Source organism: Poecilia mexicana, unplaced genomic scaffold (genome assembly GCF_051168715.1).
Source record: "Poecilia mexicana isolate PSO_F unplaced genomic scaffold, ASM5116871v1 scaffold_4, whole genome shotgun sequence".
NCBI classification, from domain to species: domain Eukaryota; kingdom Metazoa; phylum Chordata; class Actinopteri; order Cyprinodontiformes; family Poeciliidae; genus Poecilia; species Poecilia mexicana.
In genome coordinates this window covers 13383133-13441888 of record NW_028263373.1, presented here as the reverse complement: position 1 = coordinate 13441888, position 58756 = coordinate 13383133, and the positions used below count along the sequence as shown (strand labels likewise).

The 58756-nt window shown below is 39.2% G+C and overlaps 2 protein-coding genes across 2 annotated transcripts; one reads left to right on the top strand and one right to left on the bottom strand.

Moving 5' to 3' along the window:
• Window positions 1–677: 677 nt before the first annotated feature.
• acbd6 (acyl-CoA binding domain containing 6) lies at window positions 678–35550 on the top strand. Its single transcript, XM_088004987.1, has 8 exons — window positions 678–1170; window positions 1991–2055; window positions 2404–2500; window positions 5225–5301; window positions 9576–9681; window positions 14379–14468; window positions 31893–31923; window positions 34631–35550. The coding sequence occupies exons 1-8, from the start codon at window positions 892–894 to the stop codon at window positions 34783–34785; spliced, it is 900 nt and encodes a 299-aa protein (XP_087861113.1). The 5' UTR covers window positions 678–891; the 3' UTR covers window positions 34786–35550.
• A 7273-nt stretch (window positions 35551–42823) lies between these two features.
• On the bottom strand, window positions 42824–53458 carry lhx4 (LIM homeobox 4). Its single transcript, XM_088004986.1, has 6 exons — window positions 52930–53458; window positions 49693–49867; window positions 47714–47916; window positions 47032–47186; window positions 46043–46214; window positions 42824–44398 (listed from the first exon to the last, which is right to left on the bottom strand). Exons 1-6 carry the CDS (start codon window positions 53006–53008, stop codon window positions 44010–44012), a joined length of 1173 nt encoding a protein of 390 aa, XP_087861112.1. The 5' UTR covers window positions 53009–53458; the 3' UTR covers window positions 42824–44009.
• Window positions 53459–58756: the final 5298 nt, after the last annotated feature.

The following is a 58756-nucleotide window of genomic DNA, read 5'->3' as shown; positions in this document are numbered from 1 at the left end:
CACAAATTATCATTAAATGATTGTTCCAATAGCACCATCTCCTGGACATTTGAAGCTAAAGCTTGTCACCCCGACGATCTTTGAAAACACGAAAAAGACAAGGTGAAAAAATAAATACCTACCAAATTTTGATGAATTAATTTCTCCCATTTGCTATGACAGCTTTGATTTGAAGATGATCTCTAATGGAATAGAAATTAAATAATTTACTAATTACTAATTGAAAACACGGCCGTTTAATAGGAGTCTAATAGTTGCTTATTAGCTAGCTAAAATATTACAATAAAGTATAGTCCGAAGGGGGTTTTTATTGACTACGTACTGTAGTTCATAATAGATAGTAAAAATACTTTTTAACCATATCTTACAAAATTGAAATTGCTGTCGCTCCAAAATAATGTACTAGTAAAGCTTTTCAGATAATTATGTTACAAGAGATCAGATTGCTAACTTTAGAGTTCGTAATGCAACATTTAGTTACATTTGTTCTTCTTTGTCTTCTTAACTTGACTTATCCGTCAAAAACAAAACATCCCACGGGACGTTTTTTTTTATGATATAAATAATATTATTTTTTAGATATTTTTGTTTAATTGTTACATTCCCCTTAATGTTAATTTTCTTACCAACTGAACGTTTCAAAGTGGAACCAGAACTATTCTCAGTAGCGTTAGTGAAACACCGGCGCCGTTTGATGACAGTACCAGAGACGGACCAACGGCAGAAACAAATCCCTCTCTCGTGGAATTTTAGCGTATTAAATGGTAAAATCTCGTTTAAATTGTTAATTGATTTGCAGTTTGCCACCGCCGTGCCTCTCTTGTCAACGTTTATCGCACGGGGGAAAAAACAGTCTCGGTCGTCTGAGACGGTTCGTTGTAAACAATAACAATGGCCTCTGGTTCCCCGTCGTCCTCTCCGGACACTGCGACGGGCTCCGGTACGGACCCAGCCCGGCCCGATACGGGAGAGCCTCTTGGTGGAGCGGGCTCAGACTCTGATTCGGACTTGGGTTTGAGTAAATTTGACTGCAGCGCCGTGGGGATGGGGGACCAGCTGGAGGGAGATGAGCTGGAGCTGGAGTTTGAGTCTGCAGCCGACCGCGTGAAGGATCTGATACAGACAGCCAGCAGGGACCAGCTGCTCTACCTGTACGCCCGCTACAAACAGGTGTGTGGGTTAAACCAAACTGGATTTCAGTGGCATCGAAAGGTGTATGTTGGATGTAGGTAGTGACACCATGTGGCTTCAGGCAAAATGGCAAATGTTTGCTTCAGTGTCTTGCAACACCATTCAAATATATTTTAATTTTTTCCCTCTCTGTGAGGTTATCGGATTTGTGAATACAAATATCCCTCCTCCCCTCCCAGTTTAGCTTCAGGGTTTAGCTTCAGCAAACCTCCCATCAAGCACCAGCTTTCTGCCCCTGCTTTCTGCTGAATAAAAGTCCTCCCACAGCATAATGCTGCTATTGCCATGTTTCACTGTTTGTATGGTGTGTTCAGACTGATGAGGAATGTTAGTTTTCTATAAACACACAGTGCTTTGCATAAATACCAAAAATCAAAGCCGACGACAGCAGAAGTTCCCAAAGTTAGGTTCTTGACCCCAAGTGTGGTCACAAATATGTGAGGATTTAACACAAATACCAGAAGATGACAAGAAAGCATATGCTTTTTAAAAATGTAGTTAAAGATTAAAAACTGGACTTGAAAATAAATACAAAACAATATGATGGCCATTACACGAGCTGTTGATGCTGATTTAAATAAATGTAAACCATTGATCTTTTTTTCTTTCTGCTTTTGTGGTTGCAACATAGAAAATGTGTAAAACCTCAATGAGAATAATTCCTTTAGCAAAATGTAGTGCATATCATCAGCACTTTCCCTTTTCTTTGGAGGTTTGTAGTAAAACTTAATCCTACTTGTTTTAGCTTACCTTTGTAGTTCATCAGATATTATGCCTGCTAATTGTTTTCCTCTAACAGGTCAAAGTTGGAAAGTGCAATACATCAAAGCCTGGCTTCTTTGATTTTGAAGGACAACGGAAATGGTAAGTTAAGAATTCTCAGTCTGTTGCAATTCAACAAGCAACATTCAGTTTTCTGAAAAATTAAATTCATATGTAAGTTTGCATTTGTGTTAAAGACAGGAAAAATGAAGAAGAGTAATTGGCCTAATGCAAAAATGAAAAAAAAAACAAAACATTCAGTATTACAGGCTTTTGTAGATTCTGACAGCTAAAATCTTTTTCGTTGGTCATGTATGTTGTAAGATTTTTTTTTTTTTTTTTTTTTTTTTTTTTACTTTGAGTCTTTCTTAAAACACCCATCTAGTCCTAGATTTAGCATCTAAAATGGAGCGGTCCTGAATTGTAAGCAACACTGTATTATCGTGACAGGCAAGCCTGGAAGCAGCTTGGAGACATGCAGCCAGAACAGGCAATGCAAGAATACATTTCCCTTGTCAATGTGTTAGATCCCGAGGGCGCCACAAAGGTAAAACCACAACCACTTCTGAGCATCCCGAGATGGTCATTTACAGTTTTCTGGATCTTGACATACCGTGCAATAATTAAGACTCATCAAGCTTTCTGGATACATTTGGTATTCTAAGAATGGAACCAATAATATTATGAGACATTTACATTTTCAGTGTTTAGATCCATCTGTGTTTAATATAACGTCTTTCTGTAAAGCCTTCCTGGTCCTTCATTACGACATTTTTAACCTTGTTATGTGCAAAGCATATTGAGTGGATGTAGTGTAGTTTCTCTGCCAGCAGATGCCACTGTCATATTGCAGTTTTTAGCTACCAAATTATTTTATACAGTACATGCAGCATAAGAAAAAAATATAAGTTGAAATACGTTTGTTTTCTTTTGGCAGTAGCTTTAAAAGAAATAAATATAAGTAAAACTGATCTTACTTTGTCAGTCAACTTGTATGTAGTTTTTCACTTCCCACTGCATGATGTGAGTTGACTGTCATGAGAGTTATGCTGCCATGGACGCATGGTCCTTTGGGATAGGAGAGTACATATCAAGTGTATGTTTTACAAAAAACACCTTTGTCTCTCATCACACCAATTTCAACATTGCTGGCAGTCATTCCCTTTTCTTGTCCCTCCATCAAGACTTTTAACACATTTTAAAAACCCATGCTCTTATCTGCTGCTCGCTTCAAATAATGGCTTTGGAAGCAGCATTGATATGACCAACATAACATTCATTTATGTTGTTTAGCACAACCAAGAGCTGGATGACTTTTTTTTTTTTTTGCATCAAAATGTTAAGATTTTTAAAACAAGTTCAGTTCCAAGAAGCAGTTATTGAGCCTTGTATGGTGGTTCATTATACACTGGTGGTTATTGGAAGTCAAAAAGAAAGCACAGCAGTTTGGTCCATAGTTGTTTGAATTTTACTTTAGTACGTGTTTCATCTACGCTTTGACTCAGTTTCAGATTACAGGTAACTGTTTGTGGTTGGTTTATTTATATTCTACAGTCAGTTATATGTGTCTGTGTTGATCTGTAAGTTTTAACCACCTCTCATAGAGAAACTGGAGGAATTTACCCTGAACTTTCCACAGTGCACACAAAGTGCATTTGGTTTTCAGTTTGCTAAAAATCTGAAGAGGTGAGAGATGTGTGCTTTGACACATAACTTGGGATGCAGAGGGTTCATTTTCTTTTAGATTCAAAACTACCTTTATTCAGGAACCTGCTGCAGAAATAGAGTAAAGGAAGCTAATAATAATAAAAGCATTTGTAGGAGAGGTTTCATGATCCTCTCCTTGCTCTAGAGGATTATGAAGCTGTTTGCATGTAGAGCAGATAGATGGGAATAAAAAAAAGAATATCTCTACCATTCACCGTATGTTTTTGAAAGTCTAAAATCATTACATGTTGGTTACACTTTGAAAATTGCGAAGAACAAATAGAAAAGTGAACTTTTGGCTGTTAACACTAGGAGTAAGTATGAAAAGTTACAAACATTACAAGCAGTATATCTGACAAATCAGCTTAAGGTTGTTTTTCTTCCTTCTGAAAAGAAAGGAATAGCGGATTCATCTCACATGTTCTTTTTGACCTACTGTTGTGCTTAAGCTCCTTCTCTTTCTTTCTATCGTCCACTAGCGCTCTGTGTCTGTGCCCCCAAATCATCTTTCCATTTTTAACCCCAGTGGCCTTTTTCTTTATGTCCCTCACTTTTATTCATTTCTTCCTCTTTTATGTCCCCTTTTTTTTAATAGTATCACTGTCCACCACAATTGAAACCATGTCACATTTCTCTTCAGCCATTCTGTGCAGGGAAAATACTTGCTGACTCGGCCCAACAGAGGAGAACCCAGCAAAAGCTCATACCACCCACGCCTTCAAAAAAAGAAAAAGAACCTGATTGCATTAGTGTTAACAAAGCGTCATGGCATGGCTGGAGCCATTCTTTTGGAAGCACAGTTAAATGGTGTAAGTAGGAGTGCATAGACAGAGGAGCAGGGGAGAGAATAATAGCCACAATTTGACCTCTGTTCCCCTTTCAATTGTTAAGCAGACACTGGCTTTATATTACATTATAAGGCAGAGAAGCAGGGCCGGTGCATCAGCGAATATTCTGAGTTTCTGAAGTGAATTAGTTTGTCCCAAAAGTGCACGCATAGTTGTTTTGCTCCCTCTCTCCCCGTTCCCTGAAATCCGATTTGTGCTGCTTCTTTTGTGAGTCAAGGTTGGTTAGTGAAGAATAGTCTAGGTAATAAATTCTTTGCCCAACTGGATGTTCAATGGAATTAAATGAAAACACAGATGATTAACAAGAGTCACAAACCGAGGCGCAGTACACGTTATCATGTTTGCATTCATTTTGGCACTTATTTATCGGGAATGAGGTCAGACCGACAACACGGGAGTTTCTGAGTATTTACAAAATTACATACAGGATGTGGAATGCACAGACTGTTAGAGAGGGTCTACATGTGGAGGCATTCATGGTGAATAGACATGTCTGACTCTTTGTGTCGAGTCAATACAGAGCAGCAAGGCCAAAGCCTCTCTTCAGAGAGGGTGGAGACTTTGACAGGTGGTCAACACAAATGGTCGTGCTTGAGACAAGCCATCACTGCACTGTAAACTGGTTAACTGTCGCTTACATCTGTGTGTTTAAATACCAGATTTTACTGAAAACTGACTCAAAGCTGGATTCAGATTTTTCTGTGTTATTCTTACAGCAACGACGAGGAGCAGAAAGAAGAACAGGTTTCGGAGGAGCAGCGGTCAGCTCTTTATACCAGGAGGAGATGATAAGGTATTTAAATCGGAGGCAACACATACAAGTTGAGATGCACCAATTTAGCAGTGTTAAAGTTCAATACACCTAAGCACTTATTGTTGTCATCACTCCTGATTGTGGATGATGTTTCTAAAGAAAGAAGACTCCAACTTAGCTATTTTCGCTTTCGGTTTTTAATAATAAAGTCAGAAGAAGCATACTTTGAAGATGCCTTCATCTTGAAAATGTGGCTCTTAAATTATTTTATTTTTGTTGGGTTCAAACTTGTATTTTTTTTAATTGTTATGTTTCAAAATGTAAAAAGTAATTTAAAAGGAAGCCACATTTTCCAACCTATGATGCCATGCAGTACAGTGAATGCTGCAAGTCAAGGACTTGATGCAATCTGCTGAGATAGAAACCTTTTAATTAAATAATTAATTGAGCTCACTGTACTGTTTGATAACTAGGATCAATTGGAATGTATTTGTGATTGAATTGAAAGGATTTTTGTTAAGTGCCTTGAGACTACATTTGTTGTGGATTAGCACTGTATAAATAAAACCGACCCGAACTCAACTTATATTCATACTGCAAAAGAGAGAGAGCAAGACTTTCGGCAGATAAAAGGAAGGCTGAAGCTAACTGTTTTGAGCTTTGGAAATCTCAGAGTTAATGTATGGATATACCTATGACTAAAACAGAATTTACTCACATGTCGCCTCTGTTGATATTATATGACCCCTTCTGACTGCAAGGCAGTTCATATAGTCTCATATATTAACTTTCTTAAAGAGAGACTGAAATTGGAAAACTGGAGATCAGAAACCAGGCTCAAAACTCTTCAGTCACACACCAGAATCTGCTTTTTAGTCTAATATTCAAAGTAAATATGTGTTCACCGCATAGAGATCTGTACTGTCTTGTGTGTAAGTATTTCATAGATCTTTGTGGAGCAGTATCCCTGTTTTAATTCTCAGGTCAACTTAGTGATCTTGGCATTGTTAACCACTAGACTTGACGCTGTATTTGATTATATTCAACAGACGGTAACTGCAGTCGCAGGTCTGGAAATGTCACGCAGTTCTGATTTATGTTAATGAAATCCTTTCTCCATTTACTCCTGCCTGGCAGACTCACTGAAGCTTGGAAACCCCCATCTTCATTTCAATGCAAAAAGAGCTTTTTGGAGATGAATATGAGATGTGTGAATCCTGCAGGTTTCCTCCTAAATGGCTGTACATGATTAGTATGCATATTTTCTGTAAGAAGTGCCCGGAGTCCCCCCTCCCCACTTTTTTTTTTTTTTTTTTTTTTCTTTTTAATTACACAATTACACAGGCAGGATTATGGAGATGCACCGAGTACAGCAGAGCGAGGTTGCTACAGACGACTTCCCAGGACGATGTTCCCCTGGTGATATCCAGTCGCAGCAAAGACTCATGGGGAACCCGTCACAAGGATGACATTAACATGACACAAACTCACCTGAGCAGACAGAGTCATACACTTCATGCTGTATGTCCACGTGATTATCATCCGAAGTCATGCATAACCTCCCAGACGTGATGAACTCACTGCTCTGCTGCTCTTCAATTTCCTCTTTCTCACACATAAACAGCCTCCATATTAAACAGCTGAACACCTGTTAACCAGGCAGATTTAATTGCTCTGCTCACTCTACCTCCACTCGTGTGTGTGTGTGGAACGTTTATAGATGAAAACAGGATTGATTAGCAATCGCTGAGCTGATCGGAGGGTTCGAATGTTGCATTTGCAATTTGCCGACCACCTGCAAGATGGATTCCGATAAAAGCGAGCTCTTTGCTGGAAGCCAGACCTTTGTTATTTCAGTTCTCATTGTTTCAGGTGCTTCTATCAAAGCTCAGGTCTTACGAGGGAGCAAGACGAGAGATTGTGTGAGTGTACGTGTGCCTTTGATGGATTATGTGGCCGTATTGCTGATCACTAAAACTCAGGCCAGACAGATGAGTATTTTTTTTTTTTTACCAGTGTGACCAGTTTGGCCTGATGGATGAAGGACATATCTGCCAGTACACCACACTGGATATACACACATTTGTGAGCACATAATGTTCCCACACATGCACATCCTAGATACACAAACGGTAAAAACCTTGGAGCTGCTGTGATGACAGAGTAGCCTGTGACCTTCCCAGCATGCTTTGCACTGCTGTGGATGTCATGTTGTTTATAAGGCCCACATTAATCACTTGTTTGAATATGGCCTGTTGCTTTGCGTCTGTGTATTTGGATTCCTTTGTACTATTGTGCTAAAAGTTGTTGTCCAAATAATTGTTTGTGTGTGTGTGCCTTCATTTGTAAAATCATTTTAATGCTTGTTTATAACCCCAAAGCTCCCTGCTGCGTGTGTGTGTGCGTGCGTGCGTGCGCGTGCATGCACGCGTGTGTGTGGGTTCTTGATCGTCATTCATATGTATGTGTCATGCCAGCCCTGTCTCACCATCAACTAAAGACGGATGACTCGGCCTATTGATTAGTTGCCGGGGGAGACGGATGGTGGCCACGCATCAGGCAAACATTGGGGTCATGATGGCCATCAGACAAGGAAGTGGGCGTGGTCCACCAGAGGGCTTCATGAATAAACATAGCTGCAGTAATCAGGAGTATGTAAATGAATGTGCTGATACATAACCCTCCTCTGCTAAAAGCGTGATGAGTTATTCATCATTCACCAGGAGCAGATGAAAAAGAGTGAGTGAAGACAAAAGAGAGATGATGTAACTGAGAAACTGAAAGAAAAGAAGTGATGATTACTAAAAAAAAAGAAGGAACCACTGAGAAAACTCTCTTTGTATCTGTTTTTTCTCATAGAAAAAGGTAACATACTTAAATTTTAAATTTCAAGTTTAATCTCCCCTCAGTGTGGTGTTAAACTGATCTGAGCTACTCAACATTTTTTTTGTTTTTGTTTTTCTGTACTGTCTTCTTTTACCCAAATAAGCATGAAAATTATAGTTTTTGCAAAATTCCTCAGGCTTTGAAAGCTATACTTTAGGTCTTGTGTAATTTACTCAAACAAATGTGTGTGCTTGTGCGTGTGCGTGGTTGTGCATACATAGTTGTCGTAAATAAACTGCACTATGTAGTTTATGCTAACATTGGTTAATGTTAGCATTTTTACCATATTTTGATTTGACGCTATTTGACAATATTTTCACTCCATATATTTCAGTTCAAGTTGAGTAGATCATGTTTAGAAAAAAAACTTGCAGAAAAGAGCTGTTCTGCTCTTTGAGCATCATATAACTCAATGACTATTGTTTCAGCTGCTTTCTTTTATGCTGTTTTGTTATTTTTTTGAGCGATACCCGTCTCATTTTCTACCATAAAGGAACTTCTTCATCAAAAAAATCATTTAAAATCAAAATCTGCTAAGAGTATGAATAACATTCAGGCTTAACTGTATCACCCGCCGATGGTTCAGTTGTGCTGAACATGTTTAGCCTTCATGGAGTGTAAGTGTGGCTCAAGCTAGCTGGGCTCTCAGGACTTTTCCATGCCCAAAGCAGCACAGGAAGACAACTTGAGGAACTATGGGGTTTGTGTTGACTGAGTGACTCTGTAGGAGCAGTAGGAGTGTCAAATATGCAGGTTTTCTTTCAGACAATAGAGCACTAAATTCAATTAATTTGAATGGCTTGGGTGGGTAAGAGGGAGTGGAAAGCGTAAAGCTCTAAATGAGATTTTGCACCCCTCCTTTTTACCCAACATCTCTCCCACCTTCCCCACACCCCCAAAGCACTCCTTCCTGTCCCCAATGCAACAAGGTGATTAGAGACAGAGAGATATAATTAGAGGTGGGATGGTGCCGCTGTGCGTGCCTCTGTCCCTTGGGGATGTGGCATGTGTGTCTGCCGCTGTGATATCAGATGGTTGAGTATCATATGTTGATAGTGTTAAATTTCTGATGATTCAAAACTGATGTCATTACTACTTATGTGGCATATGTCTGGATGACGTATGAACCAGGAAGGAAGTTTAAGTTCACTGACTGGCAAAGGACACATATGTTGGAGAGTATTTTGAGCAGGGAAATAACTTTGACATCGATGGTTTTCGCAAATGCATTTCTTGCAAGCTGTAAGTAACCAAAAACAATGTATGAGAAAAAAACATTGTATCAAAACTTGAGTTGCACAGGGATTTACCCACTAATTTACAGACTTAGTGATCATAAATTATTGCCCTTATTTTCCTGTTTTGCTAAAAGAAAAATGACAACATAACTGTTTTTGTTTCTGTTTTTCCTCCTATCTTGTTCTCAGGGAAGAAGACAAGAACATCTTTGATTACTGCAGAGAAAATAACATCGAGCACATCAGGAATGCCATCAGCACGCAGAAACTGGATGTCAATACCAAAGACGAAGAGGTACAGCTCCAAAAACAGCATGTAAAGGCTGACGTAGTTTCCATGTGAGAGTTGCTGTAAATAGACCTACTCCAACAAATTATTACTTATTATTAGACTGCTATTTCTACAAAGTTGTCCTGCTGAGGACTCTTTCACCAATATTTTGCATACACAGCACTGAAAAAAAATTAAGAGACAACCTAAAATGATCAGTTTCTCAGATTTTACTTTTTATAGGTACATGTTTGAGTAGGGCTGTTGTAAACGAATATTTTAGTAATCGAGTAATCTATCGATTATTCTTACGATTAATCGAGTAATCGGATAAAAAAAAATTATAAAATGAAATATTGGTAAATCTGGCATAATACCGGTGTTACTATCAGATATCAATATCAGTCCATTTTTTCATATTTGAGCATCCCTAACAGTTGCTTTTTTGTAGTTTAGAAAACTAACCTGTAACAATAATAGCTCACTTTCTAAGTTAACCAGAAGAAAAGTTATAGAAAAATCTGAAATTCTGTTGAATTTAATAACAAAGAGGCAGGCTCACAAATATGCTTATAAAAAATGTCTACAATCCAGCTTTTAGTTTATGTATTCATCTTCAGTGAGTTTAATAGATTAATTAAACTCACTGAAGCCACCTAACCTGTCACGCTTTGGGTTTGAAAATACGGGAAATGCCGCCTGGAGTGGGAGGAGAGGGCGAATGAACGAACATGGGGTGGAGGGGAGGAAATAGACCAGCGGACTGACGAACCGTTAGACCGGGGGACGAACACGGGGGGAAGCAATACGGGATATTTACGACACCTTCACTGGTCACACTCAGAAACTCATCTACCAGCCATGTACGATGCGCTCCGCCACCCGTTTCTTCTGACCGGGATATGAAATTTATTGTGCGGTTCGTCGGTAAAGCTACATTTACACGGTAAGCATCAGCTACTCAGCTGCCCGCCCTGTTCAGTCTATCCGCTCACCTCAGCGCTCTTCCCGCCGTTCGCTTTCAACCAGCAGCCCCGGAGGAGAAATGCTGCCGTACTCCAGGCATTCCCCCAGTCATTTTAAGGATGCTTATTGGTTCTCCAAAAACGATAAAAAGTCGGGCATTATCATCAATCAATAAAATCCCCACGGGCCAATCTTGAAGATTGGACTTTATGCCACTGAGACTTAGCTTTTGTCAACAACTCAGAGGCGGAAGTGAGAGCTCCGCGCAACGCAAATGAAGTCCCGGCCGGAACACGGTGCGCTAAATAATAAAACATAAATTAACGAAGCTTCGAGGCAGGTAAATTTTCCTCGAGGAATTTTAGTAATCGAGGTACTCGAATCATTCGAGGAATCGTTTCAGCCCTATGTTTGAGCAAAATGAACATTGTTCTTTTATTCTATGAACTACTGACATGTCTCCAAAATTCCAAGCAAAAGTTTAGTATTTATTTGCAGAAAAGGAGAAATGGTCAAAATAACGAAAAAGAGGCAGTGCTTCCAGATGTCAAATAATGCAAAGAAAACAAGTTCATAGTCATTTAGAAACAACATTACTAATGTTTTAACTCAGGAAGAGTTCAAAAATCAAGATTTGGTGGAATAACCATGAGGTTTTCAATGGGGTTCAGTGCAGTGGTCTCTTAATTTTTTCCAGAGCTGTATGTGTCCACAGTCAGTGACTTTGCTTGGACCTGCTGTAAAGATGCATATGACCTGTTAATGAGTGGCAGACAATGCAGCTCCATCTTAGTTTACACATAGAGGTTTCTGTTCTCACTCAGACATAAGGACCAATAGTTAGGGCTGAAATTTCTAAAACTGCAGAAACCGCCGCTGCGGTGATCAGGTGTTTCCTGGATGGATCATGAAATCCATCCGTCTGCTTTTGATTCATTATCAGACGAGCCAACTGGCCCCCTGCCCTTTCTTCAATCACCGCCACTCTTCACAATAAACAGGCATTCATCCGCTGAGCTCACAGTCAAAGGCCAGATGGTTGAGCCATCCCTGCTGAAAACGCTTGTCTAGCCACAACTACTGTGTTCTTCTAATTCTTTGTTGTTCTGCCCACTAGACAGCAGAGGGCAGTGGTGACGTTTCAGCTCAAAATAGTGTTAAATGCAGGTTAAAAGAAAGGGGCTCTGTCTCAACACTTGTTTTATGAGTGTGTATCAGAAATATCACCTCAGTTCAGTTCTTGTGTTGAATGTTAATGTTAAAGTTTGTGGTATATTTTCAGCAGGTGAAAAGAAATGGCTTAACTTTGTCTTTAATCAATTTGCTGCTGTGTGTCCTGTGTCTGTCAGTGAAGCAAAAGCAGTGGAATGATTATAAAGACAGTTAAAAATAATCCTGGAAGGCATGAAAACAGCAAAACACGTAACAAAACATTAAAAAAAGACTTTACTTTCTCAAAGTATTGTGATAACTTCATATGGAATAGAAATAGAGTTATGCAATGCTGCCCCTCCCCCACTTGTTGCTATGCACTGGCAGTCAGTTGAGTTTAAAAAAAGAGGCTGCTATGCTTAGAAAGACGTAATCGGTCGTTTGGTAATAAAAAGGAGCATCACTAATCAAGCTTTTTAAGGTGCTGCTGATTTAGTTGACAAGCTGTTAGTAATTCCATTATATAATTTTTTTTTAATTAAGATGATAACCATAAAAACATGTTATTTTTACTTCTTGTCATCAAACAAGTGCAATCTTAAACCACCCCTTGGCAAATTCACGCAAGTAAAATGCCAGAGTTGTCAAAGAAAGGTTGTAACATACACACCTTTGAAGCAAGATGTCAATGTTTCAATGACAGGAGGACTCAAAACACGTTTTCACATCTGGCTTGCACAACAGGTGTTTATAAATGTGTAATTATTTTCTTTTCTGATGTTATAACCTTTGCCAGCTTTATTATCTGCTAATTCTCTTGTGGAGATGTGTTTCTTTTTTTGGAACATGTCCCAACTCTTTGCATTAAGAAAATACGATTTTCTTACTTAATAAGACAGTGCTAAAAAAAGAAAAAAGAAAACCTCCCTCCAGTAATTTAGTCATGATTTAGTGCGATCTATTGTACCAGTTCAGTCTTCTACATGATTTAATTAGGGTTTTATCACTGCTGGACCTGAGAGCCATCATATTTCTGAGTTTGTATTCTCCTGTTTGAACCATGAGGCTCTGATGTGCAGTGAAAATGCAGGCAACACTCTGCAGCAGAGCACCTTAAAGAGAGAGTGAGAGAAGGCAACATCGGTATTCTGACCTGACTTATAAGTAGCCATTTTAACATGCAGCCCTGGTGATCAATATGATTTAAGCAACAGAAGTGGACTTGCAGAGTTTGCTTTACCTAATTGGCCTCATTGAAAAATGAGCTCTTGAAGTTTTATTAGAACAAGAATCTTAGACCCAAGGAAAGGGCTGTGGGATAGTGTATGCGTAAGAAGTGCTTGATTCTGCAGTTTGTCTTGTGGCTTTTAACCAATTCTTCTCCACACAAACCAAGATACAGCGCCTCAAAAAAGTGTTCATACCCCTCATATTTTCTTCACATTTTACCACAAACATTTCTATCTTTCATTGACATTTTATGTGATGAGTCCACACAAAGTAGTGCATGAATCTGAAGAAGAAAAGCATTGGTTTAAAAAAAATAACAAAAAAACATCCTAATACAATTCTGTAAAGTGTAACATGCACATGTATTCAGCTCCTTTTAGTCATTTATTCCTAATAAAAATTAGGTTCAATTAACCATCTTCAAACTTTTGTAATTAGTAAATGGAGTCCACAGGTTTGTAAATGAATCTCAGTCAAAGCTGTGCTAGACAGCTGTTCAGTGAAGGGCTCAGAGGCTCGTTAGAGAACATCAGTGAACAAACGGCTTAATCCTGAACCAAAAAACACCTCCGACAGGTTAGGGACCCGGTTGTGGGCAAAGAGAAGCAGCCACAAGGCCCCCCCGTAACTTTGAAAGAACTGCACAGCCCTACAGCTCATGTGGAAGAATACGCTAATAGAACAACTATTAATTGTGCACTCCACAAACCTTGCCTTTATTTAAGAGTGGCGCAGAAACAAACTGTGTTTAAAAGGAACCTTTAAGAAAAAAAGGCCGTCTGTAAGTTTCATCTCATCTCACAGATGAGATGAAACTTTTTGGCCTGCATTCAACTAAGAAGAAGATTAAGACTAATAAGCTGCACATACAGCCCCCATGGTAAAAAATAAAAAAATGGTGGCAGCATCATGCGGTGGTTATTTTTTAATTAACAGGGACAGACACGTGAGTTGATGGGAAGAAGGATGGAGCTAAATGCTGAGCAACGGTGAAAGAAAATATGTCAGAGGCTGTGAAAGACTTGAAATGTTCCACTTTCCAGCATTGTCTGCCACTCATCCAACTTTCCCTTCAATTTGAGGTAATGTGCAAAGAAGAATGGACAAACATTTCATTTTGTCCATCTAGAGACATCTAGACAGTCTCTAGATGTCCATAACTGGAGGATGATTGGCACAAAGGACTCACAGATGTATTTGCAATAAAAAAGTGATTCCACCAAGTATTGATTCATGAGCTGTGGATATAAGTGCAGGCTATGCTTGTGAAATTACTATTTGTAAAAAAAACACTTGAATATCAGTCATCATTATTCCGCTTCACAATTATGCAGCTCTTCAAGTTTGTGTGATTTGTGCGCTTGTGTTGGCAGGGTCGGGCTCTCCTGCACTGGGCCTGTGACAGAGGGCACAAGGAGCTGGTGTCTGTCTTACTGCAGCACAAAGCCGACATCAACAGTCAGGTAATCCAGAAATCCTCTCTCTATATTTATAGGGTTTTTCAACATCTACATAGTAGATAGACAAAAACCAAACAAACAAACAAAAAAACATTTAGCCCATAAGCACACTCAAGAGTCCTAGTCAGGTGTTACGAATGTAGCTCTTAGTGCTGAACCATGCACTGTATTTATTTTATAATACAAAAGACCATGTAAAAAAAAAAATTGTGACAGTTACAAGAGAGACATAGCTGAGCATAACCTTCTGCCATTGTATCCTGGACGAAATATTTTTCAAAAATCCAGCTAAAGAGGCATTTTCTCAAACAGAAAGTTAGCATTCTGTAGCGCTTTCTTTTATATTTATCAGCAGTAGTTGGGTAAGTTATTTTAATAGTTAATAGAAGATTATTGTTTTAGTTAACAGAATTTTGTTCATTTCCTCACCAATGATCTGTCAAAATTGTTTCACTTTAGTACAACACCAGAAGCAATGTGCAAGGGTAAGCTGAGTTGCTTCGACTCTGTTGCAAACACTTAAAGATTTTACATTTCTCCAGGCATCATTCCATTCACCATCTGTAATTTTAGTTAACTTCCCTTTTCCCACACTCCCTTCAAGTGAGTAGTTTTCCCTGCATTGAGACATTTAAGAGCACTGTAAAATATGCTAGTAGAAGTAGGTGACGCTGTAAAAATAAATTGTCTTACTGTATCTAATATGCCCTGAAAAATCAACAGTGTAGTATTTTTCATAAGTCCTAATGTGTAACTACCAGAAAAAGTCCTTTTTGAAACGTTATTTTTTAAATCAGTTAATTAAATGACAACAGGGTAGATTATTTCATTAAGTTATTCAGTTTGGATCTTTCTTTGTCACTGGAATTTAGAAAGTTGTCTATTATTCCAGGTAAGAACAAAAAAGCTGAATTTCTGCAAATTGGGGTAAAACAGGTTATTTGCGGACAGAATTAAGGGTTTTGCTTTCTTTAGAAAAAGTAGAGATGGACAGAATTAAGGGTTTTGCTTTCTTTAGAAAAAGTAGAGATCCTAATTTGCAGTCGAACATAGAGCGGTCTACGTCAATCCAGAGCGAAGTAAACTTATTATGCACTCAATCAGCAATGACGCTTAAGTGGCCACTGAGTTGGTATTTTCAGATATATCTGGGAGGTAAAGATCCCCTTTACAGAAGAGCAACACAATGTGGACATTTTTTTTCTGTTCTTTTTCTAAGGATCTTGTTAAATCTAAAGCTTTTTGGAGCAGATCTGCTTTTCCAAACTGTTTAGTTACTTCAGTTTAATTTAATGAAGCTATTTCTTATGTATTTGGAGGACATTTTTCCAAATGACAGGGAAGATGGGAAAGTTGTGAGAGACTTTTTTTTATGGAGCAGAGCTTTTTTTTTTTTTTTTTTTGCATCTGCTCAGGTAAAGCATGAGCAACCTGTGAAATCCCCAGCACCCCCCATCAGCCGTCCCTTTTGTCTCTCCATCCCTTTCAGAAGGTCACCTTTAATTCACTTTGTTCCACACATAAATCCCTCAGGGCTTTAGCAGACACTGTTAGCTGGTAGCTAGCCTGGTGTTTAGACTCTCAGAGGTTTAGCAGCATCCAGCGGGCTTTAGCTTAGGCAGTAAGCTGGCTCAGCTGCACATCCGAGAAATTACTCCTCTTCCCCCTGCCCACCGCCGTGGCACGGGGCGGCTCACCGGGCTGCTCGCTGAGGTTTTAACTGCGAGGACAAATCAATTGGAAGTAATCAGGCAAATTGTTTTTACGTTGCACAACCCACATAATCAGGACATTTCACAAATGACTTTCTCTTTTGTGGTCATGTGTGGCCCCTTTTGTTTGTGAATGCTCCCAGAGAGGGGGGTGGACGTAAGAGTGGAATAAGTACAAAACAATTCACTCGTGATTTACAGCCTCACCAAGATGGTTCAAGCACGGCTGGACCCGTGTGAAACTAGAGGCTTTTTTTTTTCTTTTCTCTTTTCAAAACGTAACACATTCACAGTAATTTATTTCTGATTAATGTGAACATTGGCTGATATTAGAGTCTCACATTATGGCAACTTTGAGCGAAAATATGACAGTATCAAAATACTTTCACGAAAAAGCTAAAGCAGAAAATGTTGCACATTTTAGAATCATTTTTATGCCTTTGCTATTATGGTATGGCATTGATTATTACTGTGATAATAATATTTGCGATTTATCTGTAATTATTTTTTATTGGAGAAGCTCCCGCTGATTTAGCTGTAGGCTTCAAGTGCTTGTTCCACCTATTTTTGCATTTTTTTTTTACCCTTATAAAAGTAAGACTTAGAATGAAAATTAGGACCTATGCAATGTGTCACAGGGCATGTTGAGCGCGTCAACCTTCCTTCTTCTGATTCAAGTCGACTGTGCAATCCCAGAGTCGGATCCAAACTTGATGAAACAGCATTCAGCTTTTCTTCTCCACTAATCTGGAACAAACTTTGGAAGACTGAGTTCTTGTATCGTTTAAAAGTCCATTTGTTTAAAGCTGCCTTTGATTAACAACTGGACCATCATAAATTGTAGTTTGTTTTTCAACCTGTCATTGCTTTCCTCTGTTTTACCACTGCGATGTCATGTTTTGCTTGTTTGTTGTTTTACCAACTTTTTAATTATGTAAAGCACTTTAAATTGCTTTGTCGCTGAAATGTGCTAAAAAAATAAAGTTGCCTCTCCTTGCCTACTTAGTCAGGAAATTTGCTCAAGCTGGCCTGCAGTGAACTGCTTGACACCACATTTTAATTTTAATGATCCTATGAACAATTTTTTGTCCATTCATGGAAAACTTCAGGACTTTTTTTTTTTTTTTTTTTTTAAGAAGTGAGATTTCATAGGAAATCAAAGCACTGATCTGTTCATAAATTCAGGTCATTGGGAACTTTCCACCTGCCGCTCTCTCAGGTGTCTGAGGAACTGTTCAGTGGAGGAGACTGAATATGTAAAAAAACTGGTAATTTCCACTGGAGTCACTGGGGACAGATTTATGTGGTGGCAGAGAGCAAAGTACAATCAGCTAAATCATATCACTCTGTCAAGATGCCAATTATCTCACTATGTATCGCTTACTAAACAGTACACTTCTCAATTAGAACGTGTTTGAACATCCTTTACTTTGAGAGGAGCCAAAATAAACCAAAGGAGATGGGGAAGATTTAAAAAAACATGTAATAAAGACTTTTATAAATGTGTCCTTTCCCCCAAAGCCTCTGACATGAAACAAAGACGCTTTATGGTTGTACATGTCCATGAGAGAAACGGAGGAATGTTTGGCTTGTTTTCGGGCTATTAAAGCATCCAGTAATCTCCCTTGACCTCTACCAACTGCTGAGCAACCAGTAAATAAAGATCAAACATGATTTATGTTTAATTTGTTGATTAAAACAGGGAGGGGGGCTTAAGAGTTAAAACAAAAAGTATTATTATTTGCTTGGCAGAGGAGGAAAATCGTTGGAAAGTAATCAACTGATTGTTTTAGCGAATTGTTCCCAAACCCTGGTAACCTGCATTAAGAGCTCGTTTGATAGTTAATCCAGGATCAAGGGACCACAATAGGTAGCTGCGTGAGTTTGAATACGCAGATCACAGATCTGCCACCTGCCAGCTGTAGAGCCGGCTCTGGTGTTTGTACGGTACATTAAACCTCGCCGTGTTCCCGCAGCTAATACTCCCTGAAAAAGTGGGGCAGGCTTCACCAACTGTGGGGGACAGAGGCAGTAAAACCTTAATTCACAAAACGCTGTAAACTGAAGTTTGAATAATTGACCTGTTGTTCAGGCCAGAGTACGTAATAATGAATGGTAGAGTGTAAATATCCAGCATGCTTTCGTTCTAAAGCAACAGGGAAAACCTGATCCACACAGGAAAACGGTCGTAAATGATTAAGATTTTATAAGTTTGGTGTCAGTATGGTTATTTTCAAACCATCCAGCTGCAGGTTTTTTTTTTTTTGCAGGCATTATTGAAATATGCTTAGATAAACCAAAAATCCTTAAAACTCCCCCCTGGGTAATGTGTGTAGAAACCTTTAAGTAACAGCGGCTGCATTCTCTGACAGTGAACTTTGCAGATTTGACTGCATAGTGGTTTGACCTGGTCCACCTCTGTTCACAGGTTCAGTTTTAAAAAAAACAAAAAACCCACATATTTGTTAATCTGAATGGTGATGATGACAAATTTTGATTAGTTTGTTCTTTTTATAGACATTTTTACACATATTTCCCTGGGGTGCCAGTAAATGTAGAGCAGCCTGTGTGATTTTGTGCTACATTCATTTTAGCACAGACTGCTAAAAACAAGTGTTGTGTTCTTAATTGTCTTAATAGAGCTGTTGACTTGTAGCTATCTTGAAATTGTTGTTGAGGCTCTTTGATTTTGTCAGTAATGTCATTGGTTTTTATTACACCGTATTAAGCTTAGGTAAATGAGAGGATGTTCTAAAACAGGCGGTGTGGTGGTTTCGGTTATGCTCAGTTATATAAATGGGCTACTAACTACAGGTTGATCTAAATAAGAAATATCTGAACTACAGCAGATCTAAAAACATAGTAACCATGTTTTCCCCTTCTTGTGAGATAATAATGTTGTGCTACATATATATATATATATATATATATATATATATATATATATATATATATATATATATATATATATATATATATATATATATATATATATAAAACAAGTAAACATAAAATCAAATTGTAATGTTTTTCTTTGGGAACAGGTCAAATTGAGTATTCAAGAATGTCAAGATTATATTGTTATCCTCCAAAAGGGCTGGAAGGCTTGCCCATGTTAGAAGCATGATGTATGCATGCATAATGTTTATTATGTACTTTTTAATTTAATCTTCATTTACCAAGAAGCGATGTGTGTCTTCAAATAGAAAAACTACACAGACAAAAAGTTTACTAACTCTGCTTGACGAGTAGCTTTTTATTAAACTGAACAACCATGTATAAATACACACCTTGATGCAGTGGAAAATATGCTACTGTGTCTCAAAAGGATAAAAAAAAATCAAGCAAACAAAACTACTCAGTTGATTGCAAAAAAATAGACTAATTTGGATAAAAAGCTGTTCTGTGCATCAATAAAATCTGAAGGGAGAACAGTAAACAATTTTCCTTGAGAACAAAATTCAAATTCAGTTCAAAAATACATTATTAAACCCAAATGTAGATTAAATGTTGCTGTAACTTATATTATAAAGCTCTCTTCTGAGAATTGCTATAGATGCTAATGGCTGAGGGCCAGAAGGATCTCCTGTAGCAGTCAGTACTACAGCAGCTCTGAAGAAACGCCTGATGGCAGAAGACATTACACTCTCTACAACAAATTTGCAAACGATGTGCAACATCTTGCTGGGTTTAACAGAACAATAGGACTCCTTCGATAAGGTATGATTTAGGTCTAAGGGATATTTAATGGGACATGTTTGTTTTTAGGGTAAGTTTACTGATAAGATGTGTGTTGTAATTACATTTGGACGGACTGAGATATTTAGTTATATAAATAAAATGGTCAAAGGTGACGGTAAGAAGCTTGGGAATGCTTTCTGTCAATGGAGAGTCTCCACAACAGAAGTGTGTGCGAGTTCGCTCTGCTGGTGGTCATTGCAGTGCGAGTGGAGTAATCCCAAATTCATGCACACTCACACACACATTCACTCTCTGTCTCTCACACATGCACTGCTTTTGTTTTCCAGTTGGAAATACTAACCTGTCTTCTAACCTTACCATCAAGCTTTAGGGTTACTATGGAGATATGCATGTGAAGATATCACATGCCAATTAATATGAAACGGGGTTAAAAATAAAAAAAAAGGCCTCGCTTTGGGTGCTTTGGGTCTGTGATGCTGCAGGTGATAACAATGGCCAAAAATGGTCAAATGAAGACATTCACAATACGTGAGTTAGTCTGTGATTACAGAGAGGCTGTGTGACAGAGAGTGGGGATTAGGGTGACAAAGAGGATAGACAGGTGAGAGACAGGTTAACCCAACAGGAACACAATGCCAGGAAGGAAGGAAATATTAAGGTTTGACGTAAAGGGGGGCTGATGGGAAGAAAAGGCAGCGCTGGTGTTAAGCACATGTCTGTCACATGCTTCTACTCGCCTTGTTCCGGATTTTTTGCTTTTTCTTTCCTTTTTTTTCTGTATTTTGCACGACTCTGTTTCTCATCCTCTCCTCATAACTCAGCCCTGCCCCCGCACCCCGGTTCCCTTCAATCCAACTCTCCCTGCCTTTGCCCCTGCTTTGTATTAAAACAACATGATCCATGAGGCGGGGAGAGCGACTCGCAGCACCGCTAATTCTAATTAATCCAGCGTGGTGGCTCGGCCACGGCAGGCCCCAAGCACTCTCAGTCTATCAGATAGAAATTCATAACTTAATTGAGGTCAGAGCCTCAAGCCGAACGAACAAAAGTCTCCAGCCAGGACCAGCTAGATCAATAGTAATAAATATCTGACTGGGTGGCCTTCAGTTGGTGGCTGGCGAATACACAACAAATCTCATGCACACAGTTTGCACTTGAACCCCTTACAGAAATGTGGACAGTTTTATTGTTTGTGTGTGTGTGTGTGCGTGTGTGTGTGTGTGTGTGTGTGTGTGTGTGTGCGCGTGCGTGCGTGCGTGCGTGCGTGCGTGCGTGCGTGCGTGCGTGCGTGTGTGTGTCAAATAGGTCTTTCTCAAATCTGTGTATATCAATATTTTTTTGACAAACAAAAAAGAAGCACACAAGTTGTTGTCTGTAAGGTGTCGGACCATAGCACACTGCATAAAGTCCTGGTCTAACACTCTGCTGAAGTGTTGGAAGACTTCCCTCCTTATAAAGTTTCCTCATTTGACTGTTCTGACTTTGTTAATTCAGTACAATTCAGTCTATTTCTCTAAGGCTAATTCACAACAAATCTCCGTTCAGGGCATTTTGCAAAGCCAACTGATCAAATTCTTATCCATTTAAATAGAATTAATATTGGTCATAGTTCATTCCAGCCCTATAGTTTAATTCTGATTTATTTACCTTGAGTCCAGTTCAATCCAAATTATAATACAGCAGGATTCAGTTTATCAAAATCGCCGTAAATGGGTTTGTCCAGGAAGAAACCAGGCTAAACGCAGAAGTACTGATTCTGTAGTAATTCCCATAGGAAACAAAAACAGATTTTAAATTATGTGGAGATCTGTTAACTGCGAATAATATAGTTTACAGTCCATTTAATTACTCATTAAAATGATGGAAATGTTTTAATGTAGCAAGAGCCTGGATGCCAGAAACAAGACGAAGCTAACAAGTCAAAATAACTGTTTACTGATGAACTGAAATCCTCCTAACATAATGGGCCAGTTGGGCTTTAACTGTTTCATCAAAATTGGGTATTTCTGTGGGACCTTCCATCCTGACATCTTGGAAAGTGGAAAAACATTTAAAGGTTTTAGAAGATCTAAACATTGTTCACCCATAACTGCCCAGAGATTCTCAGCCCTTAGTTTTGTTGCCCAAACATAACCATACATTTATTGAAAACAAATCAGAAGCTAATGTGTAAACCATAACAGATTTAAATCTTCATGGTAGTTCCCACTGATCCAAGTTAAATATGATGATGCTAAAGCACTGACAATGTGAAATTTCTTAAATTGTTGGATTCAGGATAAAACATTGTGCAGTTTTGCAGGATGTTGTGACAAACGTTGTAAGTTGATCAGTATTAAGTAAATACCATTTTGATGTTTAAGAAAAAAAACTAAAGTTTTTTTTTTTTTTTACTTTTGCATGGATCTGGTGTGCAGATTAAGCTGTTCAGGTAAAGCTCGGGTCGTTTCTTGGCAAACAGAGATGACCTAATCCTCTCATCTGCGTCTTCTTCACTCCTATCAACTGTTTGTGTGATAAAATCGGCCAACACACACCTTGGTGGCTGATTGAAATTCTACGGCGGAGGCATTATTACACATTTGTATCCCTCCCCTTTCCCAGCACTGCCTCCTATAACTAATGGCTCAGTCAGCCCAGTCATAACAAATATCCAGCAAGATTCGTCATAATTGTGTGTGTGCATGTGTGTTTGTGTGTGAGTAATTGTGCATCCCATCGTCTCGAATGTAAAGGGTCATCAAGAGAGGAAAGGCAGAAAGGTGGGAACTTAAGCAACTGAAAGCTTCTGAAAAATTTACATCAAAATGAGATGTAAAATAAAAGTGATGGAAAAAATACCAAGGCAATATTGGTAAGTATTTCATGATCTCTATTCTCACGTTTTGCCTTTTTAAGTTGGGCAACTGGAACAGTTAAGTTGCTGTTTAGGTTTTTGCAATTTCTCTATATCACCTTAAAAAAATGATACATTATATAGCATGTTTACATGCCAATATATATATACACACAATAATGTGATGGATCCATAGAAAGGCAAAGAAAATCCATAACAGCACATTTAGATGCAGACTAAGCAGATGCTGTTTATAAGCACTGCACTTCTACCCTATCTTTGCTGAAAGAGCCTGAAAGAGGCTTTCTGCAGCCAGTTGTAATTGTACAAAACAGTAAATCAGAGAAATAAAACATAATTTATCAAACTTTATGTTCTAAACTGGAAAAAAGAAACATCCACATCTCTCTCTGCTCACCTCTTGAATTGCTGGATTTGTTTGAACGTCTCCCGTCTACAACAGAACCCGATTGTTTGTGTACCAGAAACCTACACAGAGAAAGGGGGGACGTAGTAAATGAAGGGATTTTTATAGATGTTTCGTGCGCTCGCTGGCTGGTAGGCAGCAAGTGATGCCAAGAGTCTCCTCTCCTGAAACGTAGCAGTTTAAAATGTCCCAGATAGAGAAAAATGGAGGAAATTAGAGAATTAGACAGAAGAGCCTGCACAAAAATACACCAGGTGGATGAAGTCATAAGAGAGAAATATATATATATATATATATATATATATATATATATATATATATATATATTTTTTTTTTTTAGTGTGTGCAATTCCATGACGAAGTAATAAAAGCTAACTTCCCATCTTTCTTGAAACATAACGATCCATCTGTTGATCAGTCCACCACTCCTGTTATTCATCCGTCTATTGTTTGTGTGTCCATCCTTCCATTTATCCATCCTTCTAATTACCTATCCTTCCAACCAGGATAAATAATCCTGGGTGAAATTATCCATCCACTTGTCAATTCTTCCCATCCGTCTGTCAGTCTGTCCATCATGTCCAGCTTTACAGATTTAACTGTAAAGCTGGGCTAAAAAGAATTGAAATCTCTGGAGAAGTATGTGATAATAGCGATTTGAAACAATGCGTTGTAGGTCCTGCTTTAGTTTTCATGGCTTCTTTTAACATTTAAAATAAATATATATATATATATATATATATATATATATATATATATATATATATATATATATATATAATGCCTGGACTTTTAAGTAGCCAAACCAAAGGAATGTATCAATATTTCCGAGATGGACACCATTGCATTGTTTGTTGAACACAGAGAACATTTTATTTTTGTTTGATACTCATAATATTCAAATTGCAAGATTTGTAACACTATGATTTAGCTATTTTTGCTGTTCAAACGTTTTCTTCTGCACTTACGTCCAAGTGAACATTATTAAATGTTACACATAAGTATTATTTTTAGCTTAATATTTAGGTTTGTGAAGGTCTAACTCCAAGAAAGATGGATTTATAGCTAAGGAGACTTGTAGACTCAAAGTGCAAAATATTATGCTCAATCTAAATCAATCTAAATTTGTTTTATTTTAAAAGGCTGCCTGCATTCTTGCCAAGCCGTCCACATGAACACTAAGATTAGCTGATGCTAGAACAGCAGTTTTGCTGCTTAGCAGCTATTCTGGTTTCAATGCAACATTGGTCGAGCTCAAGATGGTTCTTTCTGATGAAGTAGGAATGAATGCATACCTCTGTAAAAGTTCATACAGCCACACAAAAGGCACAATATCCACCTCACACCGCCTTTGACATTTTATAAGTGACACTGTAAGCTGCTCATATGGGATTCATATTTAGTACCTGCTGCACATTAGTCCAACTCGATGAAATGAGGAAGCTGTTGCCAAGCTGTGTTAAAAGCGCCTATCAGACACAGAAACAGTTATGAATCTATAATATGAGCACTCAGAAAAGAGCCAGCAACTTGACAGTAATAGTGCAGCCTAAAGAGCCATTCAAGCAGGTAACAGTCCTCTTTGCCATCATCAGCTGTTGTTTCTTTCTTATTGGCCACTCACTGGGCCTTGCCTACACTCAACTATTTGATTTCCATCGTTCTTAACCATCCACATAAATTGTCAAGCGCATTAAAGCTGTCCTCGACTGTTTCAGACAGAGAGAGGGGGCAGAGTGAGGGAGTGCGAGCTGGATTCAGACAGCCAGGGGAGGGGACAGGGCCGAGGAGAGAGAATAAACAAAGTAAGTGTTTTGCCTTCCATCAGTCTCCTGCAGTACTCAGCTTTATGAGTCCCTCTCTCCAAATGCCTCAGCCACAGCCCCCACTGCTGGCATTGATTTTCATATTACACTCTTTTATGTATTTATTTATTTCATATATTTCTTTTTAAACATCATCGATGAGCCGCAGGAGGACAGACGGGGCCTCTGGTGAGGTTAATTCTGAGCCTCAGCCCTATCCTCCTCTTTTGATGGCTTTAATGGAGGCTAAGGTGTCCCATGAGGATAAGCAAGCCCAGTGACATGGAGGGGGAAGAGAAAAATGTAGGGGGAGAAGATGAGCATGTAAGAAAAAGATCGAGAAGCAAATTTGATGAAAACCCAGTTTCTTTTGTTTGGTGGGACCAGAAAGTCAAAACGTAATGACGTGTTCAGGATATTTCAATAAACCTGACCGAGATAAAGCATTGCTATTGTCCTAGACTGGCAAGGTTTTTACAGGGAGGCATTTCCATCAAGAAAAGACAAACGAAAAGTATCCAAAACATCCAATAGATTATTATTGTTTTATAGAAGTTGTGTATTTTTTCTTTTTCTTTTCGGTGGTTTGAATCAGAGGGGGCAGGGTGAAGTTCCAGGCAAGTGAAGGACACTTCCTGGACATGTGAAGGGCAGGGAGTTTGGTGTCAGGCTAATCTGGCCGTGGGTGGCAGCGCTCACATAATGAATGGTTAAACTCACCTCTCCCTGCACACAGACAGATGCCTAAATCTGATTACGGCTGGCCCCAGATCCTTTTAAGAGGGGGCCTTTTCAGACGCTCACCAGCAGGATAACTGCACACAAATACAAAGGGCAAATTCATGTGCAAGACTATGTCTAACCTACTTTCAGAAACGCATTGATAAAGACTTTTTGTTTTCGATATGATGGCTTGTGTATTTGTAGGCCAACACCTTATTATAATTCTTAAAAGCTAAGCCATGTAGATGTCAGAATTTATAATTTACTATAATGTTTGGGAGCACCTGAAACATGCCAGCCTTTATTCTTTACTCCGGAAGATATTTTCTGTCAACTACAATCTTTAATAAGATTATGATTTGCTCCTGCCTGCAAGGATTTTATATAGAACATACTGAACACCTTCAGCAGCTGAGTTATAAGTTTTGATGTGACTTATTGATGGCTTGGCTTATAACATATTTCAGTGCCATTATCTAAAAATTGTTCTACTGCCTAATAAACTTAGCATGTTGCTTTGAACAAGATTTGCCTGGGAATATTTGACTACAGTACTTAAAGACTACAGTACTTAAAACAGATCATAACACAAAGAGATGGATCTGCAGGATCCTCTTCAGTGTCTTTCACTGTAAATGTCATATATATAATCTCACTAAGCTAATATATATATTATTAATCCATCCATCCATTTTCTTTAGACCCTTGTCCCTAGTGGGGTTGGGAGGGTTGCTGGTGCCTATCTCCAGCTATCGTTCCAGGCGAGAGGCGGGGTCACCCTGGACAGGTCGCCAGTCTGTTGCAAGGCAACACAGAGACGCACAACCATGCACACACACCCACACCTAGGGACAATTTCTAGAGTCATGTTTTTGGAATGTGGGAGGAAACCGGAGTACCCGGAGAAAACCCACACATGCACAGGGAGACAATGCAAACTCCATGCAGAAAGACCGGGGCTGGGAATCGAACCCAGAACCTTCTTGCTGCAAGGCAACAGCTCTACCAACTGCGCCACCCATATATCATTAATATATATTAATACATTTGATGTAAGATGCATGAAATAATAAGGGAATCTCACTTTGCAGGAAGAAGTTTGCTAAGATTTTTTTTTTTCCTTTGGAAGCTTTCATTGAATGTTTTAAACACAGAATCTTTAAAAACTGGATGCCACGCACAAACTGTGTAATTTATTGCACACAGAGTCTGATTTTTGATTTTTGGCTCTGTAGTAGCTGCTCCAGATTTACTTATGATGCCGTATAGGAGTATCATCTCTTCCATCCTGATCTGCATTCGGCTTTCTGATTAATGGCACCTACTCGTCATAACCCTATCTCTTGGAATCTGCATACCAATGATCCCAGGCCCCTATTGATTCCCCCTCATCCAAACCACACACACATTCATCCTCCCTCCCCCCAACCACTGTCATTATAAAAGTCAGCAGCTGCTGCATGCATTGATCATAAATCATAATTGCTTGTTCATTTTTCCCTACTTGTTTAATGTTGCTGTCAGGGACAGCAGGAGGAGAAAAGGAGGAGGCGGGAAGGGAAGAGAGGAAGAAAAGCCCAAAGAAAGTTTACTGCGACACAGAAAAATGAGCTAAGAAAAGAGAGCTACAGGAAAGATCACTGTAATGAGACAAATATGTAAGCCCATTCCACCTTGGTAGTTAGTTCCTAGAAATAAAAACTAAAATATTTTTGGTTGGCTTTACAAAACTGTCAACAAAACCTATGTACTTATCTCTGGACATCATGATGTCTTCTTGAGAGAGACTACAGGTTTAGTGAACTGCAATATTTATACTCTAAATTAGTTTATTTATTAACAGTGAATTTCAGCAAGTTGAATAATTTGGGCAGTATTTAAATTTTCTGACAGTATGTTGTATGCATCAACATTTTTACTTGTTGCAAATGAACAATAGCAATATCTTTCTGTTTTTTGAATACATTGTAGAATGATTAAGCATCCAAACTTTACACTTATCATCTCACTTATGCTTGCTTTGGTACATATGTTAATGTCTGTAAACAAATCCATCAAATTTTGTCACATTTTTATTTTACTTGTGTATTCTTATAAGGAGTCTTCAAAGGAGTCTTCATAATGAATAAATAAAAAATCTTGTCCTCCATTCTAGAGTTGGTCTAGAGTTGTCTCAAGTTGTCCAATCTTTATTAGCTGGATTAATCAGAAAATTGGTCAAGCTGTCCTACTGTGACCATTCCAAGCATTCGGCATACCGAGAGAAGTTGTACTTCATCAGTACAGACAGAGCGTTGGCATGTTGTGGTACGATATGGAGCAACCTTATTCTTCTGTCATTGCAAAAGTTGTTGCATGTCATTTAGTTTCGTAGCAGTGACAATTATGTGCAATTTATAAATAGTGTCTCTAAGTTGTTGCGCTAGTGCTGTGTAGTTTTACTATATGTCCAAAAAAATATGTGGCAGGCTAGCTTAGCCCTGTTAGACACCAAACTCTGTTAATGCTAGAGCTTTATTTGCTTAGAGCCACAAGTTCAGAAAATGAACAAAGTATAATGAACCACTAGCTGTATATTTGGTATTTCAAAAATACAGCGAAATAGATTTGTATTTTTTCTCTTTTTTTTACTGGCCTGAGTTAGAGTTACGGAGTTAGTTGTTTGACCTATGCTGTTCTTGTACTTAAAATAACAGAAACTGCTCCTTTAAGTTAAAATTATTATTTGGTCTCTTTGCTATTCTTTTTTTTTTCAAACAACTTTGGACTAGTTACAGTGTTTCCTTTTTTCACAAGACTGCTTGCCTTCTTTTTATATCCCTCTAATTCACTTTCTCTTCCTTACATTCATCTTGCTTCACATCATTTGTGTGGTAGAAATGATAGATTAGTGGGACCTGAATTCAGCAAAACTGTAATCAGACTGATAGATCCATGCAGCTTCTAAGCATATTGCTCCCGCCTCCTCCCTCCCCATGAGCGTGATACACTAGCACTCTGAGCCGGGTCTCCTCTGCCACTATGGTACTTTATTGAGCTCTCTGCTGACATCCAGCCCAGCGTTTCTGTTTTGCAAGAGGAAACTTTGGATGACATGTAAAAGCAAAGGTTTGGTGCGACATGCTTCCATAATGGGATGGGAACAGGGGAGACAGGAGAGCGAGGGGTGGGGGATGTTGACTGCAGGTAAGAGGGTCGGAGGGGGAGTGTCTGCTTCCAAAGCAAATAGAAGACAATCCAATTTCCTGTGATTCCATCAAGCTTCCGTCCTGAATCCAGGGGCATTAAAGTTTGCGGAGAATGACCCCCACAGTCATGCAAGAAGGCTTTAGGCTGCATTTGCACTGCCTACATATACTGTAATCCTCTTCAAATATGCTCATAATCTGTTATTATTACTCTTTTTTTGTATGAGAAAGCTAAGAGATCAATGTGTTTTAAAAAATTAACATGGGAACTATAATCCCTTTCACTTTAAATAAAGCTATGGAGTTAGGTGATTTAACACACTTCAGTTTTTACATTTCAGTCCCCATCTCACTGTTTTTGCTTTTGTTTGATGTGTACAAAAACAAGGAACTTTTTTTTAAAGAAGGGACATTTTGTATTTTCTAGGCACATAGTGCCATATTATACCATAATCAGGTAACTATGTTACCATCAGTTATTATAGAAATGCAATTTTACACCTTGAAATTGGTCTTTATCTCTTTAAGAAGCTGCTACACTTTCCAACACGTTCTCTTCCGCCCATCATGACCTGAGTGCTCCTCCATGATGCCATTTACAACCATTCTTAGGAGTACTTACAATTCCTCCACATGTTTGCTGACTGCTGCCACTAGTCTGTAGGAGCAGAGAGGGCAGAGTTGCAGGAGAGGGATGCTCTATGAGGCGGACTGCATGGAAATAGATGTTGCTTTGTGGGAGTATTCGTTTACGCACCCCTGATTGGTTACCATGGGAGATTCAAGGATTTCTCAAATTTGCATTAAAGAATCAAAGCTGAACTCCAGGTATATTTTTGATGAGGGAATAACATTATAACATGACATAAAACTAAATAAAAAGTTGATTTGACATAATACCCTCTCCACTACCTTCAAAGTTTTATATTTATAACCAGATTTTTATGACAGTTGCCATAAGAATCTTTATTTAAAAGCTATATTTTTATGGTACTTTTCTCCACTCTGCTTTACACACAGCAGAAAAATAAAATGGACAATTTGTGCGGAACATCTTAAGTTGTGATTTTTTTTACCTGCAGACAGACAGCATTGCTGTCTTGGTTGAATCACATCACTGATTTCCACACTGGTGGCGATTCACATCTGTGTTCTGAAATCCACCCAGAGGGAATACCAAGCGCTAATCCAATAAGCGGGTCCCCAAAGTGCTGGTCCTGAGGGACCAAGAAAAGCACAGCAATGGTTTCACTATGCACCGACTCCCAGCCTCAGAAGCTGGGTGGAAAAGAGAGGGAGAGGACATGAAAGTGAAGAGGAAACGGAAAGGCAGAGTGAGAAAGGTGGATGTTAGGACTGAAGAAAAGTAGAAGGAACACAGTCACATGAAAAGAATTAAGACATTTTGAGACAGCACATTTGGTTTTCTAAAATATTTTTAAAAATTGATATTTAATATCACTTTTAATAATGCTGGGGCGCTGTGTGTTGCACAGGTAGAGCAAGTGCAACATCCAGAGGGTAGAAGCCTCAACGCAGCCGTCCTGGGTTCGATTCCCGTCCCTAAGACCTTTGCTGCATGTCTTCCTCTCTTCTCTCTGCCTGTTTGTCTGTTTATTCTACTAAAGGCCTTTAGGACCAAAATAGATTTAGGAATCGTTGCAAATTTAAACCTCAAATTAAAACACATCAAGGCACATTTAGTTACTAGTGTGCTCCTCAACTCTAGATCCAATTGTCCAAAAGACTGAGACACGCAGGAACCATTGACACTTTTAAATCAGGACAGAAAACATTTTTTGTTTACTACGGGTTTTTCATAAATGTCAAAAAAGCTCTATCATTTTTGTCATGTCTTGGGTTTTTATCTTATTACCGCTTCTTTCTTCATATTGTGTGATGTATCAAACTTTTATGTAACGCTTTGCTTGTTTTTGATATACCAGGAGGTTATTTCTGTTTTTTTTTTTTTTTTTTTTTCCTGCAACGTTTTTATTTGCATTCCCTTGGCGTAATACGAATCAATTTGTCTTCCTGAGCATTTCAAAACACTGTGCTCAGTTCAAGCTCTTCATTTCTCAGACCAGTGGCAACAGTTTGATCCATTTGTCTCAATTATGAGGTGCAAAGGCAGTCTGGAGTGGTGATTAAGAAGTGATTCTGCTGTTGATGTTGCCTGTCATATATTCTGCTTCATTATACCTGCGCACACACATATTTCCCCACCCTTGTCCCCAGTCAAACAATTCATACAAGAGTTACATCTCCACCTCTGACCCTTTGACCCCAAATGCCATTTGTACTGTTATAAAGACACAGAGTCATCCTCGTCCACAGAAAATCCTCGACCCTTTGTGGATTTTCTGCACACTTTCTGACACAGACTGTCACTTTTAGACTCTGCAGACCCAGACTCAGTTTGAGCAGCAATCTGCTGAAAAACGCAGCTTTGAATAGTAAGTGAGACCGTGACCTGTTCTTTTTATAGCAGGACAAAAGCAGCATATCTAACAGTAAACACAATCTTTAACTGTGACCTTTGCTTTAACAAGGTTAAGACATGTTGATTTGGACAGCAACAAGACAATTCAAAGTGCTTTGTGTGATAAAAAAAAAAACCCACAAAACAATTAACAAACAAAAAAAAACAGTACAATGACAAAATTAAGAGAACACTTGATAACGTGCTGGAGATGTGTCCATGCAGAGACGTGTCTATAACATGCTGGATCTTGACTTCTAAGTGTGTCAGTAAGACATCCGTCTATATGGGAAGGTAGACAAAGTGAGAATTTCAAGTTAATGTTAGCAGTAAACAGTAAATGGAGAGTATAACCAGAGAAAATAGAGTGAACAAAAGCAGTCAGTATGTCCTCCACTACAGACACTGACTGCTCAAAACTTTTTTTGCAATATGCAGTGCAAAGATGCAGCATCTCACCCTGATTATTCTCTGAATTTGCTCACTCTGGAGTATTTTATTGCTCCTTTGTCATGGGTCTGCTGAAGTAAACACTTGTTTTGCCTTTTTCAGGATAATGAAGGGCAGACAGCGCTACATTATGGTAAGGAGCCCCCCTTGTATTCATCTCTGCAATTGAAAAAACGTACATTGTCATGACTATGTTGTCTGCATGCGTCCTCCCTTTATGTACAGCAGCTTGTTTTTTGCCCACACACACGCACACACACGCACACACACGCACACACACACACACACCCTTTGCCCGTATTTGTCTCAGATTTATCATATTTCTTCTCACTCTCTGCTCCATTCCTCATCTTAATTTTCAACACTTTTCTATTTTTTCACCAAGTCTCTGTGATTCTTCTCTGTTCTTTGGTTTGTATGTGTGCCTCCTTAGCTGAGTGTGTGTGTGTGTGTGTCTGTGTGTGCACACTTTTCTGTGTGTGTGTAATAATCGCCAGACCTCCCAGAGGAAATCAGCAGTGGTCCTCAGACTCCCCTGACCCTCTCGTGCCCCAACACACGTGTCCCTGATGGGCGGTGCTCACGTCCTTTGAGCCTCTTTATGAGCGTGCATGTGTGTATGAGCTGCTACACCATCTGTCCTCCAACGGCGTGGTGGCGTCGGAGCGGGCATGTTGCATCACCTACCAGCAGGCTACATACACACACATATACATGCACTCATCAGAGCAGCCCTTGAGGATGTGGTATAAAAAGATGACTAATAAACATAAGCGATGAACTCAAAGAGACAAATAGCAGAGAATGAAAATTCATTCCTACCTCTCTTTGCACAGGGCCGCAGTGGCTGGCAAGTGATTAATTGAGGGTTTACTGCTCACCATAAATTGTTCTCCTCCTCTACTGCTCCCCTGAGGGCTGGCCACTTTTTACGGCTCAAGGCCCAGCCGAGACACCCGCCACGTGCGCACTCGGCTGGCTGAATAAAATACTGTTTAGAGCAACAAGAGGAAAGCTGCAAGCAAAGCTGTAAAAAGCGGAAGAAAAAAAAAAAGAAAAAGCAGTCGAGCTCAGTCTGATTTGGCTGATTCCCTGAGCTTTTAACACTTCATTCACCTCCGCATTCATACGTGCCACTCACATTTGCTTACTTGCCCACATGCATTCCGATGTATCATCACATCTCGCGCATTTGGACACCCACCAGCATCCAGGCCCGTCAGCCACCTCTGGGCTGCAGGTTAAAAGGCCTAGCTGTCAATCACCGCAGCTGCTGACATCAGCGAACGTGGCACAGCACAAAGTCTGCTTTTTAAAAGGAGCCTGCGATTGATACTGACAGAGAAGAGCACTCACAACAAGAGAGGGATAGGGAGGAGGTGGTGGGGCGGGGGGGTGCCACAGGGTTTAGAGGTGCATCAGGAATGATGGGACTCACTAACTGGGTTAGGAAAGTGCAAGCTGTCCCTTCTCCTCTTTATTCTGCACTGAAACAGGGAGAGAGAGAGAAGACCCTTTTAGCGGGCCACATATTGCCAGTGGGGCAGAAATGAAGTGTTTGAAGGAGGCTCAGGTCCAGGCTAGTGTCACTGCAGGGTCTGCAGATAAGCTTTTCATTAACTTCAATCCTCTACATATGCTATATTAAACAATGCTAGCTGTTGAAAAGATATTTGGTAGGTTTACCTAAAGCATATTAATTATCATATTAATAGCTTAGCAAAACATATATGGTTAAATACTTACTGAATAAAACATAGTACTCTTAAGTGTTAGTTAATTATATAAAAAGTAAAACAACTCTTTTTATCTTTCTATCTAAAGTGAAACCTATTTCTGGCAGGTTTATTGTTCCCATCTATGTTTCTTGCTCATCTTTATTCCAACCAAATTTCTAATAAAAGGAATGCACCAAATGTTTTAGTGCAACACTTCTTTACTGTTATTTAAGGCATTAAGTGGCTTTACTGTGCAGTAAAACTGGACTCTACTTTTTCTCAGTATTACCTTTGTGTAATTATACAATGGAGATTTGTTCAGAATGTTACATCTTTCTTGACTCCAACCGGTATTTTGTCCTAGCAAATCATCTGCAGGTCAGCCGTGATATGATGGTAAATTAACAAGGTCAACTAAGCTGCAATGTTCTAACATGGCACCTGGGCCAGTCACAATAAACAATACATCAATTAATTGCACGATAAATTAAAAGAAACTCAATCATTTCCATTTGGTTTATTTGTTGTTTTTCTGTATTCCCTCTCCTTTTACTAAAAACTGACTGATAAAAGTCTTCAGTTTGGTGTTTGGGTCTCAACTATCCCTTTTTTCAAAAGATATTTTTGCTTACACAGACTTCATAATTAATGTCATTTGTTGTTTCTGTTGTTTTCTTTATTTGTTTTGGATATTTCAAATGTCTTCCAGTTCCACTGTTTAAATGTTCATTAGAATTAAAATTTTATTGATCCATGAGAATGTGTTCTGGCATTATTATGCCATTATTGCTATTATGTTACTTGAAATTGGTCTCAAAACAACAGTTTTATAGTTTATCGCAATGAGTCCTGGGACAATTTGTCGTCCAGCAAAAATTGTTATCTTGACATGTTGCTAAAACATGTATGTTTTAGCAACATGTCTGTCTAAACACATACAGCTTGCGTGCTTTGTTCTCTGTTTTTATATGACTTGTTGATAATTCTCCATATCTCCATATTCCAGTTAGTCATGTATCGACACAGTTTACAGAAAAATTATTTTCTCCTTCATGAACTCAACACTTTGCTTTGAACACCTCCTCCTAGCCTCTGCTTCATTATGTCCTCTGTGTTTCCTAGCATCCGCCTGCGAGTTTGCTGACATTGTAGAGCTCCTCCTGAACAGCGGCGCTGACCCATCCATCAAAGACATGGAGGGCTCTCTTCCCGAGGAGGTCACTGAATCCAGCGCCATCTCCACACTCCTGCGCCAGTACACCGCTCCGAAAGGCTAGCTCATCCCTTTATAGTGCCATCCAAGTCTTCTCTCGTCTCTTCTCCACACATTTGTCCGGTATTCCCATTACTCGTCCTTGGTCCTTGGAAAGACTCTCTAGGTTCTGCGGTTTGCAGATGTTTTGTTTTGTTGTTCTTTAGTTTTCAAGTTTTGAAGGTGAATCTGAAATCATGTTTAGCTCTTCTGGAGTTCATCTGTGAACATGTATGTCCCATCTGATAAGACAAAAACAGGGCATTGCATGTGTTTTCAGTTATTTGTAAAACTGTATGTTGATTGTACAGTAGAACAGGATAACATGATGGTTACTGCAAGACATTGTAGTAACCAGTAAAGATCTGTTGACAATAATTTTGGTGTACTGAGGGAAGCACTCCCAGAATAACTTCTGCTTAACAAGCATCTACGTGGACCATATGACAAATTAATAAACTGGATAACGTCTTGGAAACATTTTACTGAAATGATTTTGCATCATTTTGATGTGACATATCTGGATTTATGAGAACTATTCAGTCTTTGGGAAAATACTTTTAGAACAATCCACAAAAATGAACAATACCACATAACGTATTATGAACATAATGTACTGCACCATACAGACACTTCATATCAACCCGTCTCCCAGCTGAAACCTGATAACCTGACACACTTTTATTCTACGTTCGTCCTCTCTGAGTTAGTTTATGATTCTGTTGTTGTATATTAAGGAATGCTTCATTCATTTATAAGTTTTCATCATTAAAGTCTTAATTAAAGCTTCGCCTGGCCTCCGTCAGTTGCTCGGTCCTGTAAGCAGAAACAGTGGTCAGCTAATTCATTTCTGACAAAAGACGTTCTTAACACCTGGTAGATTTAGAGAACATTACCAGCTATAGTTGAGCGATCAGATTAAGGTATTGGATACTGAAAAACTCCTGCCAAAAACACTGGTAGTGGAGCCAGAAGGTGCTTTAACATGGTATTAGTTTTAGGTTGTGCTTGAATTGCTTCAGTTTTTATTCAGTTGAATTGTGCAGAATGTCACATTAAATGTGGTAAAAGTTTAAATAATAGATTTAAATTTATTTCTACACATTTGAGACCAACTAAAAACCACTCCAACAGGTGTATGCTACATATATATTGTCTAGTGTTTATAATATTTTGCAGCTTTAATATACTGCTCATGTTTAAAAGTAACCAATTCATATCTAAAGTAAATGCATAAAACAACACAGTATGTTTTCAGCTCTGCCTCTGGACTATGATCTCATAGAGGAACGTATCTGGACATAACCAACACATGGTTGGAGTCTAAATCTCCTTTACATGTCGTCAAGCCTTGGCTCAAACACACACAGATACACACTCTGAAAATACGCTAAACCTTGACCCAGATTTTTTAACTACACATTCATGAAGATCCCCCAGCAGATTTTCTGCACAGCACTTGAGACAAAGCTTAATCCTTGACTATCTAACGCACAAGTTCACTCTGACCCCATGCTCAACCCCCCTCTCTGCCCAGTGTCACACTGAAAATCTGCTGCGACTTAAGGTGTTAGATAACTATCAACATGTCTGGTGGGAAGCTGCCAGACCCTCAGCCTTGGGTTGAATTGGATTGTACATACAGTAGTCTGCACAAAAAATGGATTGACGTCTTTTTTTTTTCTTAAACTTGACTTCTTAAACAAAATTTGAAGGTTTTTTGACCACTATTTTTGTTTGATAATGTAGCATATTGTGCTGTATGTGCTAAAATAATTAGAAAAGTGGAAACTAAAACAAGACGAAAAGCCTGAGACAGAAAAACAGTTTCTGAAAGTTATGTATTTAAAAAATATCCGGGTAAAATCTAGAAAAACAGCCTGTGAGAGGTGCATTTTTTCAGCTTTACTCTTTAGTCTGCCTGGTAAAACCCTACCACTTGTTTTACACTTTTTCTTCATATAGATGTTCTGATGTACCTCTATATAACAGCTGCTGCATCATGAGGACTAAGGAACACAGTACAGTGATTCACTCTACAAACATGATCCCTAAGGAAGAGTTGCAAGAAGAAACGTTACATGAAAAAGTTGTGGAAGAAATACTCTTTAACCTACATGCAAAACCCTGTGTTTGGTGGAAAGATAGCATTTGACATGTGTATGTATGCGGCAGCATCAGGGCTTTTCAGTAGGGACATAAAAGCTGCCAAAAATTAATGAGAAAATAAATAGAGATACAAGGTGTCCCTCACCTCAGTGCATTATAAACATGGCAGACATCCTGGTTTTTACTTCACATCAATTTATATCTTTATTAATATATTGATAAAGACCAATTAAAATGCTAGCTTAGTGGCACTTCTCACACAAACGGGTTTCTGAACTAATCCCTCCTTCATTGCTGTCTGGATTAGTAAACTATAGGAAAAAATAAAGACTCCATCAGTCTTAGTATTTAATACAGATCTGTTCAATGTGGAATCAAGGTTTGATCAGTTTAGATAGTTTACACTTTAAGTAAATGCTTCCTTAAAAACAGACCACCTTCAGTGCCATTAGACATCACATCCACACTTTCCTACAGTGTTTACATTGTGCACAACACAGGGCGACACCTGCTACTGCAAATGCACAGAAACCTTGTTCTGCAACAGCAAGTAAGGGATATCACCCTGTGCTGTGAGCTATATGGCCAATATGAAAATCCACAATCGATTGAATCTGTTTACTTTGTGTGTATGGCAGCCTCAGATTACTGGAATGGCTCAAATGAATTAATCATCAGGGGAGCTGATGTTTTGGTAGCGTTAGTTTTACTTCTAATCAAACACTCTGGTTCCTTAGAACTGGTGTTGTTTTTCTGAATGTATTATTATTATTATTTGCATTTGTGAAATCCAACCAAAGTATCTTCAACTCCAGTATGAGATTTATAGAACAGGATTTGTTTTCATGAACCCTACGTAAGCTGAGATCAAAAGCTTTTGAGTATTCAAGGCAAGTCTGGGATGTGATGATCTACAATCCCACAAAGAGGAGAGGAGGCCATTTCACTGTTATAAATTCCATCCACATGCAGCCATTAGGCTGCTGGTGTTCCTCTGGAGCTTGTTTTGGTCTCACTGTTGTCTCCTTGTTGCTTCCTGAACCTCGGTTACAATGGATAGAGGTAAGAGAGGTTGACGGCAGTCATACTTCCCCCCCCTCCGGGTTGTCTGCAAGACTGTGACACTAAGCCCATTATGCTTCCATTATGGAGCTTCAATTTTCCTTTGAGCTTTTCACTTGTGACACTGCAGCTCCCTCCCTCTGCAAGCCTCAGACTCACATGCACCACAACCGCTCTGTAAGCAGCCCTTCTGAATATTTATGCTGTTTCTTTACAGGTGAAAAGTAATAAAGTAGGATCAGGAGCAGTTTAAGATATGTGTACTTCACTTTAGTGCTTCATAAAGCCTTTTTTTAAATCTTCTTTAGAGTTTATCTAGAAATATAAAACAAAGTAACATTTTTAATAACCAAGAAAGATTCAAACATAAAAAAATCTACAATGTCTTTTTGTAAGACATTGTTTTTATTAGTTTAGTAAAATTAGGATTCAACCCACCATGTTATGAACTCAGCTTACTAAGTCAGAAGAAAGAGAATCAAATCTTCTCTCTTAATGATGATAATAAAAGTTATAACGATGTAATAATTTTATTTATTCAACTGCAAAGCCAGAGTATTTCTTAAAATGACATTTAAGTTGTAGATCTATGCAAAGATTTGTTTATTTTACCGCTTATTTTCTGTTTTAAACTAGAACTTAATGTCATTATGGGAGATGTACTTCAAGAAAATGTGCAATCATGTCACTGTAACTGCAAACATATTTAAAAAAGAGACCAACACTAAACTCTTTGGGCATCACACAAACTACTGCACAAACTGAACCCTGGTAACATTAATCTCATGTAAAAACATGGCAGTGGCAGCATTATGCTGTGGGGATGAATTTCTTCATTGAGGGCAGGAAACCTTGGTCAGAATTAACATGAAGATGGATGAAAATAAATGTGAAAGGCTGCAAAAGGCCTGAGTTTGGAGCAAACGTTCAACTTGCAGTAGGACAGCAACCTTAAACATGCAGCCGGAGCGAAAGGTGTTTAGATTAAATCATATTCATCTTTGTGGAGTTCAGATGATGAAGGAAGTGTTTCTGCTGCTTGAGATTCCAGATTTTGATAACAAACTACACTGCAGGATTCTGAGAATGATCTGTTTCAAGTAAATACATCAAAGCTAAAAAAAAAAAACTAAAAAAAAACATATAAAGGATTAGGAATATTATCCTTGTTATTGTATCAACCTTCCAGACCTCTCAGGTCTTCTGGTTCTGGTTCTGCTCTGCATCTCCAGAACCAAACATGGAGAGGCAGCACTTCGCTTCTGTGCACTACAAATCTGGAACAAACCTCTGGAAAATCGTAAAACAGCCGAAACACTGAGTTCCTTTAAATCTAGACTAAAATCCCAGCTGTTTAGAGTTGCTTTTGGACCATAACAAATGAAACACTAACCAACATTTCGATGTGTAACAATGGCACTTGGAAAAATGTAACGTTTCACTTGTTGATTTTTGTGCCTTTATGATGTTGAACGGCCTCATTGCTGAAATGTGCTGTACAGATAAAATTAGATTTATTGATATGATTGACTGATCCCCCGAGATCATCATGAGCTCGTATCATTTTACCTGTCATCTGTCTAATATCTGCAGCTACAGCAACTATCTGGTGGACAAGTCGCAGTTTTCCTTTAAAACAACCTTGAATGTGTCATTGAAAGATTCCTGCTTGACTCCAGCCAACTCAGCCATCATGCAGATCATTGTTTACTGCAGGGCTACATTGAAATCACTTGAGGAGAAAAATGTCCTTTCTCGATGCTCTGAGATTGACTTTCGGTCCAAAACAAATCCTGTCTGTTTTGCATATTAATTTATTCCTTTTTGCTTCATGCAAGGGAAAAAAAAACATGGCGTTTCCTTTAGGAAGTTTGTAATAAAAGCCTTGCGATCGATGATAATGGCATTTGCGCTTGTGTTTGTCATCTTTGCAAAAGCAACAGTGGTGGAGTTCCCTCAGATTTATATGTATACTAGTGCTGTAAGTGGCGTGTAAATTATCCTAACTGTCTGTGCGGCTCTTTATCTTTGTATGCCGGTTCTATTAGACCCTATCCATTAATGCCCATAGCCCATCCAATCAATGCTTAAATAAAAATCAGCTAGATTTGTGGCATTTTATGCAAACGTGCAAACTCCAACCGGAATGAGTGTTTGCCTTTTTGTTTTTATAATGCTGAAAGAATATCTAAAACAAAGCAATCGATAGCACTTATGTTTGGGTTACACGGCCCTCCTTTCAGACAAATGTTCCACATTCCCACATAGAAATGAGTTTCATACCGATGTACGCTGTGGTGTAATTTCATTATAACACATTTCATTTCTTTCTAATTATTTTAATAAACATGCTTAGCCAAGATCATAATTCAGTCATCTTTCACATCCACTTAATCTGGATCAGAGTGGCAGAGAGGCCGGACTATACCAGCAAAAGGAGGAGTAGCGGGACACACACTGGACGGTACGTCCATCCATCTGTCCATCCACGTACTGTCACTGAAAAACATTTTTAGTTGTTTTTTTTTTTAACTAGCATCAAAAATTACTCAAATTTGTTACAGCTAATTTGATTAATTTTGCTCAAGTTATAACTGACTTCAGAATTATCCTTCATTAAGACCAAATCTGTTGAGGATAGTTACTATCCTTTTAAAAGATTCTCCCACCTGAGCGGCAGATCTCTGCATATCCTCCAGAGTAACAGTGGCTGCTTCTCTAAATAGTGATCTACTTATCAGTTTAAGTGGACAACCATGCTCTGTGAGACGTTCATCTAGAGCTAACAAACCTCTTAGGCCTTCACAGAACAGCTGTATTCATACTGAAATATTCTGTTTCTTCTGGGGGTTGACCTCTTGATGCGCCAACCTTCTCAAGGAGAGTACTTGTGAAAATCTTTTAAAATCATGTCTGATCCTTAGAAGACACATTGAAGTTCTTGGTTGTAATATGACAAAATGAGAAAAAGCTCCAGAGGTATGAATGCCTTTCCAAAGTGCTGCATAACTACAAATCTTTTAAATAGTTGTGTCGCATGAGAAAAAAGAAAAAGGATGTGAGACACTGAAGACCTTAGCGACAGTTTCATGTCTACAGAGCAGGAGCCTCGTTTTTACAGAGACTGTTAGTCGTTGACACAAATGTCTGTGGTTTGATTCCTGACTCAGAGATCCACAAAAACGCGAAGAAATACCTTCATCTCTAACAACGTGCCACAAAAGGAAATTACTTTAGTCAGCTTTGAGAAAATCCTCAAAGCGTGACGGCTTAAAATCAACACTGCACGATGTATTTAAAATCCTGACTTACTCTCATAAGAGACATGTTCTCTTTGATAACTACAATGCATGTTTGGCCATATTTCACAAATCACTCTACGATTAGTTAACAGTCTAGGGATTAAGGGTAGATTTGACTGTGCTGCAATCTGCTCCAGTGTCTCCTCAGCACTGATAGGATCAGAGAAGCAGCCAGCAAGGCATCTGTTTGTGTGCATGTTTTATTCCCCTCCCCTCTGTCCTCCCATATAGTTTCTTTTCATGCATCTTTCTTGTCACCCCCACTCTCGGAGAGCGAGAGAGGAAAACAGCATCGATCACTGTTAAATGACTGACCAGTGCCTGTTGGAGGTACTAAATGGATCTCCACAATTGAATAGAGGCCTAAGTGTGTGGTAAATGCTCTCAATGGGTAAATGAATTTGTGGGTTAACTGGCTCGAAGAGCGTTTCGATAAGGCAAAAAATAATAAAAACACAAACAGGACGTATTTTTCTTTAAATGCGTCATAAATAAAGCTCGCCTGGCGATCTTAGCTCTCGCATTCGTCACTGCAAGGCAGCTCTGTGAAAAATAAAGGAGAACTCACTCGAGGGGTAACCAAAGACAATTCAGCTTTATTTTCCTCATATAGATTTAACTGTACACGGTTCATACCATTACACAGAAGGCATAAATGAATAAATTCAGTGCTCTCTTTTACATCTTTTTCAAAGACAAATGGCAATAATAATAATATAATAATAATAATAATAATAATAATAATAATAATAATAATAGTAAATAGCGCTCATGAAACAAGACAATCTACACGTTTTCAAACTGTACAAAATTTACAACAATAAGATGCAAACTTCTGAGGCAAAACAGATTGAACAAAACTGCTTCGATGATGGGTTTTCTGTGTTGTTTTCCTCTAAAATCCCAGATTTCAGCTGACAAATTACTTTGTAATTCAGCCGTGAGCAGCATTTACTGCGCATCCACTGGTTTGTGCAGGGAACAAAGCTGTGACACACGTCTATAATTGGAGGGATTCTGCTTTTTATTTACATGGCATAAACTAACTGGAATTACGTGCCATCACTGAATGCATGAATACATGGCATTTTTTACTTTTCTAACTCATGTTTTTTTTTTAAGTAAGGTCTTAATAGTTAATAATCAAAAAACCTTTATTAAAAAAAAAAGTCAAAATAAATTATGCATAAATAAGCACTTTAAGAAATAAAGATCCATTTTAAAGGCCAAACTTTTTCCTTCCCCTCTCCTGGCTTGTCCGTTTCACACACATGTTAAAAGTATTGTGATTTTAAGAGGTAAACACATTGTAATTTGTGGGCTGTAATCTGTAATTGTGTCACTGCCTTTTATTTGATTTGCCATGAGGTAAAATATGAGGAAAAAAGAAAAGAAGACGACTTGGCATTTCGTTTTCTCCAAAAAGTTGCTCACATCGACCGGTTTGTCCTCAGATCAGAGACAGGAGCAGAGATGAGATCTGGGAGGATGCATTTTCCTGCACAAGCATGAAACTGTTAGATAACTTTACAACTTAAACGCAGCTCACAGCGGGGGGGGGGGGGGGGGGGGGGATTTACTTTTGAGATATTCTTCTTGTAGCAAATAATTTGTGAAGCTGGAGCTGACGGTGACTGATCTCTGCAGCCGATCCAGCTCGGATGCTGAATTATCAGCTCCAAATGTGGCGGACTGTGTTAATCCCTCTGGTACAAAGGGCCGACATCACATCTGGAGTTGGGGGAAGTAGGTTGACAGCAGGCAGAGCTGAGGCTGCTGCTGACTGAGAAGATTATCAGGAGAAGGCTGGTTCTGACTGAAGAGAGCAAACACAAAAGGGGGGGTTTCTTTGTTGCTTTTAATACTTGTTGGTGTTTTTATTTATTACAGAAACAACATGTTTTATATCTCTGCATCTGAAGGATAAATGAATGCAGAAATATGATCTATACTGGAAGTGTTGGCTCCTTTGTGTGAAAAAGGGTTTAATACTAACGGATTTCTTCTCTGAAGCGTCTTTTACTCAGATTAAATTCTGTAAATATGACCGCTTTGTCTCAAAACGCCCTCATTAAAACAATTTCTGGATGCACAGATCAGCAGATCAGACCATTTCTCAAAACACTTTGTCGGTAACACGTGAAAAAACTAAACAGAAAAAAACAAAAAAAACATGAGCATGTTTCTAGATTCACGCTTGTGCCACTGCTCGTGTAAGTTTTTCTCCGAGTGAAACACTGTTTGCCTTGTGCATACGTCTCTCTCCTCTGCGCTCCTGTCCGTCCACGTAGAAAAAGAAGAGGAGAGTAAAGTGCAATGCCAATGTGAAGGCTCCGGTGCGGCCGGCCGGCCAGCAGTTCAACTCATTGTGAATCAGAAGCATGCAGCTGCCTTCTGGGCCCGGTACAAATGACGGCCCTGACCTGTGTGTTTGAGCACAGTCCACCAATGTTTCTGGAGTTTAGTCTCCTTTGTAAAGATTGAACGAAATAAAAACAGGCAATAATTTAAAAAAAAAGAAAGAAAAAATGATGGTGATGATGCGGTGTTGAGATTGAACATTCATGTGTTGCTTTACTGCTTTAGTCCAGTCTGCACCTTCCAGCCTGGTTGTTATCTCACTGTTTGGACTCCAGTCAAGCTTTTTCTCTCCACCAAGCAACACAAAGCACAGCAAGTCTCGCAGTGTGAAGTAAAGAAATGTAAAAAAAAAAACAAAAACAAAATCTGTCGTGTCCTTTTGATAAATCCTCATAGTGGTTCTTCTGCTGGAGGCTCAAAACTGGGAATGGTCCATCTCATCCAGCCAGGAGGCCGGGCTGGTGGGGAAGTCAGGGTATCCCGTACTGCTGCCCGTGGAGAGGTCTGAGGTGGGGCCCCCCGCCATGGCCCTCAGAGCCTGTCCCACTCCGCCCGGGCCCCCCTGCGCCACCAGACTGTCCATGTTAAAGGTCAGGTTGTTGAGGAGAGGCGTGTGGCCGGGCAGGGAGGTGATGGAGGAAGGTGACTGTGGTAGGCCGTAGGGGCTCCCTGGCCGGATGTCTTGGTAGGGCTGTCCCGCCGCGTCGACGGAGAAGCCGCCGTTCAGGACGGCGCTGCTGGTCATGTCTCCCACGCTCCCGTAAAGGCCGTTCGCGTGGCTGAGGTCAGACAAGACTTGGTCGTCTAGAGAGGAGATCAGAGAAGAAGATCAGTAAGAAATAAGACAGGAGATTTCTCTTCTTTAATAGGTTTAATTGAGCAGTAAGTAAGACACAGTCCTTTGCTTGAGTATTCAAACAACTTTAACGTTTTATTTTTGCAGCGGGAATCTGTTTTAAAGCTTTTTACATGACAGAGAAGCCTCAAAGTGGTGAACAACTTTGAGGTGTTTGGAAAAACAGTTTTGAACGTCTCCCAGGTTAAAAGGTTTGGAGAAACAACCAAACATAATTGCAATTATTTTGCGGCATACGTTTTGGAGCTCGGCAGATCTAGACTGAACAATTTTCCCATCCAAATAACTCAGCATGAACAATCCTTACCATATATTCCTAGTTGTATTTTGGGTCAGGGCTTTGACTGGGCCAGTCTGTACGTACATTGATCTGTTATAGATCTGACTGTGTTTCAGGGTCAATGCAGAAAACCTGTAAGGTGAACGGGTTTTCTCCACAATGAGGCCGAGAAACTGTGACCAGTTTTTCTGTACCTCTCGAAGAAAAACAGCCCCACAGCATGATGCTGCCACTAGCATGATTAATGCTAGTCCTCCATCACACTCTCTCCTTTTTAAGGTGATCGATCAAACGGAGCTTTGTGAGACTGTCAAAGTTTGGGATATTATTTTGGGGAATATCCTCTTGGTTGAATGGGATTTTATCTAGAGCTATTAGAAAAAAGGAGAGTGAATACAAATCCACACCAAATGTTTTTATTTGTGGACAAAAAAAATAATCAAACAATGCATTGTTTTTCTTCAGGGAAAAAAATGTGTGCACTGCCTTTTTTGTGTATTGTAAAATAGACTGAATTTAGGGGTTGCAGCATGACAAAATGTGAAAAAACAAATCAAGCAATATGAGTATTTACAGAAGAAGTTTTGGGATTCTCTCCAAAGAAACTTAAAAGATTTAAAAAATTTTGCTTTTCAGCCTTCATTATTAAAGGCTGCAGAAGCTCTTGACTCATATCAAGTAAAATGTGTGGATCCTGATCTTCTAAATAACATGACGCATATGCTAAACCTGAAATTCATATCTATGTCTGTGTGCTGGTCAATAACTGCAGCACAAAATATGTGTTTACATCTCCAATCGATCCCCTGTGTGGCTTCAATAACAACAAAGCCCAAAAGCACTTTCTCTCTAATTGAATAAAAGCCTCACATGCTTTATAGAGTTTCTGTCACCATGTTTTCATTTCTCATAAAAACAGCGTTCTTTTTCAAATTGGTTCAGAGACTTTTACAATTATCCAAAAAGGGAAAAGAGGTGGGGGCTGTGAATATTAAATAACAAAAAGATGCCTAAAACTCCATTTGCATCCCACTAAGGAGCCGTTGCTCGTTTCCAATAAGCTCCATCACACAAACAAACAAAGGCAGGAGGCATCAGCGGCCGCAGAGGAAAACCCAAACAGGTATGACATTTCAGATTTGCCTCAAAGTGGCACGCTCCAACAGGAAACACAAGCAGGCAAATGAAAAGCCACGTTGGTATCTGCAGCTCTCGTGTGGTTTACCATTTTGAATGCTCCCTTAATCCTATTAGCAGGAATATGTCTGCTAATTCCCTTTCTGGGACTAAATGATCTGGAAAAAAAAAATACCTCTGAAGCTCAGCTCGCTGTCGCTGAGCCCTGCATCGTCAGCCGAGCTCTCCTTCTCCACTTTGGTTCCTCCTCTGCTGCGTTTGACACTTTTATAGAACTGAGTCCAACGGTGGCGACCGGCGTCTTTCTTTAGACGCTTCTCCTTTGCTCGCCGGTTCTGGAACCAAACCTGTCGGGTTAAACCGTAATGTTCATCTTTAAAAAGACAGATCAAGGATTCAGACCAGATTATTTGAGTTTGTGAAAGCAATAACATCGCCATCATAATTTCCTTTTTTTTTTCTTTTTTTTTAACCTTGGTTGAAAATTTTAGTTTGTCATTAAAAACAAGTTTATTTTTCATGTAAACATGATGTAATATTTAACCTCTCCAATTGCTTGGCATACAGTTTATAGCACCTATAAAAAGCTGAATAAATAATAACTTATAACTGATTTTTTTTTTTTACCAATATATGATATAATCAAAGATTTTGCTGCAATAAAAACTTTAAAATCGAAAAATAAGAATATGTTTATTAATTTAGAACATTAACTAAAAATTATAAAATGTACAAATACATTTATAAATAAATCTATACATTTTAATTAATTCAAAATTCTGCACATACAGAACATAGATAAATAATTATTTATTGTTTTTTTTAAAGGATTTTTAAAAAAAACTATAAAACAATGTCAGTGCAACATAGAGAATGGATTAAAATAATAACTATGTTCTATCTCAGCATGATCAAGAAACAGAGGTTCGTAAAAATACCCAGAAGCTTCTAAACACATAAAGCAAACATGATTTTAAGTCCTGGTGATAGAACTGCAGACTTTTCCAGTCATAATGACATTGTTTAAATTACTACAGATGATCAGAGAGACAAGTATTAATGTCCTATGACAGAGGAATTCACTCAATCGCCGCTAAAATTGGAGCGTACTCATTTTGGAAGTCAATTTCCTAAAAATAAATTTTTAAAAGATGAACGCTCTACCTGCACCACCCTCATGTCCAGGCCTGTCTCAGAGGACAGCTGCTCTCTGACGTGGCGCGCTGGCTTTGGCGAGTTTTTGTAGGCACTTTTGAGGGTCTCCAGCTGCTTGGCGGTGATGGTGGTCCTTGGTCGTTTGGTCCCACCCTCTGAATCATCTGCAAACACAGTTGCAAACATGAGTGGCAACCCTCTGCATATATTTGTGTGTGTGTGTGTGTGCGTGTGTGTGTGTGTGTGTGTGTTTTAAATGAAGAGAATAGTTATGCAGGGCAGTGTATTATTGTCCTTGTGCATCTGTCCCACTCCCACAGCAGAGGACATAAATCTACCCTTTGCCAGAGGAGAGGAGTTATTGGAGCCGCACCATATAAGAGCATCAGTTCACTTTACATAATCAATCAGAGACGCATGGAAATCTCAGAGGAGAGGGAGGGACAGAAACAGCACACACACACCCAGATGACAAACACCAACGATCCACAGTCAGAAGTTATTTCGCCTCGCTGAGAGGTGCATACAGCTTGATCTATCACGCTCTTCTGCAATTCTGATGCGGCCCAGTTAGGTCAGAGCCTTTCAGCAGTGAAGCAAATAGATGGACATTTGCAACAATCATTTTATGTCGCTGGAAGTACATGTTCACCCTTTCTTCTCGTTCTGCCTTGTCAGTGCGCACACCTACCGTTCTGTTTGGCGGTCTCATAATCCACCTTGCACACCAGCCTCCCGTCCTCCATGAGGTAAAACTCGTCGCCGGTGGCCAGCTGTCTGCTGCACATGATGCAGGCGAAGCAGTGCAGGTGATACACAAAGTCCTGCGCCTTCCGCACCACCTGCGTCGGAGGGATGCCCTGCTGGCACGACGCGCATTTTGTTCCAAAACGCCTGAAGGGGAAACAGGAAGCAGAGGTGGTGATGATGATGATGATGATGATGATGATGATGATGATGATGCAGACAGCGAAGCTTCCATAAAATACATTGTCAAACAGAAATATGTCACAGAGCTTGCAACATTTGAAGTCCTTGCTGTTAAAAGCAAAAGGAAACTAGCTCTGCAGTGCATTTCTGTTAACAGCAAGCCTGACTGATGCATCGGTGGAATCCATCAGGTTTGCATATCTGCTTGTGTGTTGGCATGCTTGTTTTTTTTTTTTTTTTTTGCAGCTAAAGTACCGACATTAAACAGAGCTTGTTGAGGGAGGCAGCACACAGTAAACCCACCCTGAGGAGAAGCAGTAAAACACTGACAGAGGAGAGGAGAGGCTCTAAATCAGGAAACCACCCAATCAAACATAAAAAAGCAAAGTGAAGCCTTCGAGTCTCTAACCAGCAAAACCACATGTGCGTTGTTCCATGTTTGAAGAGTTTTGAACATGCCAACGTCCCCCCTCACAGGGCCCCCTGGGTCAGCTAATACAGTTAGCAACCAGTTAGACTCCAGAGCTCCTCGGGGGTCTCGTTCAAGCTTTGAGCATTAAAACCTTTCAAACGTGATTTAGTAAAAAGCCCAGATCTGCTGATCCTGTTTTGGATGAAAGTCAAACTCAATTTTCTTCTGTAATGCTTCTGAAATCCAATCATTAAAAGAAAGAAGCAAAACGGCAAAAAAAAAAAAAAATGAAAGAAAGAAAGAAGATAGTGAAAAATAGGGATTTATAATCAGAGCCAAGTTAATCTATGGGTGTGGAAATCACAGATGTTATAAATAGCATCTTCACCAGGGAGGCAGGGAACCAGTGTGAAGGTTTACCACCGATTTAAAATAAATATTTCACAACTTTCTTCCATTAGACTGTTGTGACACATTAAAATCCTTTTAATGAGACATCAGATAAAAGGATTTTCACCATCTGCCCCTTCCCCCACATGTTGCTACACACTGCCAGTCAGATGGCTGAAAGAGACCTATTGCACCTTCCTGCCCCCCTACAAGAAAAAAATCAGCTGGTCCAAAATACTTCTAGTCAAACATGATATGGAAACTAAAAAGACGCCAATGATAAAGCTGATTAAAGTCACAACCAGGCAATTCCACTAATTAACCAGATAATACCAGCATATTGGACTTACGTTACTCTACAAAGAGCAGAATGACGGCAGGTATATTTCATGCAATAAGCATTCAAAACCTAATAAGTTTGGCGTCAGTTTATTGTGTATTGTGTATTTTGGCTTAAATTTATGTATCACATAAAAAAACAAAGCAATTTATTTAAAAACGATTATTATTTTTGTAATAATACCTCTAATGTTATAAAAAATTTAGCTCTGGTATGGATGCATTCAGCTGTCTTGCTAAGAATAAAATAGACTTTATGATAATTGTTTTTTTTTTTATTATAAATATTGCAATACTGTGATAATATTGTATTTTTACACATCATATATCGTGAACATAGAATGCCGGTTCATGTCTAATCTGCAGCAATATTTATGCTATGTATAAAATATATATTAGCTACATGAGATATTCTAAGCATTATTTCTGGAATTTTGCCACTTTTTTTTTTTTTTTGCAGTTTTGATGCATTAAATATAGTCCTCCATGGAAAAGCTGCAATCTGTGCGACTCAAAATAAAAACACAAAACAGTGATTATGCTCATTTCAAAAATAACAAGAACACAACGAAAAGGAGAAAAGAGAAAGGCGCACTGACTTGAAAAAGTCCTCCTTGCAGTAGACGCTGCCTGCCCGGGAGAAGCATTTATCCGCCAGCGGGGTCTGGCAGTCTGCGCACTTGAGGCACTTGGAGTGCCAATGTCTGTCCAGCACCTTCAGGATGAACTTATCCAGGATGTGCTGACTGCAGCCTGCACACTGAGGGATCTCTGCCAGGAGAAACAACGAGAAGGCCATGTCACACTCAGCCACCGGCACAAGGCAGGCAAAGGTCCAACATCATCAGAGAGGTTCGCTGTATTTATAGGAAGTCGTTTCGAAGGAGAGGGTTTTCTTTATTTCTCACATTGCCGAAGTAGATTGTGTGCAGAATTTCAGCGGTGAGGAATTTATATATGAATCCTTTGTTAAAATCAACCAAGAGTTTCCTCCTTTAAAAAAATGCAAAAATTGTAATAAATCAGACAGAGGGGAAAAAAAACATTTTTATGATAAATGAAAATTATTAGGTTTTCATATGTTATTGAAATGTGTTGGAGATTTGTTCATTCAGGATTTTCTCTCGTTCTGACGTTTTCCAATAACGCGTTTCCTGATCCTGTTTTCACCTTCTTTCTCTGTTATTATGGTACATTCTCGTTTTTAGGGAAAATCAATCCTCACATAGTAAATGTTGCCTTATTTTCCAGATACATTTGTACCAGAATATAATAAATGTCTTTACATAAAACCGTGTGCGCTCGGTAAGGATTTCCGTCTCTGTCCAAGGTGCTGACCACAGAGGTATTCGCCTGCAGAGCAAAAATGCTTTTTTTTTCTTTCTGACGACGTATTGATTTTCTCCGTCTTAATCTGGTTTGCCTCTTCCATCTCGATCTTAATTAATCCCTGAATGATTTTATGGAAAGCGTGGTGACAACCAGTGTCTGTAGGTGAGACGGCGTCCTGACGTAAATCAAGATCAAGGCGCGATTAGATTCAGAATTTTTGAAAAATCATTTTTGAAAACTAAATCCGCAGCAGTACAGATGGTGTCCATTCAGACACACAAGACCTTTATGAATTTATTTCCAAAGCACAACTGATCGATTTTTAATTTTAAAAACAGAGCCATAAAAACAGAGCCATTTGACGTATTTTGCGTCGTTCCTTCTGTGCACGCAGGCCCTTTTTTTTTACCAAAATAAAAAAATAATCTTTCCATGCAAAGTAAGGTTGACGTTATTGTTGTCAATGTCTACAAATATAAAATGATTGATTGAACCATTTTTGTTTTTGTTACACATCTGCATGGTTTCCATTGAAGACGACGGTGACAGTTTGAGGTGAAAGTGAGCAGAAAAATGAGCAGGAGCCTGAACTCCCACAACGGGACTATTTTCTGTCGAGAGAAATCAAATTTGCACTCACAAAAAAATCTCCCTATAACAAAAACATGTTATTCTGCATTCTGCAAATGCAGGTGCTGCGAGAGAAGTATGCTTGCAAAAATAATAATTAAATACTGTAATATAGTAAAAATGTATGATTTTTTTGTTTGTTTGTTTGCAAAAATCAGATATGGAAAAAAAAAGTCAGATCGCCATTCTGAACCACTCAGTTTTTTTTAAAGGTAAGAAATAGAATCATAAATTGGATTTTATTGTTAAAAATTCGGCTTGAATCCTGAAAACCTGGAATATTGTAGATGCAAACATTATTTCCTTAGCAGAAATAATTGGGACTGGCCCTCACCCTACCCCAGAATTTATTTTTTTAAAATAAAAATAAAAACATTGAAGGTGTATGTAGGTAGAAGAGAGAAGTGGCTCTCATAGCACTCAGAGTCTGTTTTCTGTTGCATCGCTTTTTTTCTCTCTTTACAACTTCAAAATAATAACAATAATAATAAAAAGGAATTAAAAACACATTTCCAGAGTAAGGCTGGTGCTTCCAATCTTTCACCTCACTAAGTAAATAATTTATGATTACCAAATGTGTAATTAACACTACAACCTAAGAGCCATTAGATGTTCCCTTTTTCCTGATGTGAAATGCTTAGAGCGGCTGCTTTGGTTCCTGAAATAATCCAGGTTTAGATCCAGGATGAATCCTGGCGCTGCAGGAGACTGAGTGGCAGGATCTTTATCCAATCTGTTAATCTGTATCAATTCATAAAATTAAAGAGCAGATAGATAGATAGATAGATAGATAGATAGATAGATAGATAGATAGATAGATAGATAGATAGATAGATAGATAGATAGATAGATAGATAGATAGATAGATAGATAGATAGATAGATAGATAGATAGATAGATAGATAGATAGATAGATAGATAGATAGATAGATAGATTTCGTTTTGAGTATTTTATCTTATAATGTTTTGAAACTAGATTAATTAAGTTGCAGTAATTATCTCACCCTTACATTGTTATTATTATATTTTTGTTTTCTTTTTTCCCCTTCTTCTTCTTCTTGGGTGGGGATGTAGGGGGTGGGTTGCCTATTAGCCCCCGCTCCATCTGTATATTTTCCTAACTCGACCCTGAATAATTAGGTCAGAGCAGAAACGGATCCGGTCGCACTTCAATCTTTACACGATCAGATTACGAAAGGCCTTGGCACAGATTAACGAGCGAACAGATGTAAAATATTTCTCGCCTTTGACGCCGAGGTCAAGGAAATGTTGCGAGATTTCGTTGATAATTATCGCCCCCCCCCCCCCCTTTATTTTTTGGAATAAGACGTCCGAGGCTTTTATTAGGCTCGGTAACCGATGCCAGTCAAAGCCAGAGCGCGTTTGTCTGACGTGGCGACGATGACAACCGCGTCTGATCTCTTGACCATGCAGGCTCGTTTACAAATTAACAGCTGGGAGGCTCAGTGTGAGTCCAGCAGCTCTGCACTGAGGATGCATCGCGCTGACACCAAGCCGCCGCTTCAGAACAGAAATTATTAATAGCGTTTAAGGAAGCTTGAAACTGCATTAGCACCTTCTGCAGAGAACAGTAAGAAACAGCTGCAGAGATGAACGGGGTGTTCATCTCCTGACCGTGACTTGATTTCATCTAAGTACTTTTGCAGCTTGTTTTATAAGCAGCATGACACATCACTGGCCTGTGAGGGCTTCAGTCTCCTCTCCTTATTCTCTGGCTGTAAGTCAGCCCACCTCTCCATACGGCCGACCCAGCAGAAGTGCTTGCGCTCACCAACCTGTTCCCGGACTGGCAATCGACAGAAAAAGACGAGAAGATGGGAAGAGGGGGTGAGGGGAAGAAAACAATGTCTTACGCTGCAGTGGCACACCGAGAATCTCCGGTAAACTCTTTACAGGACTCTCTGTCGGTAGAACCGCCGCACTTTGCATCATCGTGATCCAAACGCACGCACATACACCCGCAACGCGGTGGGCGCACTCCCCCCGTCCTCGCTTGTGTGCAAAAAAAAAAAAAAAATCCCTCAAAAACACGAAGCTGCTGTTGAGGCCTGTTTCCGCTCAAACCTTCTTTTCCAGGTATTTCTCTATTCCCAGGGTGATGCCCGAGCCGCGCCGCGCCGTGCCGAGCTGTTTTGGAGTATGGAGCAGACAGGCTGCTCTGTCCATTCAGCGCCGCAGAGGCGGCGGGGGTCTGACGTCAACGCGGCACAGGCTCACCGGGAGCCAATAGGAGCGCAGGTGGAGGGTTGCCCTCTCTCCCCCCCCCCACCTTACTTCTCCCCCGCCACAGCAGAGGTGGATAGCATCCTCGACAGGAGAGGAGAGAGGAAGAGGGGCGTTTAAGATGGTATATGAAAATGTCTCCGGAGAGGCGGAACCTTGCTCCCGTGGAGACCATAAATAGCTCACTGCAGTGACTCTCTGAGGGGCCCGGGGCCAGCAGGAGCTCCTGAAGAGGAGAACCCAGCAAGACAAATGAGCATCACTTTGGCTTGCTTAAATTAAACCTCATTTAAGCAAATTTATAAGAACAAACGAGCGTTATTTTGTTGTTGTTCTTGCAGAAATATTCAGAGCCTACCCAGGGTTTTACAACGCCATATGCAGAATTTAATTTGGCGCCCCACAGCGCGAAATATCTACTTTTTATACTGTCAGTGCAGGTCTTTTGACCATTTCTTCTTTTTCTTTTATCCTTTTTATGTTATTATTTTTCATTGCAAACCCAACAGGTATTACTTGGTGATATGTAAACATCTAAAATGTGGATAAAAATGTTTCCCAGCTCCAACAACAAGCAGGATATTTTTGTAAAATCAGTTTTAAATGATGATTTAATGATGATGATGATGATTGTGGGAATAATGTTCAAACTGTTTTTCTGAGGATGTGTAGAACTTTGTGAACGTATTTCTCATTGGGGCTCTATGCTGGCAAGGAGCCCAAGTTTGCTTTTTATTTTACTCCTCCAAACTTTACACGTATCATTGCAACAGAAACAAACGTAGCATGATATTACAGATAGTTTCTCCATTTGGAAAGAATAATCTTACCAGATATAGAGAAACACAAAAAATGCACGTCTATAAACCCTGTATAAACAGCATAGGCGCCGCAAGGGAGGCCAGAAGGTTCAACGTCCACCTCCATCTTACCACATTGTTGACCCCGAGCAAGACAACCATTTATGACACCATCATAAGTTGAAATAGCTATTCATTTAGTCACATCTATGTATTACTTCACCTCTAAATGATCAGAATTATTTAATCTCAAAGACCGTCAGGTCATATTTTAAATTATACCAGGATCACTGACCTATGTCATACTTTGAGAGAGGTAAAGTTTGAATTTGTAAACACTAAACCTTAAAAATCAGCCAATTAATTCACTTAAATTATAAATACTATAAAAATATTATAAATAGACATTTGTGTTGAATAAATAAATATTGAATTAATATTTATGAAATTATGTGTTGTCTTTCGGATTTGGGTAAAAATCCCAAATGATCAATGGCCCCCATCTGCACTCCGCCTTTATGCTATTCTAGAAGCGCCCCTGTAAACATGCTCGCGCGCACACACACACACACACACACACACACACACACACACACACACACACACACACATTTTTCTGTTTGGGAAAAATTGGTCGCAATGGAAAACGGAAGCAGAAATGGAGCCGCGTCACGCAGCGAGGCTGATATTGGAACCGTGTTTGAGTCAAATTCACAGGACCCGGATCACCTGGATGAGCTGCTCCTGTCCGCCGGCAGTGACAGGATTAGGAGTCTGGACGCAGTCCCTCCTGACACTCTGCATTTCACCGAGCGTCGTCTGAGGCCGCTCTTCCAGAGAGGATGGTCCCTCCGGAGGGTGGCTAGTTCAAGCTGGATGAACTCAATCGTCGCTTCCAATTTGCTTCAAGCGCGGAAAGAAAAGCGCCCAGTGCGGAGGCGCCTGGCTCCCCGTCCGCTTCACCCAAATCATCTGCAGCCAGATGCCAGACCCCTATCAAATCTCTGATTTCTTTCACTGTTTTGATAATAAATTGTAATCCCCCCCCTCCCCCCCAACACACTTAAATAAATTTGTTTAGCAGTCAGGTGGATTGCGGCTCAAATAATCATTGGCCTATTGGTGATTTTGGGCAACGACCTAATTAATGTGTTTATTCAACTATTTCACTGAAAACTATACCACAATAATAATAATAATAAAAAGCTATAAAAATAAAACATTAAACGAGATTATAAAATAACTAACACATATGGCTGTTGACTAAAACATAAAATAAAAGTATTTGACCTTTTTAAGTCTAAATTTTCCAAAATTATGCTAATGTAAGGATTTTCTGCATAGCAATTCAGATTATGTGCACGAAAATAAAGAAATCTGATTTGCCTTTTAGTAAATCTGCAGATTTCCCTTGTGTAGCAGCTTTGTCTTCGCCACAGCCTGTCTACTACTTATTCTTTAAATCGCTTTATACATCATATTGTTGAGCTCTTCAGTCTCTTTCATCTGAATACTGAGATGTAATTCAGTAAATAGAAAGCAGACATCAGCCTGCTTAAGAAGGCGCGTATGTTGGTTTTTAGGAATTTTCTGCAGGTGTCCAATCCATCCATACACCCAACCATCAACCAATGTGCCATCCAGCCATCCATCCTTCCATCCATGCCAAGCGAATGAAATTTATTTTCATTACAACTGCACTTTTACCGCAGAAATCCTTCAACACATTATATAAACTATGCATGCCATCAATTCAATTATTCTGATTGTTGCGATTGAGGCCACCCAGTTGTCCTGAAAAACAATGGAGATGGGGGGGAAAAAAATGCTCTTATCAGCTAAACGCAATGCAATTAGAATAATTGCGGATCCAGAACGAGAAGAGATGTGAGCATGCACATCTGCTTTGTTGGGATGTTTTTATTCCCACCCTCATCTTTAAAATGGCATGCCCAAGAATTTGACCATTACGTGATTTAAAAAATAAAAAATAAAAATAAATACAGAAATAAAGAAATACATTTAAAAAGGCCACGAAATATTCTACCCATACATACGACATATAAATAAGAAACAGTGGATATTTTTTTAAAATAAAGAATCTCATCTTTTTCATTCTAAAACTTCTATTCTGTGTCAAAAGACAGAAGCAGAGAAAATAACCTGAAGAAAACCCATGCTGGAGCACAGAATGTTTTGTTTATAAAACATAAAAAAAGAAAGAAAGAACGAAAGAAGGGCAAAGAAGGGGGAATAATTTGTTGAGGAAGCAGCTCTCGGGCAATAACTCAAACAGAGGGCAACTCCTTTGCCACCGCAGTGACCCAGCCACCTCTAATTAGATCTAATATTTCAGGGGACGAGTTCATTGACAACTGGGATTCACAGATCCATCTTACTGGGGGAGTCAGAAACACACAGCATCCCGCGACTCACCGGGTGAGCAGCTTTTTATGGAGCACATAATGTATGCGTGCAACTGTGGGTGCCATCAGTCATAAAACGGTACAGGAGGCCGGCTTTGCCGTGATCTTAAAGAGAAACGCTAAGGACTAAATTTATTATGCTCTGCAAGGGTTTGTGCATAAAACCCTTTTTTTTTTTGCATTACATCATTCTAATAAGGGTCAGTCATGCTCAGAGATAAAAACGAGATCAAAATCTGAACACAAGTATTTCTGACATTGATGTGTTAGTTTGAGAACAAATTGCCCCAGAGTTTTTGTTGTTGATGCTTTGGGTCAACAACGTAAGGGATTTATTTAGGTTTCCTCTCTGCAAAGATGAATTGCTCCTTATCATGCAAACCTACCTAATCATGGGTGGTCCTGAGGTTCCATACAGGGTGTCTCCTCTCCCATCTTTACTCCTCCTCCTTCTCCTCCTCCTCTTCTTCTTCTTCTTTTTCTTCTTCTTCTTCCCCTCCGACGCATGTTGTAGGGGGACGCTCGTCAACAAGCAGCGGCGGCAGCAGAAGCAGAAACTCCGCACTTTTTTCCCCCCGGCTTCCTTCCAACAACATCTCGGGCAGCGAAGGCACCGCGTGTCCCCAAGCATTTGGTCCGAAAACAGGAGAGGAACAGAGAGAGAGAGGGGCAGGAAAAAAAAAACACGCGAGGGGGGAAAAAACCTTAGAGGAGAGAGCACCGAGGAGAAAATTAAATTGCACTTGGGGGGCAAATTCTATTAGGGAATAGTTATTGTCTCCTGACAGCTCCTGTCCATTTGGGTAATTAGTAGGAGAGATTGGTAGAACAAACGGAATCTATTCCCCCCGTCAGAAATGATATTTTCCAATCCCCTGATTGAACCTGACCCTGTTGTGTTGAGGCGAGGCGGTAATAGGCTCGTTTGACAACAAACGGGAGGACATCAAATGCAGGCAGGAAGAGGAACAACAACAACAACAATAATAGTAATAATAATAATAATAGAACAGAAAACTCTTCATGTATCTGGACCAGCTTTCTGATGGGTTGGTACCTTCCCAAGGTGTTGGTCTGTCGGATTGTTGTCCAGCTTTCTCACATTACACATAAGCGAATAATTCACGGTTTTGGCTGAATGACAGTCATGAATGTCTATGCTGTGGTTTTATTCTCACATAAGTTTATCATGGAGTAAAGACAAACTTGGATAATGCAAAAATGAAGATTCCTTGTTCATTTTTACACAATTTTAGGCGTTTTTGCAACAACTACTATATTGTTAATGGCAGCTGTAGTCCTGGTAATTTATCTAGATTGAGAAATGCATGTATTCATTTTAAGAACAATTCTGGGAAAATTAACCATTTTTTTAGCAAATAAAAACAGTTTTTTTTTTTTTTTTTCAAAACACCTAATCGCTACAGTTTAGGGTTTCACTAATCTTTCTTTTTTTCAAGCTAGCGATGGAGGAAAATCATTAAAACAAACTCAGTTTTATCTCTGTTTATAAATGAAATAAATTATTCATAAATCTCAAAATTAGTTTTATTCTGTAGAATAATTCACTTAAGGTGAGATGAGTCTATATATGAAGTTGAATTATAGTCCAGACTATAGAGACAGCCCCTATAAATTTAGCATCAAGTTATATGACCTAAATAAGGCTTGGAAAACTCTTTCCGGTCACAATTCCAGGTCCTGTCACCTTTGTCAGAAAGCCACATACTTTTAAGACCCTTGATATTTAAAATTTTACTCTGGCACCAAAACGTCAGCTCAATAATGGCGCTAAAGTGCGATACACAGGAGTTAATAGATTTTTAAAAAGACATCAAAGTCCACTATTGTGAAAGAGCGAGGCTTGTTGTTTGTATATGGCGCATTATCATGAATCAAATAAACTCTGCCTGTCATTGTTTCCATAAACTTATTTGGCTGTGAAATATTATCAATCAATCTGGAACCAGATAATTTGGGAAACAAAATCCCAAATCCAGAATAAACTCTGATTATTTTCCCCTCCGCGACTAAAGAGCTCCCGTTTAAAAACACACTCATTCAGGGCGAAAGTAGGAGTGAATCTTCGCAGGAAACTGAATGACAGGAGCGATGCCAGCTGAGTGAATTACAGCAGAGTGAGTGACGGCTATTGGTTCTGCTCCAGCTTCATTACCCAAACACTTCCTGTAAGCTGCTTGCTCGTTTTGACCAGCAGGGAAACCGTTTCC

Excerpts from the sequence above, each read along its gene's own strand:
- acbd6 (XM_088004987.1), top strand. The coding sequence starts at position 892 with ATGGCCTCTGGTTCCCCGTCGTCCTCTCCGGACACTGCGACGGGCTCC. Across the intron at positions 2,056-2,403 it reads TTTGAAGGACAACGGAAATG|GCAAGCCTGGAAGCAGCTTG; the intron begins GTAAGTTAAGAA and ends TTATCGTGACAG. Across the intron at positions 5,302-9,575 it reads TACCAGGAGGAGATGATAAG|GGAAGAAGACAAGAACATCT; the intron begins GTATTTAAATCG and ends TCTTGTTCTCAG.
- lhx4 (XM_088004986.1), bottom strand. The coding sequence starts at position 53,008 with ATGATGCAAAGTGCGGCGGTTCTACCGACAGAGAGTCCTGTAAAGAGT. Across the intron at positions 47,187-47,713 it reads TGAGACCGCCAAACAGAACG|ATGATTCAGAGGGTGGGACC; the intron begins GTAGGTGTGCGC and ends CTGTGTTTGCAG. Across the intron at positions 44,399-46,042 it reads CAGCGAGCTGAGCTTCAGAG|ACGACCAAGTCTTGTCTGAC; the intron begins GTATTTTTTTTT and ends TCTCCTCTCTAG.